Source organism: Macrotis lagotis, chromosome 4, assembly GCF_037893015.1.
Source record: "Macrotis lagotis isolate mMagLag1 chromosome 4, bilby.v1.9.chrom.fasta, whole genome shotgun sequence".
NCBI classification, from domain to species: domain Eukaryota; kingdom Metazoa; phylum Chordata; class Mammalia; order Peramelemorphia; family Peramelidae; genus Macrotis; species Macrotis lagotis.
The window spans coordinates 239,450,399-239,522,487 of record NC_133661.1 but is presented as its reverse complement, the minus strand read 5'-3'; the positions used below and the strand labels follow the sequence as shown (position 1 = coordinate 239,522,487).

Sequence of the window (72,089 nt, the reverse complement as noted above, 5' to 3'; positions counted from 1 at the left end):
ATATATATTCATAAAAAGAAGATGTATTCCTCAATTTATGAATGATAAAGAGATAAGAGAGGTTTTAAGATGAAATAATCAAAGCTGTCTATACTCATTTGAGAAGGTACTCTAAATTGCTATTCAATGGAGTAAAACAAATTGAAAAATTCTAAGGGACTACTACATACCTATTAGATTTGCTAACAGTACAGAAAAGAATAATGATAAATTTTGGAGGAAATGTAGGGAAAATGCTGTATCTATCCCTTTCACCTGAGAATGATGTCTCATATTTTACTTTTTTAAAAACCACGTTGAAATTTATTAGATCTTACCGATTGCAACCAAAATATTTTTAAAAATTCAAAACTATTTTCTGAGCTACTGTACAAAATTTTTATTCTTCCTTACCTACTTACTCCTTCCATTTAAAAAAATTTTTTTATGTCAAAGTAGTTCTCTTGTTGGATAGGAGCTGGGACATGATTATAATTGAATATGTTAAGAATTTGACTGCAAAAGATCTGAAGGAGACTTGGCAAGGTGAGTTTTTTGAGGATGGTGATGTATGTAAGGCTATTTAGACTATGCCAGGCAGTAGGAACTGCTGAATGTTCCCTGTTCTTGGTGAACATGCCTTATCTGGTCTTCATGATCTAGTCACTCACTGTCATGGAAAAAGCTATGAGATGGAGGGCAATAGTTTGGTCCACATTTTGAGCCCTGTCTTATACAACTAATGCCTTTCTAGACCTGTTCTGTCCAGACCTCTTCCTTGGGGACCTGGGCTAAAATGCCTTGTTCAAATTCTTTTCTGATGGGTAAACATTATTCTTAACTGAAAGACTTAGGTGGAAACTGGGTCAGTAAGATAGAGATGTAAATGATGGGAGGGAAGCTTGAACAGGGTGTGAATTGGGCAAGAAATCCAGTTATTCAGTGAATGTTCTAGTGACTTTTTATAATTAGAAATGGAAATTCCATAGAAAAAATCTTTGGTTTCTTGTTTGTGGTTTTGGAGGAGACTCAGTGTGGGAGAGGAACTGTAGTGGACACTAATCCAGAATCAGAGGGAGTAAAGGGTAAAGGGAACTGAAGAGGAAGAGGATCAGACAAACTAAAGAGCAACATGTCTCAAGTTGGAACTGTACATTTATTCATTTCTTGCATATTTCCTCTGGAGTCCCTTCATCCTGATGTTTCCCAAACAAACCAAGATTCAATTTCTTCTCCTGGAGATAGAGATTTTATAGATGGAGTTTTTAGTCTGACAACTGAAGGAGTCTTAGCTTTCACATGGAGGACACAGCAAGTATTTTCATCAACTCCTGTTTCTGACCAATGCTTCTTATGCTCCCTACTGGACACTGACAGTCATCTGATTCTCTAGATAGTCACACTACATCACCATTGAACTCTAGACATTGTTATCTTCTCTCAAGCCCAGTTTGAAATTGATACACATCTTGGCACATGCTGAACCTTTCTTGTCTATAGCACAGTCAACAAAATCATTGCAAATCACAATAGAATGACATGCTTCTTTGAAATTACTGTGAAACTGCTCTTCTTATTGTCTTGTACCCCAAATCCCAATTGTTAGTACTTAAACTTATTCAAACAAACTGTGTGATGCTTCCTCTTCCCAAGAGAAGAGCATCTAACACTGGACAGAGCACTTGAAAGATTGGGGTGGAATGGTACAAAGCAAAGCTTTATGCTTGGAATACAAAGCTGATGGTATCTGAAGAGGTCACATCATAAACATGGTCTTTTTGATGGTGAAATAGATTCTACAGATGACAGCCCTTCTGGCCTTTGAATCCCAGGAGAATATATTGGTGATTAAGCAGCTATGACATGGTTAGCAAAGAACACAGGCATCTGACTCAGCTGACCTTGTTTCCCACAGTCTAGAATATTGTGATCTATCAATATCACTGTATGGCTATTGCCTAATGCAAACTTCATCATAGGCATCCTAAGCTGAATTTGCACAGGGACCACGATTTTTCTTCAGTGTCTCTTCTAGGTCAATAATTACATTATTGTCTCTTAAGAAGCCCTAGAGGAATACTTGCATATTCTTCATTAGTGCTGCATTGTGGTTGTCTTAATTCTTTTTGCAAGGCAATGGGGTTATGTGGCTTGCCCAAGGCCACACAGCTAGGTAATTATTAAGTGTCTGAGGTCAGATTAGAACTCAGGTACTCCTGACTCCAGCACTGGTGCTCTTTCTAGTGTGACACCTAGCTGTCCCATTGTGGTTGTCTTCAACTGAAATCTATCACCTTCTTAGATAGCTCCATTATACCTCTAAGAGTTTCTCAACTATTAAATAGATATTGTTTGATTTATTGAATACTTATCTTTAGCATCTAGCAAAGAACCTGGCAAATAGCCAGGAATTAAAAAATATTTGTTGAATTGTATTTAATACAAATAGCTAATTACCTGGAGGAAAGGAGAAATCTAGAATACTATGGTTCTCTTTGTGGACTGATTAGAAAAGTGGAAGTTTTTGGCTCCCTAAGAATGATTAAACAGCTAATGAGTCACAAATGACAGGTATGTTAATGGAATAAATAAAAACCCAACAAAAATTGTCTGAGTGGATAAAAATACCATTCCTCAACTAAAAAATGTGAATGCATTTGCAATGAGATGTTTTTGAACTGACATCACTGAGAACTTAATAAAAATTACCCAGGGTAAAGAGAAGAGCAAAAATGACACAATATATATGCTTTGCAATTGTTAAAACATTATATAAATGTTAGCGGGGAGAAGTAGTGGTGGTAACAGTAGACAGAAGTAGCAGAAGTAACTAGGTTTCAAGTGAATAATTTCAGTCATATATTCATATCCTATTTGAATTGGAAAATACCATTAGAAATGAGAAATTTCATTGCCAGAGCCAGTTTATTTTCTGCTTTTTGTATCTAAGAAGATTATATTATATTTCTCTGATTTTTGTTTGCTCTCTATTTAGAGAAATGGGATTATTCTCTGCTTCAGCTTTGTGTTGGTATTTGTGCAACAAACATTTGGTGGGAAGGGGATCAAGTCTTCCAAAATGAGATTTTCCTTTCCTACATAAGTGATCTGGAAAAAACTTGAATCTAAGAAAAAAAATTACTTCTCTGAAACCATCTTATTTAAGGAGATAGAGGTATAAAATTCTATTCAAGGAAAGTTCCTAATAGCTAAAAAAGAAGTCTCTCAGAGTGGGGTAGGTGATTTTCCACCCTGCAAATCATATTCAAATAAATTGATTTGAACAGATATATAACATACATGGGCAACATATACTTCTTAGATAATTTAGATGCTCCTCTTGTACTATAGTTGATAGAGAACACTGGATTTAGCATCAAAAGACCTGAGATTGAATCTTTTCTCTGCAATTTATTAGTTTATAACCTGAGGTAAATCTCCCCTTTATTTTTATGAAGCAGCAAGTTGAGGTTTTCTATTTCAGATGATATTGGGTATGCAAGATTTAAGACAGAGTGGTACAAGCTCTAGTTGGAAGAAAGTGAAGCAAATAAATTTCATTGATAAGAATGATGTCAATATTGATGTAATTGACCTAACAATGTGAGAGTAAGTCAGAGAAGATTGCTGAAACCAATTATATATATATATATATATATATATATATATATATATATATATATATAATATATATATATTATTTCATCTCTTTTATTTTATATATTCTTAAATTTGTTAAATAATATCTCCTCCAATTAAATTTAATCTCCAACCAGATAAAAATTTCAGTTTAATCTTTGTGTTCTCAATGCCTTAAGCAACAATCTAAAACAGAGAAGATACAATATCCCTGTGATGATGGTATCTTCCAAGTAATTGTTTCTTGACTATTCTTTCCTTTTACTTTTCATCTTTACTTTCACCTCCTCTCCTAGGTACCACCAGGACCTAGGAGAAAAATAGAATGATGTGGGTCTTTTCTTTTCCTTTCCTTGTATTTTATATCCCAGGACTCCAATAGATAAGAACTTTTTAGATTTTGTTGGGATTGATCGCAAGAAAAAGTTTGAGCAAGTTCTATTTTTTTTAAAGTCCTAGTTTACTCATTTTCCCTAAAGGTAGAAATCAATTATACAACCATTGCTTCTCTGATTCCACTGTAGGTGAACCTGTTGAAAATGAGTTCATGAGAGTAAAATAAGATCCATTATACTCTTAGGCCCTATGAATCTAGTGATCCCTTGAAAAATAGCATTAATGATCATCACCATGTCTCCTTGATCTGAACCTAGTGTTTAGTGAGTTTGAAAGAAATAAAGGCTTATAACTGATGTAGCTGAAAGTGAAAGGGGGGAAATTCTCATACTGTGGTGTCTAGAGCAGACTGCCTCCTTATTCAGACTTGCTAAGAACACCTGGAGGCAGTGGTGCCTTCATTTACATGAGCTTTACTATGCTCCCTTTCTATTACCTGGCTGGCATCTCTCTGATGATTACCTTAGGGAGAAGATGGAGGTTGTGAACTTTCAAGTGGATTATTAATTATTCATGGATCCTTTGCCTGGATGGAGGTAACCTGTATCTCAGGAGCCAGGCCCAGAATTCATTATCTTCTTGTCGATGTTTGCAATAAAAATAAAGCTGAATATTAATCCCTTCACCTTCCTTCTTAACTTACTCTCCCTCCTCCATCCTCTCCACTGGTTATGTAAAACAGTGCCACTCAACTTAATTCTCTAGGTTCTTTAGGACTCCTGCATCACTCAATTGTTTATTCAATTACTTTGTAGACCCATTAAACTGAGAATTAAGTTCAAGGTCCAGTTGCCGACTCAGAAACTCCCCAGGATGAAATATTTCCACCTAGAGTATTCAGCTTATTTTTTAATTGTTTGTAATAATCATGTCATGATTAGAATCATATCACCTGGTTCTTTCATTTCCATATTTCAGAATTTTTAGGAACTTCCTGCTTTTAATTCCTCTTAAACAAAATGCTTAGTAGATAAAAATCTACCATTTAAACAGAATCTTATCAACAATAGATTATTGTTACTCATTTAAAAAATTGAGAGATTACCTTTTATAAGGGAGTCACAGGAATCAACAAAAAAATACTGAGTGCTTGGTAAATAGAAACTGATTAAGCCATCAGTTTCTGTTCCTTATCACAACATAGTCATAACAATTTGTATTTAAATGTGGGGAATATAAAGACAAGTGGTAAAAGAATAAATGAATAAATGGTGGAATAATAAAAGGTGATATATGGAGAGAAGAATTCTAAAGACTCTCTCTCTCTCTCTCTCTCTCTCTCTCTCTCTCTCTCTCTCTCTCTCTCTCTCTCTCTCTCCCCACCCCTCCAGATTTCTTCCTTAACCTAGCAAAGCCCAACTCAGCTAAAGGTTTATGTGGATTACACAAAAGAGGCAGAAAATCAGAAGATAGTGATTTTAGTTTCAGTTCTGTCATTTTTACTTACATGACATTGGATAGTTTCTTTTCACTTGAGGCCTTAATGTATCATTCAAATTTGGATTTGTAAAAATAGTAAATGATCATCGCAGATGCACTCACAAAAATAATTTCTAGATTGCCTCAGACATTCAAAGATCTTTACATACTTAATTTTTTTAATTTGCTTATATGCAGACATGGCCTATCTCCTTAGTAAAATGTAAGCTCATTGAGGGTAGGGATTTTTTTTTCTTTCCTTAGCACTAAACACAGTGTTTTATGCACAATAATCTTTGTAGCCAAGGCACATTATAACATTTTTTAAAGATTTTATTTATTTTGAGTCTTACAAATTTTTCCCTTAATCTAACTTCCCTCACCCCACCCCCCCACAGAAGGCAATTTGCCAGTCTTTACATTGTTTCCATGGTATACATTGAACCAAATTGAATGTGATGAGAGAAATCATCCTTAAGGAAGAAACTTTAAGTATAAGAGATAGCAAGATCAGACAATAAGATATCAGTTGTTTTTCTACATTGAAGGTAATAGTCCTTGGTCTTTGTTCAAGCTCCGCAATTCTTACTCTGGATACAGATGGTATTCTCCATTGCAGACAGCCCAAAATTGTGTTCTTACCCTTTTTCATCATCTCTTCAGGATATAGACCCTGAAGTGTTATTGCTAGGTCAAAGGGTATACACATATTTATTGCCCTTTGCGCATAGTTCCAAATTTCTCTCCAGAAAGGTTGGATGAGTTCACTGCTCCACCAACAATGTAATAGTGTCTCAGATTTCCCACAACCATTCCAACAATGATCATAAGCCTTTCTCGTCATATTGGCCAGTCTGAGAGGTGTGAGGCGGTATCTCAGAGAAGCTTTAATTTGCATTTATATAATAAGTAATGATTATGAGCAATTTTTCATATGACTATGGATTGTTTTCATATGACTATGTCCTCCTCATCTGTAAATTGCCTTTGTATATCCGTTGACCATTTGTCAATTGGGGAATGGCTTTTTATGTTAAAGATTTGACTCAGTTCTCTGTATATTTTAGAAATGAGTCCTTTGTTACAAACATTAGTTGTAATGATTGTTTCCCAGTTTGCTATGTTTCTTTTGATCTTGGTTACAGTGGTTTTGTCTGCATAAAAGTCTTTTAATTTAATGTAATCAAAATCATCTAGTTTGTTTTTAGTGATGTTCTCCATCTTTTCCTTAGTCATAAACTGCTTTCCTTTCCATAGATATGACAGGTAAACTAGTCCTTGATCTTCTAGTTTGCTTGTAGTATTGTTTTTTATGTCTAAATCCTGTATCTATCTTGATCTTATCTTGGTATAGGGTGGGAGGTGTTGGTCTAATATAAGATTTTCCCATACTAATTTCCAACTTTCCCAGCAGTTTTTATTGAAGAGAGAGTTTTTCTCCCAATAGCTGGACTCTTTGTGTTTATCAAACAGCAGATAACTATAATGGTTTCGTGCTATTGCACCTAGTCTATTCTACTGGTCCACCATTCTGTTTCTTAACCAGACAGTTTTGATGACTGATGCTTTAGAATATAATTTTAGATCCAGTAGGGCTAAGTCACCTTCTTTTGCACTTTTTTTCTTTAGATGCCTGGAAATTCTTGACTTTTTATTTCTCCATATGAATTTACTTACAATTTTTTCTAACTCATCATAGTAATTATTTGGAAGTTTAACTGGAAGGACACTAAACAGGTAGTTTAGTTTTGTTAGAATTGTCATTTTTATTATATTAGCTTGACATATCCATAAACAATTGATGTTAGCCCAGTTATTTAAATTTGATTTAATTTGTGTGAGAAGTTTTCAAAAAGTTTCTGAGTCTGCTTTGCCAAATAGATTCCCAGGTATTTTATATTTTCTGAGGTTACTTTGAATGGGATTTGTTGTTCTGTCTCTTCCTGCTGTATCTTGCTAGTCATATATCGCAAAGTTGAGGATTTCTGAGGGTTTGTTTTATATCCTGTAACTTTGCTAAAATTGCTAATTGTTGCCAGTAGTTTTTTGGATGATTTATTGGGACTCTCTAGATATACCATTATGTCATCTGAAAAGAGTGAGAGTTTTGTCTCTTCCTTCCGAATTCTAACTCCTTCAATTTCTTTTTCTTCTCTAATTGTTGAAACTAACATTTCCTCATATGATATTGAATAGTAGTGGTGGTAATGGGCATTCTTGTTTCATCCCTGATCTTATTGGGAATGTCTCTAGCCTCTCCCTATTGAATATAATGCTTGTTGATGATTTCAAATAGATACTTCTTATTGTTCCAAGGAACATTCCATTTATTCCTACACTCTGTACTGTTTTTAGTATGAATGGGTGCTGCATTTTGTCAAAAGCTTTTTCATCATCTATTGACACAAACTTATAATTTCTGATAGGTTTGTTGTTGATATAACTAATTATACTAAAGGTTTTCCTATTCTTGAACCAACCCTGCATTCCTCAGATGAATCCTTCTTGGTCAAAATGTATTATCCTAGTGATAACTTCTTATAATTGTTTAGTAAGATTTTATTTAAGATTTTTGCATTTATATTCATCAGGGAGATAGGACTATAATTTTCTTTCTCTGTTTTAACTCTTCCTGGTTTAGTTATCAGCTCCATACTGATTTCATAGAAAGAGTTAGGCAGAGCTCCATCTTCCCCTATTTTTCCAAAAAGTTTATATAGAATTGGAACCAATTGTTCCTTAAATGTTTGGTAGAATTCACTTGTGAATCCATCAGGTCCTGGAGTTCAGTGATGGCTCATTGAGTTTTGAGTTTCTTTTTCTGAGATATGATTGTTTAGATATTTAATCTCCTTTTTTTTTGGGGGGGGGAGTTGCAAGGCAATGGGGTTAAGTGGCTTGCCCAAGGCCACACAGTTAGGTAATTATTAAGTGTCTGAGGCTGGCTATGAACTCAGGTACTCCTGACTCCAGGGTCAGTGCTCTATCCACTGTGCCACCTAGCTGTCCCCTTTAATCTCCTCTACATTTAACCTGGGCAACTTATATTTTTGTAAATATTCATCCATTTCACTTAGATTGTCAAATTTCTTGGCATAAAGTTGGGCAAAATAATTCTCAATTATTACTTTAATTTCCTCCTTTTTGGTAGTGAGTTCACCTTTTTCATTTATGATACTAGCAATTTGGTTTTCTTATCTCTTGTTTTTAATCAAATTGACCAGAGGTTTATCAATTTTCTTGTTTTTTTCATAAAACCAACTATGGTTTTGTGTAATAATTCAATAGTTTTTGCTTTTGCTTTTATTAATTTCTCTTTTAACTTTTAGAATTTCTAATTTGATATTTAATTGGGATTTTTAATTTGTTCTTTCTCTAATTTTTAGTTGCATTTTTAGTCATTGATTTCCTCTTTCTTTAATTTATTCATGCAAGCATTTAAAGATATAATATATCCTCTGACAGACACTTTGAGTGAATCCCATAGACTTTTGTATGTTGTTTCATTACTGTCATTATCTAGGATAAAATAACTATTTCTTTCTATAATTTGGTGTTTGATCCACTCATTCTTTAAAATGAGGTTATTCAGTTTTCAATTTGTTCTGGGTCTATATCTCCCTAGCCCAATATTGCATATCATTTTTTATTGCATTGTCATCTGAGAAAAAATTATGTACTATTTATGCCTTTCTACAGTTGATCATTAGGTTTTTATGCCCTAGTGCTAGGTCAATTTTTATATAAGAACCATGTATTGTAGAGAAAAAGGTATATTCCTTTCTATACCCATTCAATTTCCTCCATTAGCCTATCATATCTAGTTTTTCTAGCAATCAATTTGCCTCCTTAACTTCTTTCTTGCTTATTTTGTGATTCAATTTATCTAGATCTGACAGCAGAAGATTGAGGTCTCCCAGTGGTAGAGTTTTGCTGTCTATGCCTTCCTCTAGTTCTTTCAGCTTCTCCTCTAAAAGTTTGGATGCTATCCCATTGGGTGCATATATATTCAGTATTGAAATTTCTTTATTGTCTATGGTACCTTTTAGGAGCATATAGTTTCCTTCGATATCTCTTTTAACACTATCTATTTTTAGTGTAAGCAAATTCATATGGAGAAATAAAAAGTCAAGAATTGCCAGGAGCTTAATGTAAAAAAGTGCAAAAGAAGTTGGCTTAGTCCTACCTGATCTAAAATTATATTATAAAACATCAGTAATCAATGCTGTTTGGTACTGGCTAAGAAATAGAGTGGTGGAGCAGCAGAATAGACTAGGTGTAAAAGCAGGAGATGTTTATAGTAATCTGCTGTTTGATAAACCCAAAGAGTCCAGCCATTTAGATTAAAAATTCCCTCTTTGATAAAAACTGCTTGGATAATTGGAATTTAGTATGGAAGAAATGTAGATTAGAAGAACACCTCACACCCTTTACTAAGATAAGATCAAAATGGTTTCAGAACTTAGACATAAAAAACTATACTATAAGCAAATTAGAAGATCAATGACTAGTTTACCTGTCAGATCTATGGAAAGGGGAGCAGTTTATGACTGAGGAAGAGTTGGAGAACATCACCAAAAACCAATTAGATGACTTTGATTACATTACATTAAAAAGCTTTTGCACAGATAAAACCAATGTAACCAAGATCAAAAGAAATGTAGTAAATTGGGAAACAATCTTTACAACTAATGATTCTGTAAAGGACTGATTTCTGAAATATACAGAGAACTGAGTCATATTTTTAAAACAAAAAGCCATTCCCCAATTGACAAATGGTCAAAGGATATGCAAAGGCAATTTACAGATGAGGAGATCAAAGCAATCCATAGCCATATGAAAAACTGCTCTAAATCATTAATTATTAGAGAAATGCAAATTAAAGCTTCTCTGAGGTACCACCTCACACCTCTCAGATTGGCCAATATGACCAGGAAGGATAATGATCATTGTTGGAAGGGTTGTGGGAAATCTGGGACACTATTACACTGTTGGTGAAGCTTTGAACTCATCCAACCCTTCTGGAGAGCTATTTGGAACTACGCCCAAAGGGCAACAAAAATGTACATACCCTTTGATCCAACAATACCACTACTCGGTATTTACCCTGAAGAGATTATGAAACAGGGTAGTGACATCACTTGTACAAAAATATTCATAGCAGCCCTGTTTGTTGTGGCAAAGAACTGGAAATCAAGAAAATGTCCTTCAATTGGGGAATGGTTAGCAAACTATGGTATATGTATGTAATGGAACACTATTGTTCTATTAGAAACCATGAGGGAGTGTATTTCAGGGACACCTGGAGGGATTTGCATGAACTGATGCTGATTGAGATGAGCAGAACCAGAAAAACACTGTACACCCTAATAGCAAAATGGGAGTGTTGTTCAACCTTGAACGACTCGCTCATTCCATCAATGCAACAATCAGGGACAATTTTGGTCTTTCTGTGATGGAAAATGCCATCTGTATCCAGAGAAAGAATTGTGGAGTTTAAACAAAGATGAGAGACTATTGCCTTTAATTTAGGAAAAAACCCATTAACTTATTATCTAATTTTGCGATCTCTAATAATTTATTTTTCTTCCTTAAGGATATGATTTCTCTCTCATCACATTCAACTTAGATCAATGTATACCATAATAAGGAGAACAGACTGCCTTCTGTGGGGGGTGGGGGAGGGAAGCAAGATTAGGTGAAATATTGTAAAACTCAAAATAACTAAAATCTTTCTAAAAATAAAAGAACCAGGGTGTTACTTGAAAATATTGAAGATAAAAAAATGCCTTGACTCCATACTTATCTTTATAGCAAATAATTGCCCTGATATCATGGAACAAGAGATCAAAATAGTTATTGAAAGAATGCATCAATCCCCTCCTGAAAGGAATCCCCAAATGAAAACACAAAGTAATATTGTCACCATATTCCAAAACAATCAAATAAAAGAGAAAATCCTGCAAGTAGTCAGAAAGAAACAATTTAGATACCAAGGAACCCCAGTGAGGATTACACAGGATATGGATGCATCAACATTAAAGGATCAAAGAGCCTGGAATATGAAATTCTGAAGAGCAATGGAGCTGTGAATGCAGCCAAGAATTCACAATATGACAAAAATGAGTCTTCTCTTCCAGGGGAAAAGATAGACATTTAAGTAAATATGAGGATTCTGACTTTTTTCCTTATGAAAAGACCAGAACTTAATAGAACATTTGGACTCAAGAGATACATGAAAAGTTAAAGAAGAGAAAAGAAAAAAAAACCTGTTATTTATGAAGATGAAACTTTTTATATCTCCACCTGGGAGAAGGTTTATCATAAGTCTTGAGAATTATATCTCTATCAGTGAGAATATATTTATTCAGAAGTAATGGACACTCATGACATGTCCATGACTCTGATAGAATGATTTAAAAAGAGTATGCCCTTAAAAAGGGGGGGGGCAGAGAAGAGACAGGAGGATGGAGAGACTGAATAGGGGTAAATTACTTTACATGCAGAGGTACAAAGGACCCATTGCAATAGAGGGGAAGAAGGGAGGAGGTAAGAACCACCTGAATCTTATGCTCATTAGATTTGACTCAAAGAAGTATTAGCATATACAGATTCAGTTAAGAAACTTATCTTACCTTTCAATTATTAAGAGGGGAAAGGGGGACGGTGGAGGAACAAACAGTGACAGAAGGAGGAGAAGGATGAAAGGGCAAAGGGAAAGGTGAAAGAAAATTAAGGCAAGTTGGATATAATGGGGCAAACACAGTGAAGGAGATACTATTTAAAAGCAAAATACTGCGGAATATGGATAAGGTGAAAAAAGGGGGGAAATACAAACATAGGGAAAATAGAATGGAGGGCAATAAAGAGTAATTACATCATTGAATGAGAATGGGCTGAATTCTTCTAAAAATGTAAGCAAAGTGTCACAGTGGATAAAGCACCAGCCCTGGAGTCAGGAATACCTGGGTTCAAATCTGGATTCAGACACTTAATAATTACCTAGCTGCATGGCCTTGGGCAAGCCACTTAACACCATTTGCCTTGCACAAACCTTAAAAAAAGTAAGCAAATAGTAGAGTAAATTAAAAAACAGAATCCTTCAATACTCTACTTACAGGAAACACATTTGAAGCAAAGAGATACCTATACAGTAAAGGTAAAAGTTTGGAACAGAATATATTATGCATCAGCTGAAATGAAAAAGCCAGGGGTAGCAATCCTTATCACAGACAAAGCAGCTACAAAAATAGATCTGAATAAAACAGATAAGGAAGGAAACTATATACTTCTTATAGGTGCTATAGACAATGAAGCAATTTCAATATAAAAGAAGTATGCACTAAGTCATATAGCATTCAAATAAATAGAAGAGAAGTTGAATGGGTTATAGGAAGACATTGAGAGCAAAACTTTACTGGTGAAAAACTTCAAACTCTCTCTCAAAATTAGATAAATCCAGCCATAAAATAAAGAAGAAAGAAGCTAAGTAGGTAAATAGAATGTTAGAAAACCTAGACATGATAGACTTTTGGAGAAAAACTGAATGGGAATAGAAAGTAATATTTTTTTTCTGCAGTACATGGCACTTACACAAAAATTGACCATAGACTATAACATGAACACTTCCTAATCAAATGCAGAAAGGTAGAAATAGTGAAAATTTCCTTCTCAGACCAAAATGCAAAAAAAAAGGAACATGAAATAATGCAGAGAATGAAGTAAAATTAATTGGAAACTAAATAACCTCATTTTAATGAATGAATGAGTCAAACAACAAATTATAGTTAGAAATAACAATTTCATTCTTGATAAAGAAATTAATGAACAAAAAAATACCAAAAGTTATGGGATACGGCCAAGGCAGGCATTAGGAGATATATTATAAATTTAAATGCTTACATGAATAAAATAAAGAAAGAGGAAATCAATGAACTAAGCATGCAAATAAAAAAATTATAAAAAGAACAAATTAACAACACTCAATGAAATACCAAATTAGAAATTCTAAATATTAAAGGAGAAATTAATAAAATCAAAAGCAAGAAAATTATTGAATGAATAAATAAAACCAAGAGTTGGTTTTACGGAAAAACCAATAAAATAGATTAATATTTGGTTAATTCGATTAAAAAAAGGAAAGAAGAAAATCTAATTATTAGTATCATAAATGAAAATGATGAAATCTCCACCAATGAGAAGGAAATTATTGTAATAATTCAGAACTATTTCATCCAAATGCAGACCAATAATTTGCTAATCTAAGTGAAATCATTGAATATTTACAAAAATAAAAGTTGTTCAGGGTAAATGAAGAGGAAATTAAAAATTTAAATAACCCTATCTCAGAAAAAGAAATTCAACAAACTCTCAATGAACTCCCTAAGTAAAAAATTCTCCAGAGCCAGATGAATTCACAAGTGAATTCAATCAAACTTTTAAGGAACAATTGGTTCCAATTCTAAATAGATTCTTCAGGAAAAATAGATGAAGACAGAACTCTACCCAAGTCTTTCTATGACATCAATATGGAGCTGATATTTAAGTCAGGAAGAGTTCAAAATGGAGAAAAATATATAGAACAATAATCCTAATGAATATAAATACAAAAAAATTTACTTAAAATCTTAGCAAAGTAATTACAAGTTTGGATAATACGCTAAGATAATCCATGATGACCAAGTAGAATTCATTCCAATGATGCATGGTGGATTCAATATTAGGAAAATTGTCTTGAAATTGAATATATCAATAAAAAAACTAACAGAAGTAAGAAGTAAAGGTGGGGGTAAAGAAATAAAAACATGGTATCCAATAAGATGAATCTGGCAATATCCCAGCATGGGAAAAGTTTCTCATAAATCTTGAGAATTGTAACTCCAACAGAGAGCACACCTAGCCAGAAGTTATGAACAGTCATGACTTATCCATGAGACTGCTACCCAATGGGATGAAACTGGCTATAACCCTACTTGGGAGACTCTAATAACTCTCAAGAATTGTAATTATATTAAATAGAATGTACTTAACTAGAAGTGATCTATACTCAGAATTTTCTATGACTCAGAATGAGGTAATAGAGGGTAAGAAGGGAGGAGATAAGAAATACCTGAATATTCTTCTCAAAAGTCTTGGCTTAAACTTAACTTACACATATACTCAGTTAACTTAAAAAAAAACATCTTACTATTCAAGTATTAAAAGCAGACAAGGGGAGGGAGGGACAGAGACAGGGAGGGGGGAAATGGAAACTAACAGAAGGAAGAGAAGGGAAAAGTGAAAAAAGGGAAAGGGGAAAGAAAGGGCAATGGTCGGTATAGGAGGGCAAACACAATGAAGTGGGTGGTATTCAGAAACAAAATACTGGGGAATACAGATAATGGGAAAAAAGAGGATAAATACAAACAGAGGGAAGATAGCATGGAGGACAATAAAGAGTTAGTAATCATAACTTTGAATGTGAATGGAATGAACCAGAATCCTACAATGTGCTGCTTACAAGAAACTCATTGGAAGCAGAGAGATACATATAGAATAAAGGTAAAAGGTTGGAGCAAAATATATTTTGCTTCAGCTGAAGTGGAAAAAGCAGGGGTAGCAATCCTTACCTCAGAGAAAGCAGCTGCAAAAATAGATAGTGCTTTTTTAAATTAAATTTTATTAAAGATACTATTTGAGTTTTACAATTTTCCCCCCAATCTTACTTCCCTCCCCCTCCCCCCATGGAAAGCAATCTGTCAGTGTTTACTTTGTTTCCATGTTGTACCTTGATCCAAATTGGGTGTGATGAGAGAGAAATCATATCCTTAAAGAAGAGAAGAGAAGTCTAAGAGGTAATAAGATCAGACAAAAAGATATCTGTTTGTTTCTAAATTAAAGGGAATAGTCCTTGAACTTTGTTCAAACTCCACAGTTCCTTATCTGGATACAGATAGCACTCTCCTTTGCAGACAGCCCCAAATTGTTCCTGATTGTTGCACTGATGAAATGATCCAGTCCTTCAAGGCTGAACAACACTCCCATTTTGCTGTTAGGGTGTACAGTGTTTTTTCTGGTTCTTCTCATCTCAGTCAGCATCAGTTCATGCAAATCTCTCCAGGCTTCCCTGAAATCCACTCCCTCCTGGTTTTTAATAGAACAATAGTGTTCCATGACATACATATACCACAGTTTGCTAAGCCATTACCCAATTGAAGGACATTTTCTTGATTTCCAATTCTTTGCCACCACAAACAGGGCTGCTATAAATAGTTTTGTACAAGTAATGTTTTTACCCTTTTTCATCATTTCTTCAGGGTATAGACCCAGTAGTGGTATTGCTGGGTCAAAGGGTATGCACATTTTTGTTGCCCTTTGGGCATAGTTCCAAATGGCTCTCCAGAAGGGTTGAATGAGTTCACAGCTCCAGGAACAATGCATTAGTGTCCCAGATTTCCCACAACCCTTCCAACAATGATCATTATCCTTCCTGGTCATATTGGCCAATCTGAGAGATGTGAGGTGGTAACTCAGAGATGTAATTTGCATTTCTCTATCTAGTAAGGATTTAGAGCAATTTTTTGTATGACTATGGATCATTTTGATTTCCTCATCTATATATTGTCTTTGCATATCCTTTCACCATTTGTCAATTGGACAATGGCTTTTTGTTTGGTTGAAAATTTGACTCAGTTCTCTCTATATTTTAGAAATTAGTCCTTTGTCAGAAATACTAGTTATTAAAAGTTTTTCCTAATTTTCTACATTTCTTTTGATCTTGGTTACAGTGGGTTTGTCATTGCAAAAGCTTTTTAATTTAATGTAATCAAAATTATCTAGTTTGTTTTTTGTGTTTATTAAAATTAAAAAAAAATTTTTAGGTTTTTGCAAGGCAAATGGGGTAAAATGTCTTGCCCAATGCCACAGAGTTAGGCAATTATTAAATATCTGAGGACAGATTTGAACTCAGTGGCTCCTGACTCCAGGACCAGTGCTCTCTATCCACTGCACCACCGAGCTGCCCCAATCTAGTTTGTTTTTATTGATGTTCTCCATCTCTTCCTTGGTCATAAACTGCTTCCCCTTCCATAGATCTTACAGTTAAACTATTCCTTGATATTCTAGTTTGATTAAAATATTGTTTTTTATCTCTAAATCCTATATACATTTTGGTCATATTTTGGTATAGAGTGTGAGGTGTTTGTCTAATCGAAATTCTTCCATACTAACTTCCAATTTTCCCAACAATTTTCAATGAAGAGAGCATTTTTATCCCATGAGCTGGACTCTTTGGGTTTATCAAACAGCTGATTACTATAATAATTTCCTGCTATTGTACCCAGTCTATTACACTGGCCACCACTCTATTTCTTAACCAATAACAGACAGATTTGATGACTGATGCTTTATAATATAATTTTAGATTTGGTAAGGCTAAGGAATCTTCTTTTGCACTTTTTCTTAATTGAATCCCTGAAAATACTTGCCTTTTTCCTCCATATGAATTTACTTATGACTTTTTCTAAGTCGTTAAAGTAATATTTTTGGAATTTTGATTTGTAGGGCACTAAACAGGTAGGTTAGTTTAGGAAGAATGTTCATTTTTGTCATATTTGCTCTATCTATCCATGAGCAGTTGGTGTTTGTCAAGTTATTTAAACCAGATTTTTTTGTGAGAAGTATTTTGTAATTGTTTTCAAAAAGTTTTTGAGTCTGCCCTGACAGATGACTACCAGGTATTTTATATTGTCTGAGATTACTTTGAATGAGATTTAGCTTTCTAGCTCATTCTGCTGCATCTTGCTAGTTATCTCTCTCTCTCTCTCTCTCTCTCTCTCTCTCTCTCTCTCTCTCTCTCTCTCTCCATCTCCATCTCCATCTCCATCTCTATCTCTATATATATGCATGTATATTTTGAGGATTTATGAGGGTTTATTTTATATCCTGTGATTTTACTAAAGTTGTTAAATATTTCTAGTTGTTGTTTAGATTATTTTTTTTGGGAATTCTCTAGGTAGACCATCATGTCATCTACAAAGAGTGAGAGGTTTGTCTCTTTCTTCCAAATTCTAATTCCTTCAATTTCTTTTTCTTCTCTTATTGCTGATGTTAGCATTTCTAATACAATATTGAATAGTAATGTTGACAATGGGCATCCTTGTTTCACCCCTGATCTTACTGGAAATGCATCTTGCCTGTCCTTTTGTATATACTGCTTGTTGATAGTATCCAATACAGACTGCTTATTAGTCTGAGAACCAATGACTTTATTCCTACATTCTCTAGTGTTTTCAGTAGGAATGAGTGCTGTAGTTTGTCAAAAGTTTTTACAGCATCTATTCATGTAATCATATGATTTCTGATAAATTTGTTATTGATATAATTAATTATGCTAACAGTTTTGCTAATATTGAACCAACCCTGCATTCCTGGGATAAATCCTATTTGGTACCAATGCATTATACTAGTGATAACTTGTTGTAATTATCTTGTTGTAATTATTTTGCTAAGATTTTATTTAAGATTTTTGCATCTATATTCATCAGGGAGATAGGCCTATAATTTCCTTTTTCTGTTTTAACTCTTCCTGGTTTGGATATAAGCACCATATTTGTGTCATAGCATCAGGCAGAGTTCTGTCTTCAACTATTTTTCCAAAGAGTTTATCTAGAATTGGAACCACTTGTTCCTTAAATGTTTAATAGAATTCATTTGTGAATCTTTCTTAGGGAGTTCAATAATGTCTTGTTGAATTTCTTTTTCTGAGACAGGGTTGTTTATATATGTAATTTCCTCTTTATTTAACCTGTGCAACTTATATTTTTATAAATATTTGTCCAATTCATTTAGATCGTCTAATTTTTTGGCATAAAGTTGGGCAAAGTAATTCTAAATAATTAATTTCCTCTTCATTGGTAGTGAGTTCACCTTTTCATTTATAATACTAACAGTTTGATAATCTTTCTTTTTTTTGGTAATCAAATTGACAAGAGGTTTATCAAGGTTATTGGTTTTATTTTGTCAAACCAACTCTTGTTTTATTTATTAGTTCAATATTCTTGCTTTTAATTTTATTAATTTATCTTTTAATTTTTAGAATATCTAATTTGGTATTTAATTGAAGATTTTAAATTTGTTCTTTCTCTAATTTTTTTAGTTGCGTAATTAGTTCATTGATTTCCTCTTTTTCTAATTTATTCATATAAGCATTTAAAGATATAATATATCCCCTGACAGCCACCCTGGGTGAATCCCATAGGTTTTGGTATGCTGTTTCATTATTGTCATTAACTAGGATGGAATAATTAATTCTTTCTATAATTTATTGCTTGATTCTTTCATTTTTTTAAAATGAGGTTATTTCGTTTCCAATTAATTTTGGGTCTCTATATCCTTGACCCAGTATTGCATATGATACTTATTGCATTATGATGTGAGAAAAAGTATTCTCTATTTCTGTCTTTCTGCAATTGATCTTTAGGTCTTTATACCCTAGTACATATTCAATATTTGTGTAAGTGCCATGTACTACAGAAAAAAATTTTATTCCTTTCTATTCCCATTCAATTTTCTCCATAAATCTATCATATCTTGGCTTTTTAAAAATGTATATACCTCCTTAACTTCCTCTTGTTTAATTTATAATTAGATTTTTCTAAATCTGAGAGTTGGAAGTTGTGGTCTCCTACTAGTAAAGTTTTGCTGTCTATATCTTCATGTTGCTTTTTCAACTTTTCTAAGAATTTGGATGTTAGACCATTGGGTACATCCATATTTAGGATTGAAATTACTTTATTGTCTATGGTACGTTTTAGGAGGATATAATTTCCTTCCTTATCTCTTTTAATGCTATCTATTTTTGCAACTGGTTTGTCTGAGATAAGGATTTCTACCCCCTGCTTTTGACATTTGAGCTGAAGCAAAATATATTCTGTTCCAGTCTTTTACATTTACACTATATGTATCTCTCTGCTTTAAATTAATTTCTTGTAAGCAGCTTATTTTAGGATTCTGGTTTTTAATACACTCTGCTATTCACTTATATTTTAAGGGACAGTTCATTCCATTTGTATTCAAAGTTATAATTACTTTCTCTTTATTTCCCTCCATGCTATCTTCTCTCTGTTTGAATTTTTCCCATTTTTCACTTTATCTATAATCCATAGTATTTTGTTTCTGAATACTGTCTGCTTGAGTTTGTTTGCCCTCCTACATCAACCCCTCCCCTTTTCTTACCCTTTCCATTTTCCCCTTCTTCCTTCCCTTCCTTCTGTTAATCCCCCTTTTTCTCCCCCTCCATTTCCACTTTTCTCCTTTTATTAATTGAAAGATAAGTTTCTTAATTGAGTGTCTGTAAGTTAACTTTAAGCCAAGTCTGATGAGAGGAAGATTCTGGTGCTTCTCACCTCCTCCCTTCTTCCCATTTATTATAATACATCTTTTGTACTTTTTAATGTAATTCCATTTACCCTTTTCTATTTTCTCCATCCTCCCATCTCCTTCCTGTCCCCCTTTTAAAGGAAGTATTATTTTTAAATCATTCTATCTGAGTCTCAGAAAAGTCATGGGTGTCCATCACTTCTGGCTAAGTGTATTCTGTCTAATAGAATTTTAGTTCTCAAGAGTTATGAGCAATTCTTTTTCTTTAACCCCCCCTTTTTAACCTTTTCATGTGTTTCTTGAATGTTCTGTTTGATGTCCAAATTTTCTATTTAGCTCTGTTGTTTTCATCAGGAAATGCTGGAAGTCTCTCATTTCACTAATTGTCCATCTTTTCTCCTGCAAAAAAAGGCTCAGCTTTGCCAAATAGTGGATTCTTGGTTGCATTCTGAGCTCCCTTGTTCACCAGAATATCTCATTCCAGGCCTTTTGATCCCTTAATGTTGATACAGCCAGGTCCTTCATATTCCTCACTGTGGCTCCTTGGTATCTAAATTATTTCTTTCTGGCTACTTGTACAATTTTCTCATTTACCTGATAGTTCTGGAATTTGGCCACAGCATTCCTTAGTGCTTTCAGTTTAGGATATCTTTCTGGAGGGTATCGGTGTATTCTTTCAATAATATTTGCCCTCTGGTTCCATGATATCAGGGCAGCTTTCCATCACTAAATAGTGTAATATTAAGTCCAGGCTTTTGTTTTTCTCTTCAATGTTTTCAGGAAGACCAATAATTCTTAGATTGTCCCTTCTTGATGTATGCTCAAGTTCAGTGTTTTTGAAGATGCAGTCTTTTATATTTTCTTCTACTTTTTCAATTTTTTGGTTTTGTTTAACAGTCTCTTGCTGTCTCGTGATGTCATTAGTTTCTACAGACTCCATTCTTTTTTGTTAGACAAGAATTTACTTCATTTACCTTTTGCAACTCTTTTTCCAATTTGTCAATTCTATTTTTGTAAGAGTTTTCCATTTAACCAATTGTGGTTTTGAGAGAATTATTTTCTTTTTGCATTTGCCCAATTGAGGATCTGAGAGAATTATTCACATTTTGTATTGTCCAATTGTATTTTCCAAGGATTTGATTTCTTGTTGCAAGGTGTTAATTTTCTCTTCCAATTTTCCAAGTGATTCTTAAACTCCTTCCTCATTTCTTCAGGGAAGTCTTTCGGTGCAGGTTACCAGATCATGCTCTCCTCAGAGGTTTTATGTCTCTCTGAGTTAGGGTCTTTTTATTCCAGGAATTTTTCTAGTGTACCCTCCTTTCTGCTGACCTTTCTTCATTTTCCTAAGACCTTGTGTTGGGGAGGGACTGGTTCGCAGAGGTTTGGTACTGGGTTCCCTAGAGTTACTTACTGGGTTAAGTAACTCCACTTGGACCGGCCAGTAGGGGGCACTGTTTACTTTTTTGTAGTGTCTGTGACCTTGATTTGAGGCCCTCTCCCTTGGCCTGGTAGGGGTGGTTAAAGCTGCTGAATACTTTTTATCTTTGAACAATGGTGGGCTTTGCCCTATGTCAAGGTAATTACTCTCCCTATTCACAGCTGAGGGATCTCTGTTGCTCACACCTGAGTCTGGGGAAGAGGTGGGCTGTTATTTTGTTTGTTCTGGGAAAAGGCCTCAGCTAAAATGAAAGTATGGACTTTGAGTTCCTCTAGACCAGAGGAGCCCAGGGATCGATGTCTGTTGCTCTCCTGCACTGGAACTCTCCCTCCAGCCCTGTTGGCAAGCTCTAGACAATCAGTGCCACCACCAATGCCTATGCTCCCCATGCTCCCTGCTCCCACAGCAGATCATGCCAGTTCTGCTTTGAGGCTCCTGGATACTTACCCTGTCCTGTGCTCATGGTAGAGTCTGCACATTGCACCTTGGCTCACCCAGAAGATAAACCCCAAGATAGATGTTCTTCTCCTAGCTTCTCTTTCTGGGTTTTATTTATTGGATTTGTGTTAAGAGCTTTGTTTCATATTTTTTATGAGGGAAGATCAGGAGACTTTAACACAATGCCTGCCTTCTCTCTACCATATTTGCTGGAAACCTAAACCAATGATTCTTTTTTTTTTAGTTTTTTGCAAGACAAGGAGGTTAAGTGGCTTGCCCAAAGCCACACGGCTAGGTAACTATTAAGTGTCTGAAGCTGGATTTGAACTCAGGTACTACTGACTCCAAGGCCAGTGCTCTATCCACTGTGCCACCTAGCTGCACCCCCAATGATTCTTAATTTGTTTTTCCTGCATTTATTCTCTAGGTCCGTTGTTTTGCTGATGAGTTATTTTATATTTTCGTCCATTTTTTCCTTTTCTATGAATTTTTTCAATCGATTCTTGTTCTCTCATAGAATCATTAGTTTCCACAGATTGCAATATTTTTTAAGAGAAGAATTATCTTCATTTCCCTTTGGAACTCCTTTTTCAATTGATCAATTCTATTTTTTGAAGGAGTTTTCCATTTACTCAATTTTGGTTTTGAGAGATTTATTTTTTTTCACTTGTCCAATTATATTTTCATTTCCTTGTTTCAAGATGATAATTTTCTCTTGAAAATTGTTGATTTTATCTTGTGTGTCTTTTTCCAATTTTTCCAATTGATTTTTAAACTCCTTACTGATCTCTTTTAAGAAGTCTTTCTGGGCTGGAGACCAATTCATATTCACTTCAGAAGTTCTATATCTCTCTGAATTAGGATCTTTCTCTTACATGTAGCTTTCAATGGATACCTTTTTTGCTGGCTTTTCTTCATTTTCCTAGGATCTTGTGCTAGGGGAGAGGCTGATTCACAGAACTTGAAATCCTTAGAGACTTTGTTCACTGGACTTAGTAACTCCAAGTAGGCCAGCCAGTAGGGAGTGCTAGACACATTCTCTGGAGTATCTGTGACCTTTATTTGTGGATTGCTCCCTAGGCCTGAGAGGTGGGGGGGCAGGAGGATCTGAATTTTCCTGAAAAAATTTGTGCTGAACCCTTGGGCTATAGGATTGATCTCCTTGATCCTCACTCAGCACTGACAGAGATCTGCTGCCCCCACACCTGAGCCTGGGGGTTGGGGAGGTAGGAGGGGGTGGTTACTGTGTTTGTTCTGGGAAGAATCACTATCTCCTACAGGAGTGGGCATGAGGGAACTCAACTGGAAACATGGGGCTTGTGACCCTGGTCTTCCAGTCCAGCCAAGCTGACTCTCCTGCCTGCTGAGCTAGAACTCTTCCCACCTGCTGCTCACAGAGCAAAAGATTTTGGGACTGTTCTCAATTTAGCCCTCGGGTCGTAACCTTGCTCCTTCTGGCTCTCTCCTCTCTGTCCTTGGCTCACCCATACTCCCCTGGCACAGACCTTATTGGTAGATGTTATTCTCCTAGGTTCTTTTCTTGGTTTTGTGGATTTAAATTCTGTTAGTTTTGAGGGAAATCCAAAAGAGCTTAGGACAGTGTTTGACTTCACTCTGCCACCTTGGATGGAAGTCTTGGGAACTATTTTCAAAGGGCGATAAAGCTAAACACACCTTTCATCACAGAAATACCACTGCTAGGTTTATACCCTGAAAAGATAAAAGAAAAAAAGGAAAAGTACCCATATATACAAAAATGTTTATAGTAGTTTTCATATGAACTGATGCAAAATGATTTGTGGATATCATAGTGCACAGGAAAGCAATGTTGTAGGGATGCCCTCCAGTGAAAGATTTGCCTGCACTGATTAATAAATTGTTCTAGGAGAATTCCAAAGGCCTCATAATAAATGAAATTTAATCCACTCTCAGAGAGAACTGATGAATTTTGAATATGAATTGAAATATAATCTTATTTCTTTTGCTTTTTTTGCATTATAGTTAATATAGAAGTCTTTTTCATGATTTTACATGAATAATTGATACCATTTTGCTTGTTTTTTTCAGTGGGTGGAGGAGTGGTGGGAGGGAAAGTATTTGAAAATCTAGAGAAAAAGTAAAAAAGTAAAACATAATTTTTAAAATAAAATTTACTCAAATCATGAGTAAAAAGCTAATATACAGCTTGTTTGTCATTATGCAAAGCTAGATCACTGTGAATGAGTATTTTTTTAAAATTTGGCCTATATCATTGAATGCAGTATCTGAACTGTTTAACTCTAAGGTTAGACAAAAATACAACTGAGTGAGTTTCATAGGTGTGAGTGGTTTAGAGAAACAGATTATTTTTGGCATTAAGTTCACTTACTCCATCTAACTGATTTATTTTATGCCCACTAAGGCAGAGGTATCAAACTTGCCTAAGTGAGACCTGAACTGGATTAAAATATATATTTTTCTCTCTCTCCCCTCTGCTACAGTGAGACCACATTTGAATCTTTATCATTTATGAGTGCCAAAATTCAGGAATGACATTGAAATAGTGAATATTGCCCAGAGGAAGGAGAACAGGAAGGGAAAGCCATGATGGGAAAGCCAGGGCTTTGAGAAATAGGGACTTTATCTTAGAAGGGAGAAGAGTTCTATTTCATAACAGCCGTGCCAAAAATATTTGAAAGGTTGCTACATAGAATAGAGATTAAATTTGTTTTAGTGACAAACAGCAGAACCCAGATCCATGGGTGAAAAAGTCAAATAAATTAATTGAGGCTAAAATAAATTTAAGAAATGTATATGATAACCACTTAGATTATAGAAATTCATGCTTCTCACTTGATCATATAGATACCTACTCACTATCTAGGTTGATTCATTCCAACTAGTGTGCCTATTCAGAGGGATAGGTTCTCAGAGAAAGTGAATTAATACAAGTTTAAATTTAAAAAAAATTTTAGTTTCTGTCAGGGAAACTCCCTTGTGGGAACACATATATATATATATATATATATATATATACTCCCTGTTTTACACATGTTTTCACACAGCTCCCACTGACATTTTTCAAAAAACATCCAACACCAAAGCAGTCACTCAAAATACTGCCATTTCTTGATCTTAAAAAACAACTACATGCTTAACAATAAGGCAAATAGAATAATATAACATAATTATATTTTGAAATGTGTGAATAAGAAATATATCACAGCATTCAGATAAATAAACCTGGCTAATAATTTGCCAGCAATGTATTAATATCTGTAAGGAAAGTGGGCATACACAAACATCTGTCACTAAGGCCCACACTTGAAGAAAACTATATCCTCTTGGTAACTCATAACTTTCAAACTATAAACTTTGTTGTTCTCATTATATATCAGGAACTTAAAAAAAAAGTTCCTTGATAGTTTCTTTGTTTAACCAGTCTTTCCAGTGGTAAATTGAAAAGACCTTCACTGTTCTAGAGTAACATATTCTAGCCATTATGTATCTGATAAATGAATTTATTTGCTGTACAATTAAAAAAAATTCTCTGCTTCCAAACTGTTCTTCTGTTCAATTAGATTTATATAGGAATTGTACTATCCAATATTTCTAGCTTCAAATGAAAGCTACTATCTTTGCAGTTCTGATACCTGACTTTTATTCCCTTCCCTCTCTCTTTCATATTTCTAGGTACAGGTTCTGGGTTCTCTCTAAAAATATCCCCACTTCAGATTGTGGTTAGTAACTAAAATCTTTTGTTCTAACTATAATCAAAATTCATCCTATAATCATAAAATAATTCTAATGTTCTTATTGCTCCAAATTATTGTAGTTTGTCACATTTAAAATGAAGTAATAAATTGCTTGTCTTGGAATTCTGAATCATAGTGATTGTAACTCTTATAACTATAATTATGAATTGACTTTACCCAGTAATAAACTACTCCAGTTGGAGCAACACCTTCAAGACACAGTATCATATATAAAGAACTATTTCCTAAGAATTACAGCTGTCCAAAAGTGACAAAGACTGACCGAAACAGTAGGAATCCTCTCATTTAAGTCTTCAAGCTGGATGGTAATTTGTTGCATATGTGATAGAAGGGAATATTTTTAAAGTATGCTTTAGGAGCAGATTGACATTGAGTAGCTTCTTAGATGATGTGAATGATTTGTGAACCACCTGCCTTTCTTCTCTTAGAATCTGCCAATTTATAGCTCATAGAGTCACTAAGCCTTCATCCATTCATCTCACTTTGGAAATTATTTTTCAGTATTAATACACACATTTAAAACACACACACACACACACAATACATACACACATACACACACTCACAAACCTACTCTTTTCAATGCCAAATGCAAAATTTTGAGAAAAAGGATGTGTTTTCTTACCAATTGAGTTCATTTCAATAAATATTTATATCTCTTTGAGGACAGAGTACTGACCCTTTGGGAGAATCAGTGTTTGATTAGAACAGATTTTTCCAACCTCAAATTTATATAAAGGTGAAAGAATAATACCTGTGAACAACAAATAAGATATGGACAAAAGATGTAAAAACATTAGGGAAAAGAAGTCATGGGTTCCAATATTCTCTTTCATGATACTTATATGATACTGGGTAAATCACTTAAAATGACCTCTAAGATCCCCTTTGGCCCATAATCTCCAACTCTAAATATTTTAAGTAAATGAAAAAGGATTCATATGAATAGCAAAATTCTGCACATTTTTTCCCTTTGAAATATCTTATCCAAGGATTCCATTTCCTCTTGACTCACTGTAGACAAATTATTCCAAGCTTGCATTGTTTGCATCAATCTCTTAATTTTCCTCTTTAGTTCTAATATCTGACCCCTTCAGTTCTGCACAATGCCATCAAACTGGTGTTCCTAGAATATCATATGACTTCATTGGTCAAAGACAACTCTGTCTTTGAGATAAAGTCTGAATTCTCATTTGATGCTATCAAAAATCTAGGCTCATGTTTTTTCTATACAATTTAATTCTATACAATTTAAATTAAATTCTTACTTCTAGGTCTCTAATTGTTTCTTGTCTTTCATTATCAAAGAAGATCTAAACCACAACATTATGTTAGAGGCAAGTTTCACTGTATTTGCCTTTGACTGATCAGATCAATATGAGCTTTGAATACTCTTTTACAGGTCTAGTACAAATAGTTTATGTGAAAACCTGGAGTAGGTTATGTAAACTAATGCATCTCACAATTTCTTTGAGCTGTTTCCCTTCTGCCTTTCTCATAGATCATAGCACCCTCTCTTATGAGGACACATCATGCTGGGTGATCCTGTGTCAGTGCCTCCAATGCTGTACAATCAATTCCAAAAAAAATCTTTTTGAACATGAATAATATCAAACATTTATGTACCTTGGAAATCCTGGCTTTGCAGATTGTCCATATTTGGAACTTTGAAGACTGAAGTAATTGAGAATGCAGGGTGCAGCATGGGAAGTTTACATTGGACAATTGAATAATATATGACAACATGATGATTTGGAAAGAGCACTTTCTTTGTAGTCTGACCTGGCTTCCAAGGCTACCTCTGATGCTCCCTACCTGTGAGATCTTGGACAAGTCACTTTCCTAGGATACACTTTCCTAATCTGACAAAAGAATAGATTAGTCTAGCTCTAACATTTAAGGACCAATCCAACTTTAGGTATTTTTTTAAGAAAGATTTTATTTATATTGAATTTTACAACTCCCCCCATTCTTGCTTCCCTCACCCCACCTCCTACGGAAGGCATTCTGTTAGTCTTTACATGGGTTCTATGTTATACATTAATTCCAAAATTTTTAAGATAAACTTTCAGAATATGTCTGAAGATCTCTGAAGGATTGTTCCCTAGTAGAGAAGCCTTTGTTCATATTTTGTTTATACCTTGACCCCAGATACCTTTTCCTTCTTGTCCCACTATCTCCTATTCAATTCAAGTTCCAAGGTGTTGTGCAAGATTCATTGAAGTTCCTGCCCTCATACAAAGGTTCTTTCTGGGTAATTTATTTTGATACTTAATGTTTTTATTGAATTATCAAGCAGTTGATGTAACTTTATCTGTTTTACTTCAACATAATTATATGGAGGGCCTAGGCCTATTTTATATGTCTTTATTTTTGGATGATATAGAATTAGTGAATTCTTAATCTGAGAATGATTTTGCAGTCCTGTGCTCTTCCTGTAGGACTGAAACATATGTGAAAATTTGAAAATTCTCTGTTCTTTTCTAGAAGTACTGAAAGGGGAAGACTATGTACTCTCTGTACTGTGTCCTCTAAGAATGATATTGTGCAAAGTTTAGTATGACTTCGGAGTGAAGAAATCTTTTATTAATTGTTATTAATTAATTAATTAATTTTTATGGGTTTTTTTTGCAAGGAAAACGGGGTTAAGTGGCTTGTCCAAGGTCACACAGCTAGGGATTATTAAGTGTCTGAGGGCAAATTTGAACTCAGGTACTCCTGACTCCAGGGCCAGTGCTCTATCTACTGGGTGACCTAGCTGCCCCCTTTTTTATTTTTTTTGAAGTATATATTTTTTATTTACCAGTTTCATGCAATGATAATTTTCAATATTGATCCTTTTGCATGTTTTTGAATTTCACATTTTTCTACTCCCTTCTCTTCTCTTCCCACCCAGCCCCAATGATAACAGTTGTGTTTAACATATTTCCATATTAGTCATGTTGTTGAAGAAAAATTAGAATGAAGGGGGTGGGGATCATGAGAAGGAAAAAAAAGTGAGTACTGTATGCTTTGCTCTGCATTCAGAATACATACTTTCTTCTCTGGATGTGGATGGCATTTTGCTTTACAGGTTTCTCAGGATTGTTCTTCATCACTGAACTGCTGAGAGTAGTTGATTCCATTGTAGTTGATTATGTCACAATGTTGTTGTTAATGTGTACAATGTTCTCCTGATTTATTGTACTTTACTCAGCATCAGTTTTTGCAAGTTTTTCCAGACTTATCTGAAATCATCTATTTATTATTTACTATAAAACAATAGCATTCCATAACATTCATAAGCAATAGCTTGTTCAACCATTCTCCAATTAAGGAGTATTTCATAAAATTTCACAAATACTTCTAGCATATTTCCTTGAATATAAGATTGAGTTTTATATTAATTTTTTTCTCCAAATGATGCATTAGGGTTTATTTTTCAGGGAATGTTTTTACAGTTTTTTCATTTACAAAATCTACATTTATTCAAATAGAGTCATGTCATCTTCTAGAACTTTGTCATCTTTCTCCATAGCCCAAATTTAGCCTGAATTTCTTGTGATTCCATTTCCTATAGAACCCTTGACCCCAATCTTTCATGTCCAACAATAGAATTCTTCAATGAGCACTGCTTATCCATATGACCTGCCTCTACTGTACTGGCAATATAGCTGTCAATAATTTTATTCCTGATTCTTCACTGAATTCATGACCTCTTGCAGGCTAGATTTCAAAATGTTTCCATGCTCATTTCTTTCCATTTTATTTTAGTGCAATCATTGATTTCCTTGTGCAAATGGTTGTTGAATGACTTGCTTATTGCAGCATCAAGAATCTGGAGATAGTCATTCCTGGGGGAATTAATATTTAAACTATTTTTCTCTCTGCAAGGAACTTCTTCATGTATTTAGCATGATGACTTCTGATTGAATCCCAGACTAGCAGAAATCTTTGACCACCCCACAAAACAAGTGACAGAATTAAATTAACCCAAGTTCTCATTGTTTATATGTACCAGGACTTTTTTGGTTTCAAGAACATAAATGCCTAAAACATATTAAATCTTATTTTTCTTGTACTTGGTGATGACTGGAAATGAGGTTTTCTTTCCATCCAGTTATTATCAATTGTGCATGCATTATGTGTGATATTTCTATACTTAGATTGGTCATTCAGCAATAAGGTTTTAGTTCATCTGTTTACACAGGTGTTTACCTCTCATTCAATGGCACCTTCTTGGAGATTTACATAATACTAATTTATATTATCAGGTACTTAAAGTATTAATGTCAATAACATGATTTATTTATATTTAATTATATAGTAATGACATTTTATAATTCAATATATCTGTCATGTACTTATTAAATGTGTTCAACTGACTGATGATATTAATGGGGCTTATTTTTTGGGTAGGGCTTATATTACAAGCATCCTAAAAAATGATGCTAGGTCTTATATTTTGTGAAATGCCAAATTAGTTAGCCTTAGCTTTAAAATGTCTTTCTCCTTCTTTATCCCTTTTAATTAGATTTACATTTTTTTGTATTATCTGAGATGAGAGTTACTACCCCTGCTTTTTTTTTGAGGGTTAAACAGTAGATAATCCTTTTTACTTTATTTATTTATTTATCTATTTATTTATTCATTCGTTCATTCATTTGTTTGTTTATTCATTCATTCATTCCTTTATTTGTTTATTTATTTATTTATTTGTTTGTTTGTTTATTTATTTATTTGATTTTTACATATTTTCAAGGCAAATGGGGTTAAGTGGCTTGCCCAAGGCCACAGAGCTAGGTAATTATTAAATTTCTGAGGCTGGATTTGAACTCAGGTACTCCTGGTTCCAAGGCCAGTGCTCTATTCACTGCACCACATAGCTGTCCTGATAATCTTTTTTTTTTAACTGATATTGTATTTTTCCAGATACTGGAAAGTTTTTCATCATTCATTCATCCATATGCATTTGCATATTTTTAAGTTACAAAATTTCTGTCTACCGTCCCTTCCCACCTTATTCCCCTCAGTGGTGAATAGTCAGGTGAATATTGCACATAAACATTTGTGCTAAACACATTTACAAATTATTTATTTTGAGAATAAAGAATTAGGATTAAAAGGAAAGAGAGAAAACCATGAGATAGGAAGGAAATACATAAGAGAAATTTTTTTTAAAAATGTGAATGTAGTGTTCTTCAGATTCTGAAGATTTTGCTTGTTTGTTTGTTTGTTTTGCTTCGTTTTGTTTTTTTGTCCTCTGGCATTGTCTATAGATGATCTACTAGAGTTATCCTAGCTCTCTGAACTGCTTAGAGAAACTGCATCCCTTAAGGTTGATGAACTCAGAATGTTGATGTTAGAGTTACTCTGAAGATTTTGGAACATGTGGGACTTGTCCATTTTTTTTAATGATTTTTTCCCCCTAGATGCTAGTATTAGAATTGCTAGATCAAAGGGTATGATCAGTTTTATTGATCTTTGGGCATAGTTCCCTAGTGCTCTCCAGAATGATTGGATAAGTTCACAACTCCATCAGAATGCATTCATGTCAATTCTCCCACAACTTCTCAAAAATTGATTGCTTTCCCTTTTTTTGTCATCTCAGTCTTATAGGTATGAAGTGATATTTCAATTATTTTAATTTGCATTTCTCTAATCAATAGTTATTTGAAGCATTTTTCATATGATTATGTATAAGTTTAATTTCGTCATTTGAAAATTGTCTGTTCATATCCTTTGATCATTTATCAATTGGAATATTGACTTATAAGGTTGATGAAATTCTCTGTATATTTTAGAAATGAGACCTTTACGAGAAACCCTAGCTTTGAAAATTGTTTCCCAGCTTTCTCCTTTCCTTGTAATTTTCACAGCATTTATTTTATTAGGCAAAAACCTTTTTAATTTAATATAGTCAAAATCATACATGGCATTTTATAATGTCCTCTATTTGTTGCTCAGTTATAAATTTCTGTCCCTTCAACAGAACTGACAGAGCTTTTCTTGGTCTATTAAATTATTTTTGTGTTGCAATTTATATCTAAATCTTGAACCCATTTTGACCTTACTTTGTTTGTGTGTGAGATGTAGTAGTTTCCCTAGTTTTTGCCATACTATTTTCTAGTTTTTCCAACTTTTTTTTTTTCAAATAGTGAGTTTTTATTCCAGAAGTTGAAATCTTTGGGTTTGTCAAATAGTAGCTTACTATAGTTACTAACTTGTTTCTTTTGAACCTATTCTAATCCACTGATCCATTATTTCTTATCCATTACCAAACAGTTTTGATGATTGCCACTTTATAGTATAGATTTAGATTTAGTATAGATTTAGATTTGGTTGACCTAAGAAGCCATCTTTTACATTTTTTATCAGTTCTCTTGATATTCTTAACCTTTTGCTACTTCAGCAGAATTTTGTTACTATTTTCTTTAGCTCAATAATAGAAAAATGGTGGTATTATTGGTATGACATTGAATAAGTACTTTAATTTGGCTAGAATTGCCCTTTTTATTATATTGGCACAACTTAATCATGAGCAATTGTCATTTTTCCAGTTGCTTAGATCTGATTTTATTTGAGTGAGAAGTGCTTTGTAATTGTATTCATATAGTTTCTGGATTTGCCTTGGGAAGTAGATTCCCAAGTATTTAATGTTGTCTACAGTACTTTAAATGTAATTTCTTTTTCCGTGTCTTTCTCTTGAGCTTTGTTGTTCATTTATAGAAATATTGATAATTTATGTGGGTTTATTTTATATGCAGCTTCTTTGCTGAATTTGTTAATTATTTCCAGAATTTTTAGATGATTATCTTGGGTTATCATATCATCTTCAAAGAGTGAAAGCTTTGCTTCCTCTTTGACAATTCTGATTCCTTCAATTTCTTTTTCTTCTCTTATTGTTAAAGCTAGCCTTTCTATTGTTATATTGAATACTAATAATTATAATGGGCAAACTTGTTTCACCCCTGATCTTATTGGAAATGCTACTAATTTATTCCTATTACATATAATATGTGCTGATGGTTTTAAATAGATACTACTTAGTATTTTAAGGAAAACTCCATTTATTCGTACTCTTTCTAGTGTTTTAATAGGAATGAATGGTGTATATTATCAAAGACTTTTTCAGCATTTATTGAGGTAATCATATGATTTCTGTTGGTTTTGCTATTGATATGTTCAATTATATTGAGTGTTTTCCTAATATTGAACCAATCCTGTCTATCTGGTATAAATCTTACCTGATCATAGTGTGCTATCCTAATAAAAACTTGCTGTAATCTCTGTCCTATAATTTTATTTAATATTGTGGCTTCAATGTTCATTAGGGAGATTGGTCTATAAGTTTCTTTGTCTGTTTTGGTTCTTCCTGGTTTTAAAATGACTTATGTAGAATAGAAATAATTTGTTCCTTAAATGTTTGGCAATCCTCTGCTTTCTTTTTTTAACTTCAGCTAAAGCACACTATATTATATTCCAACCTTTTATCTTTACCCTGTTAGTATCTCTCTTCTTCAAATGTGTTTCTTGTAAAAACATATTATGGAATTCTGTTTTTTAATCCGCTCTGTTTTATGGGAGATTTCATCCCATTCACTTTCACAATTCAAATTACCAATTCTGTATTTCCCTCCATCTTCCCCTTCTTTGCTCTTTTCATTCTCTATTCCCCTTATCTCTACTCACCAATGTTTTGCTTCTAACTACATTTCTCAATCTGCCCTCCATTTTACCAGCATTCTTCCCTTTTCTTCTCCCATTTCCCTTTAACTTTACTTTTTTAAACACTATAGCTTTAACTTTCCTTTTACTTTTAATTATCTCTTCCCTCTTATCAAATTCATGTGCTTGCCTCTTCCCCTTTCCCATCTACTTCCCTCTAGGGTAAGATGAATTTCTTAACCTATTTGGAAATGTGTATTATTCCCTCTTTGGATCAAATTTGAGAGTAAGATATGCTAAATTTTGATACCCTTCATTCTTTCCCCTTACCATACTTGGACCTTTGTGACTCATCATGTGTTGTTATTTATCCTCTAAGTCTTCCTCTCCAAGCTTAATCCTCTTTCTCATGTTTAAAGTGTTTTATATCTGTCCTATATCTTCAGCCTCTGTCAAGGTAAACTCTTTTCAACTGTCATGATAAAAGTACAATTCTCAGGTGTCATAAGTATTCTTACTTACATAATCAATTTAGACTTACAGATTCTTTTCAAGAGCAGTTCTCCTAACTGTCCCAATAGAAGTATAACTTTTAACAGGTGAGTTTGAACACATTTCAGTCTCTTGTTGTATATGTTTCTTTTAACTGCCCTAAGAGAAATATAGCTCTCTATTGTTAATTAACATTTCCCCGTTCCCTGTTGTTATTCATTTCTTGAGTCTTTTATTTGAGGATCAAATTTTCTATTCAGTTATGGTCTTTTAATCAGTTAAGTTTGAATATCTTCTATTTCATTGGAAGTCCATCATTCCCTTGAAAGAATATGCTGAATTTTGCAGAGTTATTGATTCTTGGTTGTAACCCTTTGCGTTCTGGAATATCATATTCTAGGTTCTTTAATCTTTTAATGTTGAAACTGATAAGTTCTGTGTAAGGCATACTGTGGTTCTTTCATGTTTAAATTTCTTCTTTTTAGCTGCTTGCAGTATTTTGTCATTTAAATGAGAATCCTGAAATTTGGTTACAATAATCCTTGGAGTTCATTTATTTATTTATAGGTTTACTTATTCATTCATTCATTCATTTCTTTATTTTCAGCCATATAAACATGCATATTTGAAAGTTACAAAATTTTTCTTCTGCCCTCCCTTCCCACCCTATTCCCTCAGCAGTGAACAGTCAGGTTAGTATTGTACATGTGTATTTACATATTATTCAATTTCGATATGAGGAATTAAGATTAACGGGGAGAGATACATGAGAGATAATTTTTATAAAGTGTCCATCAGATGCTGAAGGCTTAGTTTTTCTTTTTCTCCTTTTTTTTTGTTTTGCTTTTCTTTCTCTGGATGGGTATAATCTTGCCCATAACCAGTCTAATATGATTGTCTAAGCTCCCTTAATTGCTGAGAGGAGCTGCTTCCATCAAGGTTGATCATTGGACAATGTGGTTGTTAATGTCTACATTGTTTTCTTGGTTGTGCTCCTTTCACTCAGCATCAGATCTGTAAAGCATCCCTAGAGTCTGACCATTTATGGTTTCTTATAGAATAATGATATTCCATAGTATTTATGTACAATAACTTGTAGCCATTCCCCAATTGATGGGTTTCTCTTCAGTTTCCAATTCTTTGCTACTACAAAAAGAGCTTCTATGAATATTTTGGAATATGAAATACTTTTTCTCATTATTTATGATTTCTTCTAGCTATAAACCTAGAATTAGAATTGCTGGGTCAAAGGGTATGAGCAGTTTTATTATTCTTTGGCCATATTTCCATATTGCTTTACAGAATGGTTGGATCTGTTCACAACTCCACCAGCAATGCATCAGTGTCCCAATTCTCCCACATATCTTTATTACTAATCATTTTCCCTTTTTTATCATGTTAGCTAGTCTAGTAGGTATGAGGTGATAACTCATTGTTATTTCAATTCACATGTCTCTAATCAATAGTGATTTTGAACATTTTCCCCATATGATTATATATAGCTTTAATTTCTTCATTTGAAAACTATCTATTCTTATCTTTTGACCATTTATCAGTTGGGGAATGACTTGTAAATTTGATGCAATTCTCTATCTATTTTAGAAATGACACCTTTATCATAACTCCTAGTTGTGAAGATTGTTTCCCAGTTTTCTCCTTTCCTTCTAATTTTGGCAGTATTGATTTTATTAGTGCAAAAACCTTTTAATTGAATATCATCAAAATCATTCATTCAGCAGTTTATAAGGCACCCTAATTCTTTTTTAGTCATTTATCCCTTTTCCATAGATCTGATACAATATTTCTTGTTATATTATCTGTGGTATCACCCTTTTTATCTAAATCCTATACACATTTTGACCTTATTTTGGAATAGGTGTGAAAAGTGGGTCTATGCCTAGTTTTTGCCATATATTTTCCAGTTTCCCCAACAATTTTTGTCAAATAGTGAGTTCTTATCCTAGAAGCTGATATCTTTGGTTCTGTCAAATAGTAGATTGCTGTACTCATTTATTGCTATTTCTAGGATTTTTTTGCAGGGTTAAGTGGCTTGCCTAAAGCAACACACCTAGATAATTATTAAGTGACTGAGGCTGGATTTGAACTCAGGTACTCCTGACTCCAGGGTTGGCGCTCTGTCCACTGCACCTAGTCTAGCTGCCCCCATTTACTGCTATTTTTTAACCTATCCTAATCCATGTTCCATTATTCTATTTCTTAACTAGCCCCAAGTAATTTTGATGACAACTTCTTCATAGTATACTTTTAGATCTGGCAGAGCTAAGACACCTTCCTTTACAGTTTTTTTCATCAGTTCCCTTGCTATTCTTGATCCTTGGAGTTTTAATTTGGTGATCTCTTTCCTGGGACAATTCACATATTCTTTCAAGGACACTTGCTTCCCCAACCCAACATGTCAATAGATAAGAATAATAAATGCTCTTCCTTGGGAGCTCACAGTGAGTTCCCAAGGAAGAGCATTTATTGTTGTTAGCACTAACAAATTCCTCTTGAGAATGCAATTGTTTACATCAGAACAAAATGCAGGGAAGAGATAAGGGATTTCCATTGCTAATTATAAAGGCAAAAAGATCAAGGATGATAAAAAAAATTTCAACTTATGGACTATTATTCATAGAATTACTAACTTAATACAAACCAGGTTGAATGTTTCATTTAATTAAATTAATATTAAAATCATTTTCATGAGTTAAAAAAATCAACTAAGTGGCTACACTATGGGGGGCACTGAAAGAAAATAATTGTGTGAAAAAGATATTGTGATTTCATAGATCTTAGGTATCTAGATCTAGATCTAGAGATAGAGATAGATATAAGTATAGATATAGGTATAGGTATAGATACAGATACAGATACAGATACAGATACAGATATAGATACAGATACAGATAAAGATACAGGTAAATATACAGATACAGATACAGGTACAGGTACAAGTACAGATAGATAGATAGATATAGATATAGATATAGATATAGATATAGATATAGATATAGATATAGATATAGATATAGATATAGATATAGATATAGATATAGATATAGATATAGATATAGATGTAGATATAGATATAGATATAGATATAGATGTAGATATAGATATGGATATGGATATGGATATGGATATGGATATGGATATGGATATGGATATGGATATGGATATGGATATAGATATAGATATAGATATAGATGATATAGATATAGATATACAAAACTTTTAATGAGAACTTCTGTGTTAAAAGAAGCATAGTTTTCATTGAGGACCAGGACTAAAATTTTGAAGTTTGAATGGAGAGCAATGGATGGGTGTGACAAATTTTGGGAAAAATTGGCAATATTTGGTAAAGTAGGATTTTAGGCAAAGAACAAAGTGATCTAGATGGTATAGAAACTGATAATTAGGAAAAAGGAATACAATTAGGAAATTTCACAGGAATTAAGTCAAAACCATTCCAATGAAATTCTTCTATAATAAATTTTTCTAAAAATTGCAGTGAAAAAACATATAAAGGGAAGTACAAGCACATTTTTTGGCTTAATCAGGCTTCAAACATTTGAAATGCTATTTAAGTGTCTTGAGAAACACAGCAGGATTGTTTCTGTCCTTATTAATTAGATGCATGTTTATAAAGAACTCTTAAGCCGACAATCGCTATATAAGCACTATACATGCTTGTTATTTGGGGTATTAAACATGCATTCATGTATACTCATAGAACTGATAGATCTTTCTTAATCTTAATGGGCTAGATTTTTTCCACTGCATATTTCCCTAGTGTTTACTGAATTCCCTTTGACTTCCTTCTGAACATTTTTTAATGAATTCCATGAATATAAGTGCATTTTATCTCATTTGTGAGCCATACTATTTAAAATTCTTGGAGATGATGTGTGTTTTTAATGAAGAGAAAAGTTTTAAAAATGTATATATTGTTGCATTTTACATTTGGTTCTTTACTTTTTGTTTTCTTTAATACACTTTCCCCAGGTTATTATGTGTAATGTTTCCTAGATGTGAAGTACTTTTAGGGAACCTGTCTAAGATCTTGATTATCAATTTTATTCATTAACCAATAGAGTTCTATTAGTTGAAGGAGTCTTACTGAGAAAAATAATGGTGATTCTTCATTATTTTATGACTAAGATTTACATAAATTTACCAAATATATATATATATAATATGTGTGTAGATATTTATATATATTGCATATAATTAATTTCACAGGCATATAAATATACATGTGATGCTATTTAAGTGAAAAATTGTCTTAGACATAGGTCTTCTGGGCGGAAGAGCTTAATTTGATAAAATGTCATAAAGCTTTAACTGAATTTTATGCCATTTGTTTTGTCCAAAATGTTTCCAATAAATTAGCTTATATCAAGTACTACTATGTGCCAGTTATATACTGTTTTAAGGTTCATATATTAGTTATATCTTTCCAAAACAAAATCTCAGCTAATTCTCATTATTTTCTCTCTTTTGGGAATACATCTTCAGTTTGAACATGGCTCAGAAAACCAAGTGATATCAAGTAAAAAAAAAACAAACATTTGTTAAGGATGTGCTTTGGGCCAGACATTGTTTTAACAAATAAGATTATAAAGAAAGGCAAAGATTGACCTGACTCTCAAGAAAAACAATCTCAAATAACTTACAATGGAGGAGACAATTTGCAAACAAGATAAAAGCCATATAAATTGGAGATGATCAATAGAGGAAAAGTACCAGCATTATGAGGGTTAATGAAATATTTTATTTTTTTAAGAAGGTATAATTTTTGTTGAAACTTAAAGGAAGGAAAAAAAAACTAGTAGACAAATGAGAAAAAAAAGAATTCCAGGTTAGGGGCAGACAGTGAAATGCACAGAGTCAAGAGTTGGTGTGTCATATTCCACTGGATTGCAGAATGTGTAGAGATAAAAAGTTATAAGAAGACTGAGAAGACAAGAAAAGGCCAGATTACGAAGGGTTTTAAAACCCAAATAGATGTTTTTTAAATATACATCTAATTTTTTGAGGATTTACTAAATAGAGTAGCAAAATGGCAGATCCACACTTTAGGAAATCACTTTGGTAACTGAATTTCAGACAGACTGGATTGGAGAAAGATTTGAGACAGGGACACAAACCAAAAGGCTCTTACAACAGAATAGGAATGAGGTTATGAGGTCATGAACTAAAGAGTAGCAGTGCCAAAGGAGAAATGGAAAGATATGAAGGTAGAATCAGTAAGACTTGGCCAGATGTTGGTTATGAAGGTTGAGAAGTGGTGAGCAGTTGAGTAAGAGTTGAGTGCAGAATTGACAGGTTAGGTGACTGAGATAGTGTTACTCTTTAAGAGTAACAAAGACAGTAGGAAGAAAAAGTTCATTTTAGATACATTGATTATAAGATATTTATGATCATTTAAGATGAACTATAGGCAGTTGGAAATAGGAGGGAAGAGAACAAGGGGGAGGTTAGAATTGGATAGATAAATCTAAGAATTATGTGCAGAGATAATTTAATTTAATCTCTTGGAGCCTATGGGATCTCCACATGAAATAAGGAAAAAAAGTAGAAAAGTCAAGCCAGAGATTTCAAGAACATCCACACTTAACAGATTTTACTTATATGAAGATCTAATAAAGGAGACCCTAGAGTAGAAAGACAGTTATAAGGAGAGCAAGAAGAATGAGGAATCAAGGAGAAGAATCTAATTGATAGTGCCAAATGTTACAGAAAGATAAGAATCTTGAAATAAGTCTTTTTCAGGGAAACTACAGCTTGTTAAAAGGCACAACAAATAATGAAGTAATATTAATATTAAATACACACACACACACACACACACACATTCCAATTGGCAGAGTAATCAAACTCCTAAAGAAAAGTTAAATGAATTACATGGGGGGGGAAAAGACAATATTAATGGGTGACAACTTTCTCCTTTCAAAACTAGATTAATACAACCTTTAAATAAACAAGAAAGAAGTTAAAAGATAAAAAGTATCTTAGAAAAATTAGATGTGAAAGACTTTTGGAGAAAACAGAAAGGGAATAGAAGGAGTATACCTTTTTTGGCCTCAGTTGTACAGTTTTTTCCCACAAAATTGAATGTGGGATAAAGTTTCACAATAAATGTAGAAAAGAAGAAAAATTAAATTCATCCTTTTAAGATCACAATGGAATAAAAATTCTATTCAACAAGTGGTCATGAAGTAGAGATTAAAAATTAATTGATAACTAAATAATCTAATCCTAAAGAATAGATGGGTCAAAGATTATATCATTGAAACAATCAATAATTTCATTAAAGAGGATAACAATGAGAAAATATACTAAAATATGCAGAATGAAGTCAATGAAATAAACCTTTGCATTTCTCTATTAAGAATAACTTTTTAGAGAATAGTTTCAGTTCACTTATGTCCAATTTTGAGTAAATCATTTCACTTTATACATATTTTTGATAATCCATCTACTTTTCAACCAGAGGACTTCCTATCAGTAGATTCTTTATCTTTCCCTTGGTCCACTTGCCTAGGAAAACAAAGAGAGAAGGTTCTGAGAGTGAATTTTCCGATTTCAATATATGGTAGCAATGATTCTCTCTCTCTCTCTCTCTCTCTCTCTCTCTCTCTCTCTCTCTCTCTCTCTCTCTCAGCAAATAGAGTTAAGTGGCTTGCCCAAGGCCGCACAGCTAGGTAATTATTAAGTATTTGATGTTGGATTTGAACTCAAGTACTCCTGACTTCAGGGCTGTTGTTCTATCCACTGCACCACCTAGCCGCCCCAATGATGCTATCTCTTGAAGAAAATGATGGTATCTCTTGAAGAAACACATAGCAAAGATAGATGTGTTTAATCACTCAGCCTAATAGGCTAATTAATGGATAATTAATTAATTAATAGGCTAAGTAATCACAAACCCTAATTTCTAAGCTAGAAAGAGAATTTTAAATCCTTTAGACAATATATTGTCTTCTAGTCAGAAAAGAAAAAAAAATTGACTAACACAATGCGGTTAAAATCAATTGCTATTATTGTCAATTTCAAGACTTCATAAATTTAATTTCCCAGATTGAAGATAATTTCTTTTTATTTTCCTCTTGGTTTTGCAAGGCAATATGGTTAAGTGACTTGCTCAAGGTTACATAGGTAATAAGTGTCTGGGGTCAAATTTGAACTCAGATCTTCCTGATTCCAGAGTTGGTGCTCTCTCCACTGTGCCACCTAGCTGCCCATCATGAAGATAATTTCTTAATGCATTGTGCTCCTAGGTTATAGAAGAAAATCTATATACTTCCTATGTAGCATGCTAGTTGGATAATTGAATTACTAAGTCATTGCATAATCAATAAGAAGGATATAGCGTGTGTGTGTGTGTGTCTGTGTGTGTGTGTGTGTGTGTGTGTGTGTGTGTGTGTGTGTTTATTTTGTTAGGTTTTTGCAAGGCAAATAAGGTAAAGTGGCTTGCCCAAGGCCACACAGCTAGGTAATTATTAAGTGTCTGAGACAGGATATAGGTTTTACAGCAGCCCTTACCCTCCTCCCCAATATTTTCTGAACCTTATAAGGAGAATTCAAACCACAAGCTAGGGGCAATGAGTCCAGGATGGGCAGCGTATGATCCTGTGAATGTGGGAAATTTAATCTGAATGTCAGAGTGTTATGCTATTGGCATTCATAAATTCAGTTGATTATCTGTCTCTGTCATCCATTTGTGAACTTCTGTGACTGTCAGAAACTTTGGCATTTTCCTTGGAGCTAAATCAATACTATTGTGTATTTAATAATAAAAATGATAACTAGTATTGGTATAGCACTTTAAGAAACTGGTAAAGGGTTTCATAAATGTTATATCTTTTAACCCTAAAAACAACCCTGGGAGACAGGTGTTATGATTATTATCCCATATTGCAAATGAATAAACTGAGGAAGACAGTTGTTATTGTATTTTGTAGGGACACTCAACTAGCGAGTTTGAGACTGTATTTGAACACAGGTCTTCTTGAGTCCAGGTCCAATCCTCTATCCACTTTACCACTCTAATGTAATCAGCATTTTTTTTTGGGGGGGGAAAGAGAGTCAACAATCCCTTTTAATTATATTTGGTGAAACCTAGACACAAATTATACCATGAATATACTAGGACTTTTTTAATGCTTTTCTAAATGAGGACAGTTCTCTGAATCAAAATTGCCCCCTTGAATTCAGTTGCAAGTTTCAAACCTGGCTTATGAGAGCCCAGAGAATATTGGTTTCTTGACATTGGTTATACTTGTAGATCCTTTCTGGCAAGCTAAGATTTCATAAGCAGTATTGAACTTAAAAAAATGGAGCTCTGAAGAAATTGATAGTGAAGACTATATCTATCCAAAAAAGACCCTTATCAATGATAATCTAAGTTTTTGGTTTTATTCTTTCCTGTGTCCAGTTTTTATCTAAGTCAAAGACTAATATTCTCTAAGAAGACAATTTTACAGATTTCTCCTTGAGGGAATATATTCGAAAGCAGCTTAGTTTTAGTTTTGTTTCACTTCATTTCATTTATTTCTTTACCTCCTGCTTGAATGACCATGAACAATATCAACTATGAGCATTTTTGCACCTTTAAGTTTTATCCTGTCAGAATGATAACAATATTTTGCACTTCTGGAATACCTTTCAACAAAGGAGTTTTGCAAGTTTTCTAAACAACAGTTAATTAAGTCTTATGAATCTCAAGTGAGGCAGCTAAATTTTATCTCTATATTAGAGTCTACCAATGTTGAATAATCTTTATACAATATGGGTTAATAATTCGTAAGGTTCATGCAACTGTTCAAATTGCTACTGTTATATATTTTCATTCTCAAGTTCCTCTTTTTTATAAATTTGTCATCACAAATATAGATAATGAAGGCTTTCAAACAATAATTCATTTTTTAAAAGACAATCTTCAATGATAAGACATTCAGAGGCAAATAAAATCATTGTTCACACTATATTAATAAAAAGATCCTCAAGACAACTTTCTATTGGTTCTTAAATGGCATTGTCTTATCTCTGTAATTAGTATCCATATCTATATTACTAAATAAAAACAAATTGAAACATTCTTTAGATTCAAATTTTTCATGTAAGACTATTAGGAATAAGGGTAAAAAAGCATTTTATGATTTTTTTAAGAATTGGCTCAGTGCCTCAAATTTTTTAGGACAAGAGGAAGGAGCAATCTGCACTGGGAAGGTATAACTGAGGAAAGAGCTCTGCTCCCTAAGCCCTATCAGTGAACAATTCATTTCATATTATTTCTCTTTGCTTCTAGTCCCATTCATTTGTTTGATCCTAGACTTCTTGTCTTCTGAGAATTTACTCCTCTAAATCTATTTTGGTCCCATTCAGTTAAGTAATAGACTTCATTCCAATTACCTTCCTTCTTGTCTTAACTTTTTCTTATTCCACATCTTTCATACAAATGGACATATCTTCTCTGCAAACTAAGTTGAGTATTTTATTCCCTCTTTATAAATGTATTGAACAAACTAACCAATGCTGCTGTGCCTATATGAATCACAAATGAGACAGTAGAGAAAAATAATTTAACAAATTTACTTTTGGTAGGTTTGTCCTTTTATTTTAAAGTTATATTTATACATTTTCTTTTTATAATAACACCGTGAATTATTGATATACCTACACCCTAGATAACTAAGGGGGGGAGTGTGTAATGCATCCCTGCAAAAAAAACAAAAAAAACTTCTGATCATATATGTATATTCTTCTCCTTGCTGAGAAGGGGCAAGTTTCACATCATGTGTTCCCTGGAACCAGAATTGTTAGTTCAATAATTGGAGGTTGGTTGTATATTAGATATTTTTTCTATACGTTTTTAAAGTCATCTTTGCATGTTTCTCTGAATTCTTCTTCTCTGTCATTTGTACAACCAGTGCAACAGTATTCTGTTGTTGTTATGTACCACCATTTATATATACAATAATTTTTTTCTTGTTGGGCACACATTTGTTTCAAAACATTCTTGTATTCCAGGACAAAAAGTAACACAATATAATATTAGGCTTTTATTTCTTTCTATTTACAGTGATAAGTTGCTGAATTAAAGCATATCAACGGTTAGTGACTTTTCTTACATACATAATTTCAAATTTTCTAAAATGGTTGGCATTTTTATTTACTTTACTCCAAATCTTTTATTTTTTAAATATAAAATGAGAAAATTAAAATTATTTGTGCAGCAAAATATATGAGAATTCAAAACATAAAGCAAAAAAATTCTATTTCAAGAAAGAATAATAAATACTACACTTGTGTTCAAAATTATCCACCTTTTCTTTGCTTTCTTATAGGTTTTTCTTTTATTCTCTGCTGAGCACTGTTTATTTTATTTTCCCCTTCCCCCCATGAATCCTATAATTAAGCATGGATCTATTTATACATATATGCATATGCATATATATAGGCATATTCACACATACCCACATATATTCACCTGCATTTACACAGAATATATATATATATATATATATATATATATATATACATTGATATATAAATGTTTATACACATATTCATAGATATCTATAAATAATTATTACCATTTATGCTTTTTGCATAATAATTTATAATCTGATATTTATTTTGTTTGTGATTTTCTCTCATTTTTATAACATTTCCTGGAACAAAAAAAACCCCTCTTCTCACTCCTCTGCTTTACTTCTATTCACTACCTTGTCCTCTTATTCCTTACCCTACCACCCTTCCAAGGATCTCTACCTGATATACTCTTATATACCCACCTCCCCTTCTATATAAACCTTCTTATCCCATTTCCCCATCCTCTAACTCAGTACACTTACTATCCCATCATCTTTTTTTTAATTTAAAAGTTTTTACATCTATATATATATATATATATATATATATATATATATATACACACACATATGTATATGTGTGTGTGTGTGTGTGTGTGTGTGTGTGTGTGTGTGTGTATAATGTTGTTCCCTCTTTAATCCATTTCCAATGAGAGGTTTCCAGAATTAACCTCTCTTTTTACCTGTCAAATTCCTTAGCTTCATGTCTTCCTTTCATACTTCATTTACATGACAACCCTTTTTTAAGAAAATAATTTCCTCTACCATTTTGCTTTTTAGAATTCCATCCTATTCTGCTGTACTCCAATCTCTCCTCTGATTTTTTCCCTAATTGATATTTTATTTTTCAAATTGCATATTATGAAAGTTTTTAGACATTGATCCACATGTATATGCATATTTATAACTTATATAATTTCCTTCCACTGTCCTATTCCAGTCCCCTCTCATCAATGGCAAGCAGTCTGGTGAACATTGTATATATATTCATTTGTTTTTAACATGTTTACAGATTAGTCACTTTCTTTATGAAGAATTAGGACTAAGGAAAAAGAAAGAAAACCATGAGATAGGAAAGATAATCATAAGAGTAATTTTAAACAAGCAAACATAGTGTTCATTCAGATTCTGTAGTTTTTCATTTCTTTGTTCATTTTGTTTTGTTTTGTTCCTCTTCCTCTGGATGTGAATAGCATTGTTTATAACTGGTCTCAAAGGGTAGTCCTAAAGCTTTGAACTGCTGAGAGGAGCTACATCCATCAAGGTTGTTCATCTCATAGTGTTGTTAATGTGTACAATGTTCTCTTGGCTCTGCTATCTTCACTCAACACCAGATCCTGCAGCTCATTCCATGCTTCTCTAGAGTCTGACCATTTATGGTTTCTTATAGAACAATAATACTTCATACCACTATATACCATAACTTGTTCAGCCATTCCCCAATTGATGGGTGTCCCTCAATTTCTAGTTCTTTGCCACTAGAAAAAAAGGCCTGCTATGAATATTTGGAACCAATCTTTCCTTTGAACCAATTACTAATAACAATCTTGGACCTAGGGTTTGCATTTTCACATATAAGCAGTAAACAATCCTTTGTAATTGGTCTTTGTTGTTTACCTTATATTTCTCTTGAATCTTGTATGTCAAATTTCTATGATTTTCATGTCTTTTTAGCTACAAAATGCCAATAGTTGAACAATTTACTGAATTCAGGATTATGAATACTTTGCTGGGTATGTTATCTTTGTTCACAGCTACAGTTCTTTTGTTATATAGTGTACCGAGATCTGCAGTCTTTTAATATAGCTAGTACTAGTTCTTGTGCTATTTTAATTATGGTTCTCCTCCTGTTGTCCCAGGGAAAAAAACTGTTCTGCTTATTTTTGCTGCTCACCTGAGTTGCTTTTTTGAGTTATTTGTGGAAGAAATAAGGAAATTGGAATTTTCTAAGCTACTCCACCATCTTCCCAGAATCCTTACAGATTTCCTTTTACAAGTAAATGGATGAAGTAACTATGCTTGCACCAGGTGGATTGTATTGAAACCATATTAAAAGTGGGATATGGGAAAAGGGCATAGACATATCTGTAGAAGTATTAAACTTTCTTAAATAAATTATTTTCTTTGGGTCAAAAATATTCTTAGAGATTCCAAATGAAGAATGAAGTCATGACAGAATGATTAGAGTCTGAGATAAAGGAAGAAATATCTCCTTTTATTCATTCATTCATGCATTTATTTATTTATTTTTAGTTGGTGGGAGAAAACTCCCTATTGGATATATAGGATTTCAAGGAAGAAGGCTGGAGAAACTTAGGTAAGAATGATTCTTGTGGAGTTGTGAATGGATCCAACCTTTATGGAGAACAATATGGAATTATGCCAAAAGAGCAATACAACTGTTCATACCCTTTGACCCAGCAATTCCAATTCTAGTACTATATCATGAAGAAAATATGAGAAATGTAAAAAGTCCTACATGTTCCCAAATATTCATAGCAACCCTTTTTGTAGTGGCAAATATTTGTAAATTGAGGGGATGCCCATCAATTATGGTCTGACTAAACAAGTTATGGTACATGAATACTATGGAATATTATTGTTCTATAAGAAACCATAAGTTGTCAGATTCTAGAGAAGCATGTTATGACTTATGGGATCTGATGCTGAGCAAATGGAATAGAGCTGATAGAACAATTTACACATCTACATTATGAGATGAAAGAAGGAAGCAACACATTTTGGTAGTCCAGAGAGCTAGGACAACCAAATTTGACAGATTATGGACTATATTATCCCCAACCAGAGGAAGAAAAACAAAACAAAACAAAGTAACCATGCAAAAACCACCTATCAAATCTGAACACTTTATAAAAATTATCTCTTATGCATCTATTTCCCTTAATCCTAATTCCTTATGCCAAAAATCTACCAATTTGTAAATATGTTCAACCAAACATGTATGTAAAATACTAACCTGACTGTTTCCAACTGAGGGGAGGGGGGGTGGGAAGGGAGGGTGGAGGGAAACTCTGTAATTTGGAAATATGTATATGCATATGGCCAAAAATAAATAAATTAATTTAAAAAACATAAAAAAGACTAATGGACCAGTGGATTAGAGTACACACAAAAGAAACAGTAGTAAGTGCCACTAGTAATCTACTATTTGATAAAACATAGACACTATCTTCCAGAATAAGTACTTACTAATAAAAGTATTCTGGGATAATTGGAAAATAGTATGGCAGAAAATATGCTTGGATCCAAATCTTACACCCTATTCCAAAATAGGGTTGAAATGGGTATAAATGTCCAAATTGATGAAAATATAAAGTATCAAAAGAAAAAAAAAGAATGATTGCTTGATATGAAGCAGGTATGTTTAAAAGTAGCAATGACTGCATTAATAATATAGTAATGAGGAACATGTAGGTTGATTAAATAGAAATATATAAAATAATTTGAAGGATTCAAAATAGCCTAATTTGTCACTATTTTATATAAATTCATTTACAAAGCACCACCAGATTTTACTTTCTACTTACATGTTAAACTCTCAGGTTTAAATAAATAATCATTGAAAAGATTTATCTCATTTCATTAATAACTACTGTTTTAATTTAGATCAATTTCAATTCAATAAATATTTATTGTGCAAGACAGTGAGGGAACTCTAATATGAGCTTCAGATAAATGGCCCCTCAGTGGTAACTAATTGGGGCACTGGTTAAAGAGCTGGAACTACAGTCAGAAAGGCCTGTAAAATGAATAAAATAATAACAGTTGCCTCATATGATTGTTGTGAGGATCAACTATTTATAAAATGGTTAGCACAACATTGCAATTAGAAAGCATCATTTACATGCTTTACTTGCCCTTCTAATCTCTTCCTTTTCCCACAGAGATAGGGAGTGGGTGATGCTTTTTCTCCACCCAGGGAGGGAAGTGTTAGAATTTCTCTCTTATGAGCTGATGCTTTTCATTTACCTAAGTTAAACTCCAGGAAAATCACTAAAATAAAACTCCCAAATTCACATCGTAGGTCTTTCAAAAAGGGATGGACAATATTCTTTCTAGAAAAATACTCAATGTTCAGTATGAGTTTCAGATATTTATTTTCTTCACCACAGAAAATACTCAACAGAAGAAAGACTCAAAAGTATACCTGAACAAATTAAGAAAAATATAAAACAGTAATCTAACAAGCTTATACTCTATTAAAGGTAAAAGTAACTTTCTGTAATGTTTGAAGTGATAGTTCACATTTACTTCAGATTTGAGCTTACTTTTGATGTACCTTTAATGGCAGTAGCCATCTTTTCCTCCAAGAAACTTGTTTTTATAAACTGCCTCTGAGTCAACATCCAGAACTTTCAAACTTATAAACTCATATACCAGTTGAAAATATTTATTTCTCAGTGTTTCTGATCACTGACATATACTCAAGGAAACAGAATAGAAAACAACAGAAGTCAGTTAATGACTCTGAATTTCCTCTGCAAACTCATGTTCTGACTTGTTATTACATCTTTCACATCACTTAACCTTTAGAAATTATTCCTTTGGTAGACTTTATCCAGTAGTTTTTGGAATTCATTCCATGTAGCTTTGTTATTTGGATTGGTGATATCTTCATTGGAGGGTCTATGAGGACAATGTTGGCTATGAGGACAATGTTGGATAAGCAGGTATCCTAGAAGGTCCATTCTTACAGCATTCTACTCTGATTATCTTCTTTACATCAATGATGCATCATGTATCATCTGTCTTCATATTGTGAATTGCTAATTAAATCATTAGGTTGCTTCTAATAAGGTATTTCAATATTCCTTTATAATCTCTGTGACCTACCCAAGATTGTAACCCTTTTTTGAACATTATTCCCTAATATGTATTGTATTATATTAACATATAAGTTCCTTGAGGACAAGGTTTTTCTCACTTTGATATATGTCCTTAGTACTTAGTATATCACTTAGCATAGCAAATACTTTTAAAGAGGCCTTTCATTCATTCTTTCAGTCATAGGAATTATAATCTAATAAGGAGATAGTGTTAATGAGTTATGAAGACTAAATTAGAGATATACAAAGTACTATATCTAAGAGAAAAAAGACAATTTCAAATAGAGAGGATCAGGAAAGTATTTATTGTCAAAATAACATTTGAATTGGGCTTTAATGGATGGATAGATATTTAACATACAAAGAGGGGAAAGGGAGAACATGACTGGTCTAGGTAATAGCATTTGCTAACATACAGATGAAGGAAAGTTCAAAGGATGTTTGAGTACAGAAAGTAATCTAATACACCTAGAGCTTAGATCATATTACTGGCAAAATTGTATGAAAGGTTAGAAATACAGTTCAGAATATCAAAGGACTTGAATTTTAAGCAAATGATCTTTCACTTTATTTGTTAGACAGTAGGGAGCCACTGAATATATTTTAAACAGGGTTTAACATAATGAAGATTAAAGAAGTGTAAGGAATATTTTGCAAAAGGGAGATTAATCTGAATTTGTCATGAAGGATGAGTTGGAGGAAGAAGATTTGATAATGAGAGCTACACTTTGGGAAAGGATTGATGATAGAAATGATCAGGCCTATGGGAGAAATATAAAATATGAAAAACTGATTGGTTCTTGGCCACAGATAGAATACACTTGGGAAAAAAGTCAGTAAAAACAGATTTGTATAGTCTTCCAACTAAAATTAAGTAAGGTGGGGAGTGAAAACTAATCACATGGGTCTGCTAAGCCTAGTATTACAGAATGACCCAGGCAGGAGTACACATACATTACCGTACTAATAATTATTATAGTTATAAACTGACACAAACATAAAATTTAAAAGGATGTGATAAAGATAAAATTATGTTTGATTTTAGCGTCAATAGGGAGACATTGGAGCTTATTGAGTAGATGAATGATGTAGTTAGAACTATAATCACTTTGGCAGCTGTGTGAAGGCAAGAAAACCAGTTAAGAGATTATGGCAATATTCCAGGCAAGAAGTGATAAAAGTTTGAACTAAGAAAGTGGATATTTGAATAGAAAGAGAAATATACATGTAAGAGATGTGGAGGAGGAAGAAATGACAAGATTTTGAGAACTGACTATGTAGGATGAAGGATATGATCCTGATGTTGTGGTATGAGTTTTTGAAAAAGAAAATATAATGAGATCTGAGATACAGATCTCATTCCATTCTTGGCTACTCATCCTGTTCCACCCAAAATGAAAAGTTGTAGTGTGTATGGGAAAGTGTTACTCTTTTCTCACTGATCCTGAACAAAGAGAGTGTTCCTATGAGCACTTGCCACAGTCATGACATGATCTGAGTATCACAAGTTGAGTATTCTGGAGCAGAGGTTGCTATTTATTTTGTGTACTCTGGAAGTGGTTAGTTTATATCTGTCTTTACACAATGATAGGAGACTGTACAGGTATAGTTGGGAACTTACAAAGGGGAGGAAGTTAAAAGAAAGGGATAGTATTAGTGGTAATATGATTGTGTCGAAGGTAAGCACTATGATTCACTATTGTGACCCATGTTTCTACCTTTGATAACTTGATTACTTATTAAGTTGATCAAAAATATTCTATTATTTCTGTCTCTGGCATTCACTTTCTGTGGGAGATACCTTTGCCTGGTGTAAACAATATTATTATCCCTTTCCCAGTGTTGGCATACCTGGTTTATGAATTATTTAAATTGATGTTATATTATTTTCCCCTGACTCAATGATCTTGCCTTTTACCTTTCTGAGAAAATCTCTGCTATTCATTATAAACTCTTTATTCTCTACTATTCCATGTTTCAAAACACTTCTGCCATTAGTCATTTTTCCCTCATTTGATTCAAAATTTGAGGAAGAAGGAGCTCTTCATCTTGCAAGAGAAACTCCTACAGGTATGATCATTAACCCATGTACTTAGGGTGCTTTTTTTAGTACTACAATCTTCAATAATTCTCCATCTCTTTTGCATGATTAGGATAAGGTTGTCTGTAAATAAGAGCACCTAAAGAACTTTATAGCCTATAGGGGAATTGCTATTTTGAACACTATCTAAGATGTTGACAAATATTTGACAAATATCTTCCTTTCTCTCTAAACTCACACACACATACACACACACAAACACAGAAAGACACACACACACACAGAAAGACACTCACACTAACATACATTATATGTATGTATTTTGTGTTTGTAAATATGTATCTTTCTATCAATCTATTTATATACATACACATGTGAAATTTTGTTTTAATCTAATTATATCTTGTTATAGTTGAATAAAATTAGTTTACTTACTGTTCTAAAATATATGATCTACCATTTCTCATAACTGTTCTTTCTGTCTTGTGCCTGGAAAGTATTATCTTCTTGTTCTCCCCACTTACAATCCACTGTCCTTCAAAGCTCAACTCAAACATCATTCTCCACTTTCATGGGAGCCTTTTATCTGATTCTCCTATGCTACTAGTTTTTCCTTCTTCTGTAATGATTATTATTTCTGTAACATGTATTCAAAAAATAATCACTTGCTAGTCATCTCCTTTTATAGAAGGAAATCTTCATTCTTTTTTAAAAATTCTTAGTGGGTAGGGGCAGCTAGGTGGCAGCCCTGGAGTCAGGAGTACCTGGGTTCAAATCTGGTCTCAGACACTTAATAACTACCTAGCTGTGTGGCCTTGGGCAAGCCACTTAACCCCATTTGCCTTGCAAAAACCTAAAAAAAAAATTCTTAGTGGCTAATAAAATGTCTCTGATACTGTAGGTATTTTAAAAATTGTTATTGTCACCAACACAATTAACTCCACCTGTGTCTTTTATAAGGACTTTGTAAATGTTAAATAAAGCCTGAATGTCCCTATAATCTTAGACTGCACATCTATGATAAAGAATAGAATGGGACCAAAGGATTGAGTTGCTTGATCTCAGACTGACTACTTTCCCCCTCTATTTCTTTCCATCATACTTTCAGATAAAATCTCAATCAACCACTTTGCACTTCTAATAATGTGCTTTAAGTTTCAGATTTTAGGGTTAGATATATAATTTGCAAGCAGTATCTGTTCTAATAACTGAATTGCTATGCATACAATACTATAACAATTATAAAGACCTTATAGGGGAGAGTTAAAACAGATGAAAAATATAGTTGAAAGAATTCCATAGATCAATCATATGTATATATATATATATATATATATATATATATATATCCTATATAGTTTATTAGTTTCATCTGCCTATGAAAATAATATTTCATTCTTCTATAGGATAGATTATATTTTTGGGTGTGAATTTATGAGGCAATTATAAGAAAATACAAATGAAGTATTTAGTGGTTCCATACTGTGGAATGGTGATTATTGCTATTCTTTTTCCTATTTCAGTAGTGAAGGATATTATCTTAAGAACACTGGAAGATTTCAGGGGTGAAGAAATCACTACCTTGGGAATGATAGATATTCAATTGAAGTTGTTATACTGAACTAGGTCTGAAGCTTCAAGGTAAAGAATCAGAAGGAGGAAGATATATTGATTGGATCTGGTAAATATAGCCAAGTTAGGAGTAGGGAGATAAAATTTGATGAGAAATGATTCCCTTTAAAATTCACAAAAATAGGTGTGAGTGCTAAGTTCAATACATAGTAACACAAGGAAAAGACAATGTTAGGACTCACTGTGCAAACTTCCATACTTCCATTCAATGGATAATAGAAGGAGCCTTCTCAGATCTTCACCCCATTTCCAGTCGTTATATTGTTTTCTTTTATTTATTTTTTTAGGTTTTTTTTTTTTTTTTTTTTTTTTTTGCAATGCAATGGAGTTATGTGACTTGCCCAAAGCCACACAGCTAGGTAGTTGTTAAGTGTTTGAAGGCAGATTTCAACTCAGGTACTCCTGACTCCAGGGCCGGTGTTCTATCCACTGCGCCACCTAGCGGCCCCAGGTTGTATTGTTTTCAATAAAAAATTTATTCTTGAGAATAGTCATACCCTGGTTCATAAGGATCGTGCAGTCACCTGATTTCCATTGTTCAAATGCGTCTGGGATGTAACTGCTTATTGTATTTTAGCTGTCACAGTGAGTAGCAAGTTATAAAATTAGGTGTTTAAATTGCATTTTCATATACTTCTCACTTGGTGCCATAAAGTTTGTGAAACATTGATGTTATTTATGACACATTAAGCATAACCTAGTACAGGGAAAAATATGTTTTTATAGAATTTTTAAAAAGTATGATTATAAGGTTATCTCCTTAGTTTTAGAAGTCATTTGTTTGTGAGGGGAAAAATAAAATTCCCAATAAAAAAGAGTAATTGTCAACATTTGAATAGAGATTTTTAATACTACATAAACCAGAGGCACCATGTTAAGTGCATAGAGTGCTGACTTTGAAGTTTGGAATCCCCAGCTTGAAATACAGACACTGATACTTGCCAACTAAGTGATCCTGGTCAGACTTCTTGGGTTGCTTTCTAAGACTGAGGCAACTATCATAATATTATTAAATTACAGATGGAAAGATAGTTCCTATGTGAGAAGAAAACTGATTAATTCATCCAAATTAGGCAAGATGCTTGTAGTCATCTCATTTGTTTTTAAATATTTTCTTGAACAATCAAATCAATGAACAAGCATTTTATATATTACATACTATACACACACACACACACACACACACACACACACACACACACACCTACATATAACCTTGTACTTATTTAGAAATCCATACAATTTCTGCTTCTATTTATGAGGTGGGTACTATTTTCTTTCATAAGTCAAAGTCATTTTGTATTTTTCCAAAATCAACTATCTCATCCTCCTTTATATTATTCCATCACAATCATATCCCATGACTTGTTTAACCATTCCCCAATCAAAGGACATTATTCTTTAACTAATTTGATTCTAATAAAATGATACCTCAAAGTTGATTTAATTTGTATTTTTCTCAATATTGATTTTAAACATTTTTCATTGAAATCACTATATAATTTTGATTTCTTCATTAAAATACTGCCTATTCATATCTTTAGACCATTTATCAACAGGGAATGAAAATTATTATTAATAGTCCTTAGAAATAATTTGGCTAGAAGATGTGAGGAACAGAAGGATAAAGACACAATCCATGCTTTCAAAGATCCTAAGAATCTAGATGAAGAATAGGAGACCTGAAAGAATAGATTAATCACAGGAACTCTCCAAATTGTAGATTCCTTTTAACAATGAAGCTTAACAACTATTCTATAATTTATAATCTTGAAGAATTTCTTAGAGCATTGAGAGGTTATGTGACTTTTATAGCAGCTAATAAACAGATAACATGGAACAGAAATGTAACTTGAATCTAGGTCTTCCTCCCTTTTTAGTAGAGAAATAGTGAGCAGAAAAATATGTTTTTTAATGAATTTGTTTCCTTTGCACTGACCATGTACCTTATATTTAACATTGTTCAAATTATTGAAATGAGGTCAATGTACTTCTAGTAAAGTACCTGGCTAAGTACCCTGGCTAGCAAATCTCTGCCCCTAGGCTCAAGAAAAGTCCCTACTAACAAAACAATACATCTTGCCCTAACCTAAAAGATTTAAGTCTTTAAACTACTGTCCCTCATCAACATATGGCTCCTTATCTCAACTTTGATCTCTGAGTTATCTGCTCTCTCATCTACACATCCTAGATGTTTGTCCTTTGAATGATGTTTGTCTTTCATTCTTGAAGAAGACCATGACATCAGGGGAGATGATGTCATGACAAGCACACTTACTGAACTTGAGTGAGGGGGGTACTGTTTTAAGTTACCAGCCTCATTTTCTCCTCTAGAGTCATCTGGGTGCAGTGACCAGATATGAATCAGGATGACTGGAGAGGTGCCTAGATGTGAGGCAATCAGGGGTAAGTGACTTGCCCAAGGTCACACAACTTTTATGTGTCAAGTATCTGAAACTGGATTCAAACTCATGTCCTCCTGATTCCAAAGTTAGCAATCTATCCACTTCGCCCATGTCCTTAAAAACAAAACAAAACTTTAAAAACTCACTGTCACTTAATTGAGTTGCTTGTCCTTTTTCCTGAAGCTAGCCCATTCTTGGGGAGCCTGAGCCCCCAGGGATTCTCTCATTCTCCTATACCTTTCTGTATTGCTTATCTCCTCATGGTGACTGATGTTTCTGACCTTGCTGCTGCTGCTAATCCCCTTAGGGCATCAGTGATTTGTAACTATCTTTACTCTTTGTATCCCTTAATTTCTTCTAGGCACAAGAATACTTAAATAAACCTTTCTGTCCCAAAATATATGTGGATCAGAATTGGTACTTTCATGAATTCTTCATTATTTGCTAGACTACCATAAAAAACATTTTTTAAAAAAAGCTTTTTCTTAAAGTTCTTCAATTGTCCTCTTTTCATCAACTTGGAATCCTTATTGCTCTATCAACTTGGAATTCATATCTCTCTGCTGTGGTTGCCTCATAATATGTCCTGAAAAGATAATTTAACTAAATCGAATTCAATAAACATTTATTAATCACTAACCAAATGAAAAATGCTAAGAGCTGGAGATAAAAGATAAAATTTGCAAAATAGTTCCTACCCTCAAAGAGTTTACATTATATTAGCAATACTTATCATTGATAATACAAGTTAATATATGATATTTGCAATGGGGTTGTGGTGGAGCAGTACAGATTATAAGAAAAAGACAAAAGAAAAAAGAACAATCTTGCCTGGGTTGGTTAAGGAAGGCTTCTTAGGGGAAGTGAAATGAGCTGGAAAGCCTTGAAGATTAAGGGTAGTTAGACATGTTTTCTATCTTTGGTAGTGACAGCAAAAGGCAGATTTCAGAGAGGAGAAAAAGTGTAAACAAAGATGCAGAGGTGAGTGTATGCAAGATCTAAGTAGGACAACCAGTTTAACCCCCAAAACTGGGAATAGATGAAAATAATGCGGGAAAAGTTTTCTTTAAATCATTCATATATAGTATGAATTTTCAGAGATATTTCCAATATGCAAACAGCAAACTAATTTAATTTATGTTGTAATTATGTGTAGCATGCATATAATTAACATGGGTGATATTATTATAATTAATTAATAATTTACATCTTCATGCCTGGAATTTTTTCTGTCCTTATTTCTGTCTCCCAATTTCCATCACTTACCGAATATTCCAACTACTACAGGAAACCTTTTCTCTATCTATTGCCTTTCCTTTGTGGGATTGCCTCCAAATTATCTTATATATACATATACATATACACATACACATATATATACATACACATATACACACATGTATATGTATACACATACACATACATATTCATATATATTTTTGTAAAGTACATAATTATTTGCATGTTGTCTCACCCATTAGATTAAAAGCACCTTGAAAGGAAGGATTGTCTTTTGCCTTTGTATTCCCAAAGTTAAGCTTAATAAATCTAAAATAAGGAATATATAATGAATATGAATGGTTAGGTCCCCACTTCATTAAAAATTAATAGATCAGATTAATAGATTAATAGATCAGAACCCAAGGTAATATGAAAAAATTTCTAAGAGAGATATGAAAAAATGAATTCAGCGATTCACTTGCCATGCGTTTTCTAAAATCTTACTGATCCAAAAAAATTCTCAACTTATCTGGCTTGTGCCAGATGAAGTGAGCATAGTTTTATGGAAACAGACCCCAAACTTTCTTGAAAACTTAAATTACATTAATTTCTAAAAAAACTAGATTTTTCTTTATGGATTGGAAGGAGGGGAACAGTGAAAGTGGGGGGATAAGCAAATCAACCAGTATTGTACAATATGATTTAGATAATACTTGTCTTTATTGGAATTGTGAGAGTTGAAAAATTAAAAATTTCTTGACCTTGAAAGCTAAGGAGAAGATACCTTTGGGAGGAAGAGGACAAGTATTGGAAAGCAGAAGATAAACTGGAGAGACCTCATGCAGACTTCACAGTTTTACTTTATAGTGTCTTACCTTCATTTATTATATATATATATATATATATATATATATATATATATGTACACATATATATACATATATATATGTATATATATAAATATATATACATATATATGTATATAGTATGTAAAACCTTGTTCCATCGGAGAATTATGGGGAAAAGTGTAAAGTATGTTTATTTATATTTTGTTATGTTTATGTACATGTTTATTTATGATTATATATTTAATATTCACAATTATAATTGATGTAATTATATATTTAATTAATGTTTATTTATAAACATGAATATGAGTTGTACTATAGCATAAACTTTAGTCCTTATTGTAAAAGGAGATGGTTTTCTCTTTATATGAAATTGAGGACATTATTGTTTTCTAAACCCTAAAAACACTCTTGTGAATTTGTACAGTATATTTGCAGTATATAAAAATTATGGTAAGTACTTTGGGAGGTAAATAGTCAGTTATTATTTCCCCAGGTATAAAATTATATCTCCCCAATAAAATATTATTTTAAATAAAATAAAGAAAAATTTTCTAGTCAAAAATTATTGCTATAATGGAAAAGTCTCTAGGTATTTTCAATATTTAACAACTTAGATGTCTACAGATATGTATATATTCAGTCTTACCCTTTGTGGGGGAAATAGTGACCTTGAACATCTTTTCAGTTGGTATTTAATTTAATTCAATATAATAATTTGTTTAATGTGCCTATAAAATCAAACCTAAAGATTTTTTTGTTATGCTATACATTTGATAAAAGACAGCTGAAGTAATTTTCATACAATTCATTTTTCAGCATGTTTATCATACAGAGACTTTTATTTGTGATCCCATTATACAATGATTAAATAAATGTAGAAAAGGAACTGAGGGCTTTCACTCTCCTCCTCTTCCATCACAAAATAAAATGAAATTCTCAAAGAAATAAACAATCAAAGCTAAGAGAAGTCCTTTGGCCTAGACTAGGCTTGTAGTGATCTCAGAGCTTTGGGAATATTAGGATTAGTGTTTTGCTTGGTGGCAAATGAGCAGAGTAATGTTAAAGGGTCATTCATGGATTGAATTTGCAGATTATATACTGAAAAAGGTAATCACATGACCTTGGAAATGGACTATTGATTTCATATTTGCAGTATTCCATTAGAATGAATAAAATTGAGAGTAGAGATCAATTTCTATCCCCAAAAGCTATCATATAGTAGAACAATAAATATATATTAAAAGAAAAATGTCTCTTTTCTTCTTTTGTCCCAAAGGTGGAAAAATATGATAGGTGAAACCTTTCACCCTAACTACTTTCCATTCACCCTTGTGGCAAGATCTGAAACATCAAGTCTCACCATTGATGGAAAATGTTTTAGGTTCATATCAATTAGTTTTAAACGACTTAGATTAGTCATTAACTTGTAATGTCTAGATAATAACATAAATACATATAGTCAAATTTTGTTTTAAAATGTCCATTATTACTCATTCACTGGAAAGTTAAGCTTTTTAACATTCTGAAATAACTCAAACATGAGAGATAATCACATTTCTATTGATGTTATTAGAATGAATCAGAATTGAATTTAACATAAAAGTTTTTAAGGCAAAGATATTTCTTATCCAATATTTCTAAGGTAATGATGATTCTTAAAAAGCCATATAACCCATAAAACAATTTCTCTCTGTTAGGTTTGCCCTTAGATGGATCAAGTGATCCAGTTCTAATGCATCTTCTACTTATTTCTCTTATCTTCCCTAAGAATTAAGATACTTGTCATACATTTTAGAATATCACCATATATGAATAATCTGGAAGTCCTTCTATAATATAATGCACTTTTAAATTCAGAATAATCAATTGCCTAGAGTATTAGATCTGGAAGACTTTTGCTTTGTTTTGTTTTGCGATATGTAAAAACTGGACCATTGGTTTCATCTTTTCAGGGGAATCCCTGGTATGGAAACATCCTTCACTGATAAAGATCAACAATTTGACCACAATTTATAATCTAAGGGAGTTACTGGGGATAATAAGAGGTTAAATGACTTTTCCAGGATTAATCACCAAAGGCAGGAATAGTATTCATTAAAGGCAGGACTTGAATAGAGATTTTCCTGACTCTAATTCTTTTAACTATGTCACACTCCTTCCTTGGAATAGAATTTAAAGATTATATAGTTCAGGATTGCATTAATATCAGATCTTACTTGCTCCTGCAGAGAGTGGATTGTAAAATTTCTGTGTGAACATTTATGTTTCAGAAAGTGGCAAACAGTATAAATCAGGACTTGGTTTATAGTTTGTTGATTGTCTAGACTTAGTTAACTGATGAAGAAAATGCTATTAATGTGGATTAAACTTAAAGTGTGTTGTATGGATTTTTTTCTTTGACAGTTTGATCATCCTTTTATTCTGAAACATTCAATATGTTACTATTCAATTCAACAGCATTAATTAAATACCTATTCTACATGGGTATTGTCTGGTTTTTGTCCTTCATTATCAAAGAAAAGCAAAATGACTACACTGTGTCTGAGACAAAGTATAGTGTATTCAACTGTGGCTGATCAGACCAATATGAGTTTAGAATGTTCTACCATAGGTTGGGCACAAATAATTTATGTGAACACCTGAGCTGGGTACTCTAAACTTACGTATATCATGTTTCCTTTGAGCTACTTCAATTCTTCCTTCCTCATGGATTCAGCCTCCTCACTGATGAGGGCATGCCATACCAGTTTTGTGCCAGTGTCTCCCATGCTGTACCATCAATTCTAAGTTCTTCAATGAGTCCTTCAGAAGTCTCAGTATTGCTTCTTCTGATCCCACTTACCCTGTGTGAGTTCTCCATAAATTACATATGTGGGCATAGTGGTAGGTAGAAGGTATATACAGATAAAAAATAACAAAGGCCTTCCCTTCAAGGAGCTTACAATCTAGCAGTGAGGACTAAAGATAAAGATAATTATAATACAATTTATAACATTATTACGTGTATAGAAAACATTGTAGTGATGTAAGAGATTTAAGGAAAGAGTATTCTGTTTTAGACTCAGGCTTAAAATTGACTTGAGTAGGATATGGTACCTAAGCTGTTCCTTCAATGGGAGTGGGGGAGATATGGAGTGAATTTTTCCTCCATATGAGAACAAGTATGCTAAAAGACCCAGAGGCAAGGCAACAGATAGAATCAATGAAGAGCGAGTTCTAATTTCTTTCTGTGACATCCCTTAACTGTAGACGTTCTTTAAAGTCCAGTTAGGCACAACCTGCTCCATGAAACTGTGATGATCACCCTCACTGAAAGTATTGTTTTCTTCATCCATTTTCCTTGGCCAATTTGCTTGATTACCTGCTTCACTCTTATTGCTCTATATCTTTTTTCAGGCATAGAAACATGTACGATCTATTAGATTTATTATATTGCAAACTTGTGTGTGTGTGTGTGTGTGTGTGTGTGTGTGTGTGTGTGTGTGTTTGTGTGTTTGTGGCTGAGTATAAAACATCTTGTCCAGGGTCACATGACCAGTAAGTGTTTAAGATAAGATTTGTACTCATGTCTTCCTGACTTCAGGGTTTGAGCTCTAATCACTGTGCCATCTAAATGCCCCAGATATAAACGCTTTGAAGTCAAGAATTGAGCTCTTTTAAATTCTTGTATCCCAAATGTCTAACAGTGACTTAATGCACAATAGGTGTTTAATAAATATTTGTTGAAATGTGCAACCTTGGATTGAAGGAATCTTCAGTGGAATAATGTACAGATATGTCCTTGAATATATGATTAAAATATAGAATATAGAATCAATATCTAACATATTTATCAAAACATTGAAAAAATACAGGTCATAAGCTCATCAAATTGAAAGAAGGTACAAAATTAGGAGAGATGTCTAATATATTACATAACAGAATCAGCATTTCATAAGATCCTAATTTTTTTTTCCTTTCAATTCAAAAAACCCTTTTCTCTCCCTTCTACTTCTGCATTGGAAATAAACAAACACAAAGATAAAGAAAACCTTTGAAACAAAAATATATATATTAGAATTTCCACACTGGTAATGTTTTTAAAAAAGTCTCATTGTACATCCCCAAATTCATCACTTCTTTGTTGCTAGGTCAGTAGCATGCATAATCATTGAAAAAATACCTTAATAAGTCAAAACATTAGGCCAAATATAAAAAGTTGACATTTGATATGAATGTAATATGTTTCTTTTTTTTGTAAAATGTTAAATTCATGAGTACAATATGGAGGTAATAGAAGAATAATTAGCTAGATATTCATGGGAAAAATTTTTGGATTTTTGTAGACTAGTATACTGATCAATTTGTCAATTGTGTTATGATGGTTATTAAAGTTGTTGCAATTTTATACTGCATTAGTGACTACATAATTTTCAAGAATTAAGGTATGATAATCCATTTGGTGAGACCACACATGAAATATTGTTTTCAATTTTTGGTATCATATTTTATGAAGAACATTGTCCTAAGATTATGAGAAAATAGTGAAAAAGAGAAGTCTTGGGTTCTGGAGAGCATAATAGCATAATAGCTCTCTTCAAGTATTTTGAAGTCTGTCTTTTGGAATAGGGAATACATTTATTCATTTATTCTGTTTGACTACAGAGCACATAATTTGAAAACAATTAGACTTCTGTATGATGTGAGAAAAATTCTCCACTAATTAAGACTATTACAAAATAGAATGAATTGAATCAGTAGTTATATACTTTTGTCTGATGCTCTTCAAGGACTAGACTACTATATTTCAGAAAAAATTTTCTAGAGGTCAAAGGTTGGACTAAAATGACCTTTGAAATTCCTTTACTGTTGAGATTCTATTGTTTATTTTGATTTCTTGAATATTCATTGTTTTGGAGAAATGTTCTAGGATACCTTTTGGTCTCTATTTTATTAGCAAAATTCTTTAAACTAAAATCAGATTCACGTGTTATCTTTAAATAGTGTTAGAGTCAAAACAAAACAAATATAAACCATGTATCTTTTCTCATAGAAAAAAAAAATCAGAGTTGGTGGGAAATTAAGATTAAGAGGAGAAGGAATAGTATTGAGAAAGCACTAAAAGCCACCAATGAGTCAAGTTCCAGGCAGTCTGTTAGAAGAAAAATGGATAACTCAAGGTGCTCATATTATGGCAGAGAGCAGACTTGTGAATAAGTAAAACTGAATATAGAATATACAATAGCGTGGAAGAGTTTGTGTCCACATCATTCCAATATAGTCATTATATTCATATACAGAACAAACATTATTAGAAAATTGTGTTGGTCCTTTTCTGATGATCCCAGGACATACTTACATATTTCATGCATTCATACACACATATGAAAATACACACAAATATAAATATATGTATATATTCAGTCATTCATCTATGATCTATCTATCTATCCCCAATCCTGTGGGGTTTTTTTGTGTGGAAGAAATTTTCTCTACCAGTATAAATAGACAAATTATTCCTTTCTAACTTCAAATTCAGGAAGCTGAATGCCTAGAAGTGGTGATCTACTCATAGTCATACATCTATCATGTTTTCCATGCATCACAGGTTTAGAGAACTTACAGAAAGGTGTAAGAGGAGGAGGACTGAGAGGCCATTGTTTCTAAAGCCCTAACTTGAGAACTGCTAAGATGAGGAAATTGAAGTTCAGAGGGGTTAAATGACTTCCAAGATCAGGCAAGTGACATGTTTCCCACTCAGACCCACTCCACATTCAAGCCAAACTGACCCGCTTGCTCCTCTTCTTACATGATATTTCATCTCGCTTAACTCTGTTCCTCATCTCTATGTCTTAAAATCCCCAATTCTCTTTTCAAGATTCAATTAAATGTTGCTTCCTTCAGGAGGTGTTTTCCTATTTCCTCCAGCTATTAATATGATCTGAACCTAAAAATTTTGCATTTTTCTTTTTCTTTCTCTCCCTTTCACCATCCCTCTATTATGTCTCTATATGTCTCTTTGTGTGTAATTATATCAATGCATAAATATGTATTCATATATACACGTATATTTGTGCATATATTTCCATGTATATGTATATACATATATGTATAGGATAGTTATATGTATATGTATAAGATATATATATATATATATATACATAAGTGTAATGTGTATTTATGTATTTATATATATAGTGTTGACTAATTTGTGAAGGTTGTAGAATGCAAATACTTTGAAGAATAGGATTATTGCACTTTTATATTTGTATATCTAATACAGCACAACTTAATAAATGAGTGCTTTTTGATTGATAGAGAAAGAAGTTGGGGTACAGAAAACTAAAAGCTACTGAGTAGTTGCTAGACTGCTAAAATGTTGGAAATCTATCCAACACTAAGTCATGTGAAACAAAGATTTCCAGAGAGGTTTCTTCCCTTAAGCAAGTATTGTCCCATGTAAGCTTTGGAAGGCAGAAATGATAGCATGGTCCTCTTTAATCTCCTGAGTGGATGTGAGCAGTTTCCCTGATATAAGCCTGATAGGAAAAGACAGCCTTTTCCCTCAGTACGACTTCATAATAGTTAGAAAGCCCCAGTTCCTGCTAAACCTGTTTAGTAGTTGGCAGTGCTGTGACTCCAAATCAAACAACTTAAATTGTCATTGTAGAACTTTGTCTATTAGGGAAGACAATGTCCCCTGAATACTGATGATGTAAAGGAGCACTTTTGTCTGGCAATAGGTAAACCAGGACATCTTGAACAAGAGTCAGTGGAAAGAACACTTTATGAGTAACCTGAGGAGGCTATGTGGTAACTTCTTTAGAGAAGTAGAAGCAGCATTCTAGGTTTAGACCTGTCTTGATAGAAAATAAAAAGGCATACAATGTCAAGTATACTTCAGTCTACACAGAAAGAGCACCCGATCTAAGCAAAATTTAATTCTTGTTCTTTTGATAATTACCTTTCTGTGAATTGACGTAAGTCACTTTACCTACTTGGTGTAGAAGTTTGCTCAGTTACAAAATAGAGACTCTAGTGTTTGCATTTCCATCATGGGAAAGTGAACAGAACAGTGATTCTGGAGTCAATCTAACTGGGTTCAAATTCTACTTCTGATGCTCATTTGACTCTTTAATAAGTCACTTTACCTAGTCTGCACTTCAAATTTTTTGTCTAAGATGAAGTGACTGGACTGGTGTCCTTCTCAAGTCTACATCTATAATCCTATAGCATTTTTGGGAGGGAAGCACTTTGTGAATTGTAAAGTATGATGAAAATGTGGAATATTATAATGATTAAATTATGGTTGTGATCTCACCATTGTGGGGACTGATTTTGCCAAGGTAGATTACAATTCCTTATTGACTTCCTAGATTGAGTTTGATATCTGCTGTGCCCTTTCCCAAGACTAAATTACTTCCATGACTAGTAAGACAAACATACTTAGATTTCCCTCACATGGCAGCCATATACTATTTCTTTGCCAGATCTATCTTTAAAACTTGATATTTTAGAGGGTAACTTCCCTCTTTGATGATGTCATTTGTCCTTCATTCTTAAAGAAGCGAGGTGATATCATGACATGAAAATCAACTGGTTTTGAATGAGGGAAGGCTCTGCAAAGTCACCAGATTCACTTTCTCCTTCCAAGACTACTGGTTCCAGTAACCAAATCTAGATCAAGACCACTAGAGATGGCCCTGAGTGCAGTGGGAAATCTTGGCCTTTTAAAAGCTAAGTCTTTCCCAGATTAATATTTGACTGAGGAAATGCCTATCAGTCATTAAGGTTAGGTAAGAGAGATGAGAAGAGGCAAAAAGTGACCACTTCCAAAAAAAAATTAAACCAAAAAGGTAATATTCTCAGTATTTCTCATTGATCAAGAAAAGACTTTTTTGCAAAGGCAAAAAAAAATCAATCTGGGAGGGGAAGACCTTTGGATTCTGGTCAAAACAGAAATTATGGCTATTTACATTCACTCTGGGCTAATCAAGGTCCAAACAATGACTTCTCTTTAGGGTTTTAGGGATAACCCTAAGGGGTTGAATATTTTTTTAGCATTATAGCTCACCCCAAAATTTGTTTCCTTCATCAATCAATCCAACCTTTTGAAGTCCACAAACATTCTGAATTTAAAGTGGGAGAAGATAAAAAGGAGTTCCTTTTTAGTAACTGCATCGAACTGTTCTTTGCTCTAGGTTGTCTCATTACTTCAGTGCTCAGGTTCTGAACTTGTTGGTTATCTTATCCAAGACCTATAGGACATGATGTCACCCAATTTCAATATACTTGATGTGAAGTACTGTTTTATTTCAACTAATGGCTTTCAAATCTTCCAAAATGATTAAGGACTTTCTATATCTAGTTTATTGTCTTCAGTTGAATGAAAATATTCTCTCTTGATGAAAGTATCAGCATCTTGTTAACTACTTTAAGTGAGGTAGAGTGACTTAGTTAATTCTTTTTTTTTTTTTTTTTTTTTTTTTTTGGCAATGGGGTTAAAAGTGGCTTGCCCAAGGCTATACAGCTAGGAAATTATTAAGTGTCTGAGGACGGATTTGAACTCATGGTACTCCTGACTCCAGGGCTGGTGCTCTATCCGCTGCACCACCTAGCCAGCCCTGACTAGTTAATTCTTGACCTCGCATACACTCACTGAGAGGAAAAAACCTTTTAGCAAAAACAACAAACATAGAGCACTCAGAAATCACAGACCTACACTTCACCAAATAAAAAGGAGGTGAATTCCTTGTTTTCTCTTGGAGAGCTAAAAGTGATCATCTTAATTCTATTATGCTCTATTTTCATATCTTTTAATTTAGATAATTTTGTATATATATATACTTCCCTCAAAATTTTATGCTTTCACACAAAATAGCATTAATTGCATCAATTATTAATAATTTATAAAGAAAAATATTGTTCCATTATTTATTAATATAATTGATAAAGAAATACAAACTTAACAAAATATCAATGTTAAGGTGATGATGAGGAAATAGGTGATGTCTCCATAAAGATGAAAGTTCTTGGGGGTGGGGGGCGCCGCGGTGGGAGCCGGCCCAGCCGGGGCCATGGAGTGCCAGGACGCGCCGCCGGGGCCCTACCGGGCCGGCATGCCCCTGCGGCAGCACCGGCGGCGCCTGCACAGACACGGCGCCTGCTTCACGGCGGCGGAGGCGGCGGACTGGCTGCACGCGCTGCTGCGGGGCCACGCGCACTTCGGGCCGCCAGTGAGCCGGCGCCAGGCGCTGCAGCTGCTGGGCACCTGCACAACCACGTCATCGAGGACGTGCAGGGCCGCTGGGGCTCCGAGGACCTGGAGGGCCCCGGCCGCCTCTTCAGGAAAATACAGAACATATTAGAATTGAAATTAAAGATGAAAATAAAGAAAATCCAATAGAGGAAAGGGAAATAAGTCAAGAAGATATTGAAGAAATTTGGAGACATATTATTTTGATGTACCTACAAACCATTTTAGGTGTGCCATCTCTAGAAGAAGTCTTGGACCCAGCCCAAGTAATTCCTCAGTATATCATTTATGACATGACCTATACAAGTAAACATGGAGTGGTTGTATTGCAAAACAAGACAGATGACCTTCCTCACTGGGTATTATCTGCTATAAAGTGTCTAGCAAATTGGCCAAGAAGTAATGACCTGAGCCAATCAACTTACATTTGGATTTGAACGTGATGTATTCGGAACCATTCCTGACTATTTTCTAGCTCTCCCAGAACCTCTACTTACTTTCAAATATTATGAGTTATTTGTTAATATATTGGTTGTCTGTGGCTACATCACGGTTCCAAATAGAACCAGTGGAAAGCATAAAATCCAAGATGATCCACAGTCTTCAAAAGCCTTCAATGTAAACAGTATGAACTCGTTTAAATCAACTGAGTGTCTTCTTCTTAGTCTACTTCGTTAAGAGAAACATAAGGAAGAACCTGAAACTCTTCATATAAATGAGCAGGGATTTAAAAATCAATGTACCAAGAAACTTTGTGATCCAAGCAATAGAAGATCTAGGACTGATGTCTTAATTGGAGGGAGTTGTCAGAACTTAACAGTTTTGAAAAATGACACTATCTTGCCTTTATCTAAGCTTAGGCCAAGATGCTATTCTTTGGAAGGAATTGTAGATACTTCAGGGCTGGGTAGTTAAGAAGCCCAGAGCTTCAGTCGACTAGTCCAGTCTTAATGTAGCAAGTCAAAACAAGGAAAAACCATTGTTGGATTTGGACTCTGAAGAGAATGCTAAACTGGATCTTTGTTCAGATAGAGTCAAAAATCACCCTACGTTGGTTTTAAAAGAACACGCACAGTAACCGTTCAAGACCAGGAGGAGTCCTGCAGTGGGAAGCTTAAATCGAAGCAGCTTTGTCGGTCTCAGAGTTGGCTTTTCAGTAATAGAAGAAGTTGCCGCATCAATGTGCCTGTTGCTGAAATTACCATGAAGCCAAATCGTGGGGGTTCTCTTGGACAGAGCACCCCAGACATGTCTGTAGCCATGGAACGTCAGCCTGAGGATTCCAGGACCACAGTCAGGCAAAGACTCTGTCAAAGTACTTTAGAGCTTTCAGGAAAATCTTTTCCTCCAGTTTCTTCTATGATGACTGGCACGCAGTGTTTGCTGCAGCCTCATTTAGAGAGGGTTGCCATTGACGCCCTACAAATATGCTGCTTGTTGATTCCTCCGCCAAACCGGAGAAAGCTCCAACTTCTAATGAGAATGATTTCTCGGATGAGTCAGAATGTTGACATGCCAAAACTTCATGAAGTAATGGGAACGAGATCACTGATGATCCAGACATTCTCCCGATATGTGCTGTGCTGTTCCGAGGAGGTCGATCTTGACGAGCTGCTTGCTACCCGATTGGTTTCCTTTCTGATGGATCACCATCAAGAAATTGTTCAGGTGCCATCCCACTTACAGGCTGCCGTCGAGAAGCACCTGGACTGCTTGAGGAAAGGCTATATTGCATATCCGGGGGATGAACCATTTGCTGCCTTGCCAGCTTACTCCTATTGTAAGCAGATAAGCACCCAGGAATTTGACGAATATAAAGTTTCTACCTCTCAGGTTGAAATTGCAGAACTTTTGGAGAATCTTATCAAGGTTAAAAGCTTGCCTCTAAAAGAAAAAAAGAAAAAAATTAAATCAGTTTCAGAAGGAATATCCTGCCATCTACCAGACAAGATTCCCAACTACAGAAAGTGAAGCCGCCCTGTTTGGCGACAAGCCGACAATCAAGCAGCCAATTCTGATTTTAAGAAAGCCAAAGTTCCGTAGCCTTAGGTACTAACTTTTTAGCAGATGCTCTACAGTGAAGCCATACACTGAAGGCCAGAATATGAGGCAGTCTGCTGCTTCTGTCCTTGCCCAACATTCTCATGCTACAGACATAGGTGCCAAAGTAGTTAGTGATGTATATGCTCCGTGTTTACTCCTGAAGATCACAAGGAACCCAGTAGGTCATGATGGAGAACAAATGAAGAATGAATGATTAGTAACCAAAAGTATTCTGAGCACCCCATGCAAATGACCTGAAAAGCCATGATGACATCCCAGAGATGGATGGACTGGACCATTGACTAGTGAGCAGCAAAACTAGCTCAGAATTCTCTGGGGGAAAAAAAAAAAGACTGGCCCATGTGTTGGGTGGACAGGTGGTAAGATGAAGTTATAGGCAGTTAGGGAGACTGGTTAGCCATCTAGCTCAAGCATGGCTTGGTGCAGATTTTGTATCAACTTGATAACTAATATATTCTGCTATATTTTGCACTCCTATGTTCTTTTCCCTTTTTATATATTTGTGTATATTTGTTTAGAAGTTTAAAATTCAGTATGACATTTCTCTGCATTTATGTATTTCCAATGTGGTTGTTCAACCAGTCGAGATGCACTACTGGCTTAAGAACACAGAAATGTAAGCCTTGACCTGCACCTCCCAACAAAAGAGGGCAATACCCCTACTCCACCTTGGACCCATTATGGGCCCATTTAAGGGGAGCATTTTTCATAGGTACAAACCCAGAACCAGGGTTAGTGCCAACAGATTTCTTTTTAAAATGCCAGTAGTTCTCGCAGAATCACGATAAAGAATGATCTTTAGAAATTTTATCTGCCTATGAAGGATGATGCATTGTTCTTCCAGTAGGATGTCATGAATAATATTGAAATGGGGTAAGGGAGCTGCTTATATAGAGGATCCTCATGCTGTGGCCTTACATAAATCCATGGAATATTTTCCTTCTCCAGGTTCTTAATTTGTTTTCCACCCTAATAATTTGATGCTTCAAGTCAAAAGAGACTGAATTGAGAAATATGATACATTCAACTTCTCAGTGGAATTTTATGGTGCCTTAATTGTTAAATGGTAGCATTCTATTTAATATGTTGCCACTTTTTATTAAAAGTTTGGATAGTTTAAACAGAAAAAAAGATGAAAGTTCTTTGACAGTGAAAAACTTGTGACTGGCCCTGAAGTCTGAAATGCTCAGGGCTTTTATTTTACAAGCCTATAAAATTCATAAATAAAAATTTTCTGCAAAGACAACAAGTTGCTTGAGGAGAGGTTGAATAACAAAAGTCTGAGGGAAAGAGAAAGGAAAACAACCATAAGAAGTGACTGAGCTTAGACTCAAGTGAGTCCAGACTTGATGGGAGTGTAGGGCAAACTTTTATAAGTCTTTCCCACTTCTTGTGCAGGGAAGAGTCAGAGAAAATTGAGTAAAAGGGGGACCCCACTCCCTCTACAGGATTGAAGCCAGTTATCCATTCTGAGAGGTAGGAAGCTGGAGGAAGAACAAAATGAAGAAATGAGGTTGCTCTTTGTTTTAAGGAATGTACATTTAACAAAGAAGTTACACTGAACAATTGGAGGGAATTTATATCTGATCAGGACCTATACTGCCTTTGAAGCCCTCAGAAAACATCAGATGGATACAAATGACATTTTCTTAATATTAAAAACTAGATAGCTGTGCTATAACCAGTGCAGCTATTTTTTCTTTGCAGTTATGCTTTTAATTACATTATTCTTAATAATTTCATGAACATATCTCTAAAGAATCAAGTTTCTCCCTTAAAGGTCTGTTTGGTCCTAATGGAATCCCAAGTAAAAAATCTGGAAAAGCAAAATATCTCATTAGCTCTCTTAGATGCCTTTAAATTCTGACAAGTTATGATTCTATGGAAACCTAAATCCTTTAGTGGGCCATGTAAAGGTCAGGGTCGGCATTATTTTTTGAAATATCTTCCTGTATTAGGTTTGTCTTGGAGTTTAGAAGAAGTTTAATCAAATTTAAATATTCCCCTGATTTTCTGTATTTCCCTTATGTCTTCAGTGAATGTATTAAACCTACAGAATTAATCTATATTCTAGATCAAAGCACAAACAAAACAAAATAAGCAAAAAATTATTAAGTGTTTAAGATGCTTTCAAAGAAACTGTTACTAGAATCTTACTAAACTCTATACAAGTGAATTGTTATACTTGAGGATTTATAAATATTTATAAATATAGCATAAGCCATGGAATATTCTCAGAATTATTTTTTGGGGGAAGGATTCTGTCAAACTTTTGCAGTCTGTTTCTGGTTGTCAATTAACAGTGCTAAAGAAATTACAATTTGGAATTGAAGCTGGGGCTCTCTGGACTGTATTTTTGTATTAGAAATAAATATTTTATTTCTTCTGTATGGTTAAAGTATTTTTACCTTTTGTATTCCTATGTTCAGTATGCAATCGTTGCTACTCATCAGTAATATGCAGTAGATGCTAACGAATTAAGCACTATTCTTAGCATATGCTCAGTAGACTCTGCCTCATACCAAGTGTTCCCACTCCTTACTCCTATTCCTTCCAACATAAAAATGTATTTAAAGGAGACCTCACCCCCAGTTCTCTCCTTTTCCCCCCTCCAGGCAGCACACTGACCCATTTTCTTTTTCCTTCCTTTCTCCATGTGGACCCATATGGTCCTGATGCAGGGAATTCCTCTTGACTCTTCCTTCAACCTTGATGAAGCTTAAGCAGGTATGACAGTCATCTTGAGTGGGGGTGGATGGGGGGAAGTGATGTGTCAGATTTGAAGGTCATGCCCTTTTGGACAAGGAAGGACTGCTGTGTTTTTGTACAATGTATGTTGTCTTGGCCCCTCCTTGGAGGGGTGGGTATTGGAGAGTACCTGGAGCCAGGTGCTAAACTATTCCCCAAGTGCCAACCTTGTCCAATCCACTGTGGAAATGCCTTTAAGTGTGGGGACCTAGAAGAGAAGCTCTCTTTATCTTCCTTTCCCTTTCAAGATGGGCATACTAAGCTGGAGTCACATGCTCCTAGACTAGGCCCTGGGAGAACTATAGGACTCTATTCCATGTTACTGGACTTGTTTGAGTTTAAGCTAGGTCTTATGACTATCTGTCTGTCTGTCTGTCTCTTCTTTCCCTCCTGGCTCTGAATGGCAATTAATCCCCCTATTGTATTTTGAGCAGATAGAATTTGATGATGTTTTTCCTTCATTTTCAAAGAAGACCACGGAAGGTGATGCCATGACTAGCACATGAATTGAATTTGAGTGAGGGGATGCTATGCTAAGTCACCAACCTCATTTTCTCCTCCAGAGTCATTTGGGTTCAATGATCAGTTATGAATCAGAATGACTGGAGAGAGCACTGGATATAAGGCAATCCGCGTTAAGTGACTTGCCCAAGGTCACATAAGTGTTCGAGACTGGATTTGAACTCAGGTCCTCCTGATTTCAGGTCCAGTACTCTACCCACTGTGCCATCTAGCTTCCCTAATAGGAGAAATGTAATTGTTCACTGGATATTTAAAAAGAAAAATTTTTAAAAATAAAATAATAGAGGAGACCAAAATTATTTTCTTCATTATCCTGGGCATCTGATCTTCAACCCCAACTGAAGGGTAAATATTTTAGCTTCAATGTAAAAGACCAAACTTATTACCCAAACCCATCCTGAGGACTTTCCCATGGAAAATGTATACTGAGGTAATTGGTGGAAATCCTCTCAGCCCCTTTTGAGTTATAAATCCAGTGAGATCTGCTGGGAAGTGCCTCAAACTCCTTCCCCACCATTTTCCTGCATGTATTACATGTGTTGCTCCCCTATATAAACTCTCCCTTTACTGTTAGAAACAA

At 33.8% G+C, this 72,089-nt stretch overlaps 1 pseudogene; it reads left to right on the top strand.

Moving 5' to 3' along the window:
• The first annotated feature begins 55,774 nt into the window (after positions 1-55,774).
• Positions 55,775-68,231, top strand: LOC141522885 (DEP domain-containing protein 1A pseudogene; annotated as a pseudogene).
• The last annotated feature ends 3,858 nt before the right edge of the window (positions 68,232-72,089 follow it).